At 38.9% G+C, this 61,061-nt stretch overlaps 9 protein-coding genes across 14 annotated transcripts in view; 5 read left to right on the top strand and 4 right to left on the bottom strand.

Moving 5' to 3' along the window:
* The first annotated feature begins 10,589 nt into the window (after positions 1 to 10,589).
* On the top strand, positions 10,590 to 14,331 carry LOC133708818 (omega-6 fatty acid desaturase, chloroplastic). Its single transcript, XM_062134353.1, has 10 exons — positions 10,590 to 10,843; positions 10,932 to 10,986; positions 11,583 to 11,818; positions 12,258 to 12,401; positions 12,539 to 12,690; positions 12,819 to 12,941; positions 13,080 to 13,257; positions 13,394 to 13,512; positions 13,624 to 13,738; positions 13,900 to 14,331. The coding sequence occupies exons 1-10, from the start codon at positions 10,805 to 10,807 to the stop codon at positions 14,059 to 14,061; spliced, it is 1,323 nt and encodes a 440-aa protein (XP_061990337.1). The 5' UTR covers positions 10,590 to 10,804; the 3' UTR covers positions 14,062 to 14,331.
* Positions 14,332 to 15,114: 783 nt separating this feature from the next.
* On the bottom strand, positions 15,115 to 17,100 carry LOC133708804 (BTB/POZ domain-containing protein At2g24240-like). 2 transcript variants are annotated; one of them, XM_062134341.1, is made up of 2 exons: positions 16,843 to 17,100; positions 15,115 to 16,722 (listed from the first exon to the last, which is right to left on the bottom strand). In XM_062134341.1, the coding sequence occupies exon 2, from the start codon at positions 16,687 to 16,689 to the stop codon at positions 15,355 to 15,357; it is 1,335 nt and encodes a 444-aa protein (XP_061990325.1). In that variant the 5' UTR covers positions 16,690 to 16,722; positions 16,843 to 17,100; the 3' UTR covers positions 15,115 to 15,354. The 2 variants fall into 2 exon arrangements, with proteins under 2 accessions (XP_061990325.1, XP_061990321.1); XM_062134337.1 differs by having other exon boundaries at positions 15,115 to 16,756; positions 16,843 to 17,099.
* A 2,310-nt stretch (positions 17,101 to 19,410) lies between these two features.
* Positions 19,411 to 25,129, top strand: LOC133708797 (ubiquitin carboxyl-terminal hydrolase 23). 2 transcript variants are annotated; one of them, XM_062134336.1, is made up of 11 exons: positions 19,411 to 19,962; positions 20,167 to 20,281; positions 20,537 to 20,647; positions 21,077 to 21,249; positions 21,406 to 21,732; positions 21,863 to 21,991; positions 22,329 to 22,949; positions 23,059 to 23,178; positions 23,248 to 23,935; positions 24,333 to 24,426; positions 24,640 to 25,129. In XM_062134336.1, the coding sequence occupies exons 1-11, from the start codon at positions 19,636 to 19,638 to the stop codon at positions 24,800 to 24,802; spliced, it is 2,868 nt and encodes a 955-aa protein (XP_061990320.1). In that variant the 5' UTR covers positions 19,411 to 19,635; the 3' UTR covers positions 24,803 to 25,129. The 2 variants fall into 2 exon arrangements, with proteins under 2 accessions (XP_061990320.1, XP_061990317.1); XM_062134333.1 differs by having other exon boundaries at positions 19,412 to 19,962; positions 23,056 to 23,178.
* A 2,690-nt stretch (positions 25,130 to 27,819) lies between these two features.
* Positions 27,820 to 31,394, top strand: LOC133708792 (probable LRR receptor-like serine/threonine-protein kinase At2g24230). The gene has a single exon (XM_062134321.1). The coding sequence runs from the start codon at positions 28,573 to 28,575 to the stop codon at positions 31,147 to 31,149; it is 2,577 nt and encodes an 858-aa protein (XP_061990305.1). The 5' UTR covers positions 27,820 to 28,572; the 3' UTR covers positions 31,150 to 31,394.
* A 2,443-nt stretch (positions 31,395 to 33,837) lies between these two features.
* Positions 33,838 to 35,919, top strand: LOC133708784 (eukaryotic translation initiation factor 5A-2-like). Its single transcript, XM_062134311.1, has 5 exons — positions 33,838 to 34,068; positions 34,799 to 34,921; positions 35,023 to 35,079; positions 35,369 to 35,443; positions 35,552 to 35,919. Exons 1-5 carry the CDS (start codon positions 33,946 to 33,948, stop codon positions 35,654 to 35,656), a joined length of 483 nt encoding a protein of 160 aa, XP_061990295.1. The 5' UTR covers positions 33,838 to 33,945; the 3' UTR covers positions 35,657 to 35,919.
* A 376-nt stretch (positions 35,920 to 36,295) lies between these two features.
* On the bottom strand, positions 36,296 to 39,243 carry LOC133708774 (probable purine permease 5). 2 transcript variants are annotated; one of them, XM_062134298.1, is made up of 2 exons: positions 39,086 to 39,243; positions 36,296 to 37,440 (listed from the first exon to the last, which is right to left on the bottom strand). In XM_062134298.1, the coding sequence occupies exons 1-2, from the start codon at positions 39,105 to 39,107 to the stop codon at positions 36,371 to 36,373; spliced, it is 1,092 nt and encodes a 363-aa protein (XP_061990282.1). In that variant the 5' UTR covers positions 39,108 to 39,243; the 3' UTR covers positions 36,296 to 36,370. The 2 variants fall into 2 exon arrangements, with proteins under 2 accessions (XP_061990282.1, XP_061990286.1); XM_062134302.1 differs by having other exon boundaries at positions 38,959 to 39,098.
* A 610-nt stretch (positions 39,244 to 39,853) lies between these two features.
* LOC133726907 (DNA (cytosine-5)-methyltransferase CMT3-like) lies at positions 39,854 to 46,455 on the bottom strand. The gene is made up of 21 exons (XM_062154543.1): positions 45,869 to 46,455; positions 45,749 to 45,771; positions 45,557 to 45,647; positions 45,231 to 45,338; positions 45,014 to 45,130; positions 44,824 to 44,923; positions 44,474 to 44,688; positions 44,091 to 44,156; positions 42,841 to 43,101; positions 42,455 to 42,513; positions 42,291 to 42,357; positions 41,848 to 42,177; positions 41,686 to 41,754; positions 41,488 to 41,574; positions 41,307 to 41,394; positions 41,019 to 41,131; positions 40,817 to 40,921; positions 40,663 to 40,706; positions 40,498 to 40,567; positions 40,318 to 40,421; positions 39,854 to 40,233 (listed from the first exon to the last, which is right to left on the bottom strand). The coding sequence occupies exons 1-21, from the start codon at positions 46,325 to 46,327 to the stop codon at positions 40,071 to 40,073; spliced, it is 2,739 nt and encodes a 912-aa protein (XP_062010527.1). The 5' UTR covers positions 46,328 to 46,455; the 3' UTR covers positions 39,854 to 40,070.
* Positions 46,456 to 53,254: 6,799 nt separating this feature from the next.
* Positions 53,255 to 57,314, top strand: LOC133708739 (probable WRKY transcription factor 32). Of its 3 annotated transcripts, none has more exons than XM_062134261.1 (5): positions 53,255 to 53,623; positions 53,755 to 53,807; positions 54,625 to 55,325; positions 55,435 to 55,593; positions 56,584 to 57,314. In XM_062134261.1, the coding sequence occupies exons 1-5, from the start codon at positions 53,407 to 53,409 to the stop codon at positions 57,053 to 57,055; spliced, it is 1,602 nt and encodes a 533-aa protein (XP_061990245.1). In that variant the 5' UTR covers positions 53,255 to 53,406; the 3' UTR covers positions 57,056 to 57,314. The 3 variants fall into 3 exon arrangements, with proteins under 3 accessions (XP_061990245.1, XP_061990236.1, XP_061990253.1); XM_062134252.1 differs by having other exon boundaries at positions 53,728 to 53,807; XM_062134269.1 differs by having other exon boundaries at positions 53,256 to 53,623; positions 53,764 to 53,807.
* Positions 57,315 to 57,798: 484 nt separating this feature from the next.
* The window catches only part of LOC133708756 (uncharacterized), a 4,022-nt gene continuing 759 nt past the window's right edge, over positions 57,799 to 61,061 (bottom strand). The window contains exons 1-5 of the mRNA XM_062134279.1: positions 60,400 to 61,061; positions 59,465 to 59,522; positions 59,277 to 59,360; positions 58,963 to 59,104; positions 57,799 to 58,383 (exon numbers count right to left, since the gene is read on the bottom strand). The exon at positions 60,400 to 61,061 is cut by the window's right edge and continues 759 nt beyond it. Coding sequence (XP_061990263.1) covers positions 58,015 to 58,383; positions 58,963 to 59,104; positions 59,277 to 59,360; positions 59,465 to 59,522; positions 60,400 to 60,877 — 1,131 coding nt within the window. The 5' untranslated portion in view covers positions 60,878 to 61,061 and the 3' untranslated portion in view covers positions 57,799 to 58,014. The remainder of the gene's footprint in view (positions 58,384 to 58,962; positions 59,105 to 59,276; positions 59,361 to 59,464; positions 59,523 to 60,399) is intronic.

Below are 61,061 nucleotides of genomic sequence, written 5' to 3'. Positions count from 1 at the left end.
AACTACCATGTAAGCTGAAAATGACCGGAAGTGGTTGAAATTACCTAAAACAGTCGAGGTGGCCGGAAAATTTCCAGAATCCGGCGAAATTTGCAGAATCCGGCAAGGCTTGATTTCGACGTCAAAACTTCAATTTCAGGCTTCGATCCCTTCTAGAGAGTTGTTAAAAAACTCAAGGTGAACTCATTGGTTCAAGAATCACAGAAAAATATGGTCTGTAGCTCGAGATATACCGATCGAAAGCTTCGGTGGTCGGAAAAATTCCAGAATCCGGCGAGCTTGAGTTTCGACGTAAAAACTTCAACGAAACGCTTCGATTCCTTCTGGAGAGTTGTTCAGAACTTCAAGAAGAACTCACTAAGCCAAGAATCACATAAAGAGGTGGTCTGTAACTCGAGATACACGGATCGAAGGGTTGTTTGTCGATCTAAACCAGTCGAGCTCCGATGAACGTGAAATCGTTCTTCCCAGGTCTGGTCCTTCTTGGTGCTTGTTCAGAAAGTTGAGGCGAATCCAATGAGACAAGAATCAAGAGAATTGGCGGCCTGTAGCTCAAGATATCGAGATAGAACCAAATCGAGCTCAAAACGGAACCGTGTCCTCCGCCGCCACTGCCGGCCGTGTTGCGGTGCAAGGTTGCCACTGGTAGCTGCGCAAGAACGAGGTGGAACTATAGGAACTGGTCTGGTCTTGATTGGTGGTCGGTGGAGGGAGAGATGAGTTGATGAAGATTGCTCTGTTTCTTGGATGGTTTTCGGACGTGAGACAGAGAGAGTGAGAGAGAGTTGTCTGGTATGATTGAATGATTATTCAATTATGCATAATCATGAATGATGATTAAGACACCAGCCTTGAATCAAGGAACACCCTTCCTTTTAACAAAGGTGTTTGCCACCAACTGTTTTGGTTAAAAGAAAAACCGGTTATTACAATCTACCCTCCTTAAAGAAATTTCGTCCCGAAATTTAAGCGCAAGTTAATTGCTCTCGATTACGGTTAACCTAACCATCGAATCTCCATCTTTCCCAAAACTGTAGTAATCGACAAAGCCGCAGCCCTTTGTATAAAAATACATTCCTATGGCCACTAAATCCTTTCATCACAAACGTAAACTCACACAACAAGAATTCACAGATGAAATCCTCATTCCCACTTAAGTCATCAACATGACATTCCTTCACCGCATCATTTCTCAAAATTTCAACACAACAATTGCCTCAAGCAACCCACACTCAAATCACCACGTGACATTGCACATATAGCTGTTTTCACACAGATCGTCATCCTGTACTGGCATACAAGCACAGTAAACACTCCCACAAAGCGTTTCGCTACTCAATTAGCATCACTCAAAACAAATCATTCTCAAAAGCACGCCAATAAAACATGTCACCCAGTGATGATGACTTTGGGCTTGCTCAATCCTTGGGCTAGGCATTAGGGCTGGCCAATTGGGCCGAAGAAACCGAACCATCCACATTTCGAACCGGCCCGAACCAATTTGGGTTTAACATTTGGGCCTACCATTCGGGCCGAACAATTGGGCTTACTATTTGGGCCTACCAATCGGCCGAACAATTGGGCTTACTATTTGGGCCTACCAATCGGCCCACCGACTTCCAGCTCGGCTACGGTATGAAATTGTACATATCGTAGGTATACCGTATATATGTATGCATACCGTACAGACTGTATATACGTATGCATATCGTACAACTGTATATACGTATGCATACCGTACAGACCATATATACATATGTATACCGTACATACCGTATATACGTCCGTATATCAAGCATATACGGGATCCAAAAATATTTGTAAGAGGTAAGGTTCGAACTCCCGACCTCGAACACGAAGGTTTTGCTCCCAACCACTGAAGCAAGAGCTGCCTTCATTAATATATGCTCACGTGTTATATTTATTATGTCATAAGCGACATAAATAAAATAACGGGGGAGGCAAGGTTCGAAACCTCAACCTGCTGCACGAAACCTTTGTCCCCAACCACTGGAGCACAAGCTGTGCTTAATATAATGTGTACAAATGTTATACTTATTATGTCATAAGCGAACATAATAAAAATAAACGAGAGGCAAGGTTCGAACCTCTGACCTCTTGTACAAGAGCCTTGCTCTTCAACCACTAGAGCACCAGCTGCTCTCGTTACTATCCATGCAACTTCTTTTATTTATTCTATCATAAGCGATAGAATAACAACAAACTGTCGGTACACTCCACGTGCCACGACACGTCTCTTCCGTGATTTACGGAAAGCAAATCACTTTCGGCTAAAGCTGTCTGCCACAGCGTCTCGAGGTTCGGCCTGTCCCCTTACACGCTCAACACGCGCCAACAGCTTTTCCGGGTTTCGGGGCGACTTTAATCCAACGCGTGGATTCAAATTCTGAGATCGTTCATCCAACGGTGGAGATCTGCTCACCTTGTTCTATAAATAGGTGCATTCTGGAGAAAAACTGTTCACTCCAAAAGAAAAGAAATTTTCTTCCGAGCTCAAGTCTTTCTCTCTCAACTCTTCAGCCTTTCTCTTCTCAAATCCTTTCTTCATCAATTTCGATCCTTCTCTTCTGATCTTCTCTCCCATCTAGTTGATTCAATCCCATCTTTCCTCTGAACTTTCAGATCTTCAATCTTTTCCTCCAAATCTTCAATCCTTCTTTCTCAGATCTTTTCTTCCATTTGAAGATTCGATCTCATCTTTCCTCTGAGAATCTCATATCTCCAATCACCAGTTCAACAACTCCAATCCTTCTAACAAAATCTCCCTCAAACACTAAACCATGTATTCCTCGATTTTCACATCCTCTCACTCCATGACCCAAGAGCCACGAACTCTGCAACTAATGGAGCTCCAAACCCCGCAACAAATGGAACCACAACAACAGCAACCAACAGAGGAGGGAGGAAACACCCAAGCAGCTGGAAGTAGTGCCAACATGGATTTCTGGCGAAGCCGTACCAGGTGGATTCCTACTCCAGAACAAATAAGAATCCTCAAGGATCTTTACTACGTCAAGGGATTTAAGTGCCCAACTTCAGAGCACATTCACGAGATCTGCCTCCAGCTGAACCAGTATGGACATGTTGAGGGTAAGAACATTTACTTTTGGTTCCAGAACGTCAGGGCTCGAGAGAAGCAGATGAATAGGTGTAATCAGGCTGCTCCAGTGCCCATGGAAACTAGTTCTCTTGGTACTGGTGGATCCATTGATCTCAATTTTGGGTCCACTGGTTCTACTGGTGCTGGTGGATCCATCGACATCAATTTTGGGCCAGCTGGTGGATCCATTGACATCAATTTTGGGTCCACTAGTTCTACTGATGATGGTAGATCCATTGATCTCAACTTTGGTTCCACCTATTCTACTGGTAATGAAGGATTTATTTACTTAAATTTTGTTTCGTATTCTTCCTCACACTTCAACACTAATACCAGTACAACTCTTTTGGCACAATAGGAGGACAAACATCCCTGCAACAACGAGGAGGAGATCACCAGGAGGTTCAAACTCTTCCTCTGTTCCCCGTGCACGGCGAGGACGTCTTTGGTAACCTGAAGGCTACTTCCGAGGAAGGTAGCGCTTTTGGTTACTATTCTGGTGGCTCAGGCGGTTACCACAGTGGCTCAAACGTTTCTCTTGAGCTCAGCCTCAATCCATCCGGAGCTGCTGACTAGGCTTAGTATAGCATGGTCCTCGTTTTCCTTTTTTTTTTTTTTTTTTTTTTTTTTTTTTTTTTTGTAATGTAAAATCAATAAGATGGTGTGCATGTTTTCTTTTCTTTTTGTTTAACCAACAACAACACCAAGGATCGAACCTTGGTCACCCAATACTATTTTCAAAACCATAAACAACTCTACTGCACACATCTTTCATAATGATGCAATAAAAACAATCACTCAAAAAGAATCCAACAATCAATTAAGTCGCATCGAGGTCTAGCTAGTATCCTCTGAGTCAAACCAAACACAACAATTTCATCGATAGGATTAGGGATTTATAAAGCTAAACACATCCTGAGTTAGCTAGGAAAAACCCACGTCTTTAGAGTTACTCTTACAACTCTTATAAAATCTCAACCATTTCCTCTATTAATTGCTCCATTAAACTTACCACAATTCATACCCTATGAATTTACGATTTAGAAACCGAATCAAACTCCATATCGCATAGTAATTCACTTGAACCACTATGGATACCCAACAATGTCACTACAATCAATACCCAAAATTGCACTTAACCATTTCTCCTAAAATCCATCACCACAGAAACACACCCTCATCTAATAACATTTACAGAGAGTTGACTCTAAATCTCCCCATTATTTACCGACCAAGATCAAACTCCATTTCAAAACTTTAAGTGTCCCGCCTACTTAAACTTAAAACACAAACAACCTCAAATTCACTTCAGTCCAACTCCATACTACGATCCAAAACTTAAGAAAACTAGTTCACAAAATCAATTTCCTTCACTTAAATAAAACTATGTCCACAAGTCATAGTCAGGTCAACAGACCAAGGTGTCCAAACGGAGAATTTCCAATCCAGTTGTCTTTGTGAAACGCAAAATATCAATCAAAATGATGCTCGCAACATCAACCACGTATACAAAACATGTTCCTCGGATCTCGATTTAAATTTAGAAATACTAAAACTACCACTAGTCCCACTTCAAATAGCCCTTAAGATTTTAGGTACTCGGAGAGAACTCAAATATATAGTCGTTCGTCTCAATCACTCAAACACGAGATCAAACTCCGTTCTCGCACCTCAAACTCTGCTCAACAACTTACAAGCACATGGAAGAATTAACCACAATAATTTCTTCCCTAACCGCAACACTACTCACAACTCCACATGAGTCTAGAATCTATTCAAATGCATATGTATGTCCAACTTAAGAAGGCAAAATTACTATCAATTAATACTCGTATCCACATCAGATACGAGCATAGGTCCACACCATGCCTTCAACCAAACACTTCTACATACAAAAGGAAACTCATTTCCATAAACAATCCTCACTGACTCATCAGAGTTAAATCCGGAGGTTTCCATTCCTCAAAGATTACAACCTGCGGAAACTAAACTTATTCTAATACGAACTTAGAAGACAACTCTACCGTCCTACTGACATACACGCTGTCTAGACCCCATACTAAGACATACCCAATGATTATACCAGTACCGAAGAGTATACGATGGGGATCCGCTGCAGACGGGCCATCACTCGGGGAGTACTGATTATCACCAAATATGTACCTTACGCTCTGATACCAAACTGTCACGCCCCGGATTTTGAATAACAAATCCAAATCCGAAACATGAATTAATACAACTCACATAAATACAACCTGAATTTTTTCTCAAAACAACCACACCTCACATCGCTCGATATTACATAAACCAAATCTCAAATTTGTTTATTACAGCACACTCTCACCAAATTATATTGTAAGGCTCAAATGAGCATAACTCACCTCACAATTACAATTGCTGTAAAACTAAAACAAATTCTCTAACCCGCACGATCACCGTCCTGATTCTCCTGACCTGCAGGATTACCCGCTACACCGTTTGAATAGTGTACCGGGATTGCAACAATACAAACCCGGTAAGCTTTTTGCAAAGCTCGTATGAGTAAATGAAAGGATTGCACGATTTAAAGTAACACAATCAACTCAAGCACATTTTAATTTTGTTTTGCATAAGAATTGAAGTGTACAACATCACTTCAAGCATCAATCAACTCACATCTCATCATGACTACTCAATAATAAACAACTTCTTACTCAATATATACTCACAGGCTTATGATTTATTTATATAAATCATCCCATGCAGTATATTATACTTACAGGCTTATGATTAATTATATTAATCACCCCATTCAGTATATCATACTTACAGGCTTATGATTAATTATATTAATCACCCCATTCAGTATGTCATGTCATACCCAAGGGCATATGATAACTCGTTTATCCCCCAAGCAGTATGACGGCAGACAGACTAGAGCTCTAACTGTATCGTAAAGTGTCACCTGGGCCAAGGTTCACCTTACGAATGACTGCTTTTCTCAATTCACTCGACTCCTCATTTAATTCATCTCAACGACTCAACTATCGCACTTTACTCAATTACCCATTATCATAGACAACACAACATCTAAGATAAATCACATATTCCAAGGGTAATGCTCAAAATATAACTCAGTAAATCACACCATCCAATATATATTCCACGTAAATATATATATACGTAGTCACCCACACAAGAGTGACCACTAATACCAACTATAGTTCACATGCAATAAAATCTAGAAAATTCATTTTTATAGTTTAAATACATTTTACTTACCTATGGACCGTAGTCGATCAAGTCCATATAATTTAAAACAAATATTTATTTTCGTAAAACAATTTCCACAATTTCTCAATTAAATAAAATCACCGAATTTCGGTTCGTGAATGAACCATGTGCGATTTACTCACCTCGATATTCCCGCTGCGTCTTCAATTTAACACAATACACACCGAAATCGCTCACCCAAGGGAGACCGTCAATCACCTAATCACACATGACCTTAACTTAGCCAATAACTCAAAAACATATTCAAACGACAATCCAACGGTCGGATCGAAATTAAATGATGATCCAACGGTCGGATCCTCACGGATCGCCCTTAGGATTACCCTCCAAAAATCGTCACGAAGATCCAACGGTCGGATCTTCCTGAATCGTCCTTACTAACATCTTCACAATTTTATACGAAAATCCGACGGACGGATTCTCACGAATCGCCTCCCTAATCACTGTTTTGCATTTATACGAAGATCCAACGGTCGGATCTTCGCCCATGACCACACAAAGTCACTGGGACAGTCATAAGATCATCATATCAAAACTACAAGTCCATCTGACGGTCCTAACTTCACATATCACAAATCTAACGATCGAAATCGATCGAAACTTAAAAATTCATAACTTAATCATACGATATCCAAAAATTGCATATAATATATCAAGATGATCGTATTGAAATATAGAATCTAAAAATGCACAGAAACTATATTTTTGACCCCCGGAGGTGGCCGGAAAGGGCCGCCGGAATTAGTGGCAGAGCCGCCGCCGACCACCGCCAATGGTGTCGGGGCCGGGCTGCTCCTCTTCCTCTCATCATGCTTAACAACTTTCATAACTACCATGTAAGCTGAAAATGACCGGAAGTGGTTGAAATTACCTAAAACAGTCGAGGTGGCCGGAAAATTTCCAGAATCCGGCGAAATTTGCAGAATCCGGCAAGGCTTGATTTCGACGTCAAAACTTCAATTTCAGGCTTCGATCCCTTCTAGAGAGTTGTTAAAAAACTCAAGGTGAACTCATTGGTTCAAGAATCACAGAAAAATATGGTCTGTAGCTCGAGATATACCGATCGAAAGCTTCGGTGGTCGGAAAAATTCCAGAATCCGGCGAGCTTGAGTTTCGACGTAAAAACTTCAACGAAACGCTTCGATTCCTTCTGGAGAGTTGTTCAGAACTTCAAGAAGAACTCACTAAGCCAAGAATCACATAAAGAGGTGGTCTGTAACTCGAGATACACGGATCGAAGGGTTGTTTGTCGATCTAAACCAGTCGAGCTCCGATGAACGTGAAATCGTTCTTCCCAGGTCTGGTCCTTCTTGGTGCTTGTTCAGAAAGTTGAGGCGAATCCAATGAGACAAGAATCAAGAGAATTGGCGGCCTGTAGCTCAAGATATCGAGATAGAACCAAATCGAGCTCAAAACGGAACCGTGTCCTCCGCCGCCACTGCCGGCCGTGTTGCGGTGCAAGGTTGCCACTGGTAGCTGCGCAAGAACGAGGTGGAACTATAGGAACTGGTCTGGTCTTGATTGGTGGTCGGTGGAGGGAGAGATGAGTTGATGAAGATTGCTCTGTTTCTTGGATGGTTTTCGGACGTGAGACAGAGAGAGTGAGAGAGAGTTGTCTGGTATGATTGAATGATTATTCAATTATGCATAATCATGAATGATGATTAAGACACCGGCCTTGAATCAAGGAACACCCTTCCTTTTAACAAAGGTGTTTGCCACCAACTGTTTTGGTTAAAAGAAAAACCGGTTATTACACAAACACACCTAACCAAAACACTAAAAGCCTAAAGGAACTGCAAGGAAACAAAGAAACTCCCAAACCCTACATAGAGTGAAGCTCACTTATTTCAAAAAAAACAAAAAACAACCTACGGCTGCACAATCTTCAATCAAAGCACTGCCTTGGAACTTTGACGCCTAAAGACCTCAAGGGTGTACATCACAGCACCCAAAACAGGGACAACTCCAATCAAAAATAGCATAGCCTACATCACTCCCCAAAGGCCCACACCAAGCCCGATCCAAAAGGAAAGAGAAAATAGTGGGCTAGCCTAGTTAGGCTGCAGTGCTGCAACCCAAGCAGGCAGCGACCCATTGGCCCATAGCCCAGCATCCACCCACATCCCCTCAGATTGAGAGACGGCGCCGGCCCTCGGGGGAGCCTCCGCCCGTTAACAATCCGGCGGTCGACCACTATCCTCCACCATCATTGGTCTTGAAAAGAAGCCCTTGACACCAACCTAGAATCAAAAGATCACGATCAGACTGCCCCCCTCAAGATGCAGACCGCCGCCCTTCTCAAATGCTGCAAACGCCGACGAAAACCGCAGCTTCTACCGCCGTTGCGATCGACGACACCACAACACTCACTCGCACCCTCTATCGCTGCAGCCGAACGCTGCTGTGAACCAGAGCCTTACCGCCTCAAAGTGGGCCGCCGAACACCAGAGCACCTTACGTCGTCGACCAAGGGACTGCACCGCCGTCTCCTCCTCGTCGCCACCTCACTACTACCTGGTCTAGATACCGCACGGTCGTCGCCGCCACACGAAACCCTAGGTTTCGCGCTCGAGGTCACTCCGTATTGCTCGGAGGCCTCCAATGAAATGTTTTGTCAATTTTACAATTCACTAGTTTGACTAATATTGAATTTCATTACAATTTTGTCTTAACAATATACATTTTTTTTTCTTTCTTATTTGCATGATCGTCAAATTAGTTTTAATACTTGGTTGATCAAAATTCATCTTATCTTCATTTATTGTGCTGTTCATTCGAGTTATCATTGGTTTATTTTTAATTATTGGCTTATGAATTATATACTACATAATTTATTAAATTATTGTTATAGTTGTATTTATTTATAAACAAATTTTTTTATAATAATTTATACTCTTTTTTTTTTTACTAATGAAATTTAATTGATAATAGCCCATGCTCAGAATGCATTACATACCCACCCGCTGACACATAACAATGACCAGAATAAGGCTTCGTGGAGGAGTCATAGTGGTACATAGGATAGACCAACTATATTTGAACTTATCGCTCACTTATTTAAAGCAAGCCTATAACTATGAAACAACTCAAAGCATAGTATATAGGCGTAGAAAATAAAAAACTACATTTTCTCCTTGCCCTTCAAGCGAGGGCTAAGAGGTTTTCCTAAAAACAGCAGACTCATGACTTCTTTGGCAGTCCGAAATCCTAGCGAGCCAAAGCTCATTAGCCTGATCCAAACTTGGGCCCAAGTCCAAAAAAATGTGTTAGGTACCCAATCCATTTCGAGCACCCAACTTGATTTGGGCACCACTATCGAGGAGACTCTATTCTCTGGTATGATCAACGTCACCGCAGCACCAGTCCGGTGGTACGCACAGCCACTCATCGCCAAAGGTACAGATCGAGGGTGTGCCTCTTCTTGCTTCACCACCGGTAGTGTCCAAGCGAAGCCCCTCACCTGCAAAGCCTCCATCAAGCCCAAACCTCTATTCGTCAGCGACGATTTCAGACGGGCTCGATTAAGGTAAGAACACTTACGTCGCCTTGACGTCTCGGTCCAGAACTGCATAGATCGATTCGCATTCCCCAGCAATACACGCATTGGGGCTCCAACATCAGATTGAGACTGAGAGAAGGAGGTCATGGTAGGTAAAAAGCCTAGCCTTGGCCTCTTGGAGTAGACGGCAACAGTCATTGAGTGTGAGTCTGATGAAGTTGAGATTGGAATAGGTCTCCATCGATGATGGAGGAGAGGCCAAGAGCGGCGGAAGCGCAACCGTAGCAGAGCCATTAGAGATTAAACTTCTTTCTAATAATTTATACTTCTATCTCGACTCCCCCAAGGTTTAAGTCATGGTTCCGCCTCTGAGACTAATTCTATGCTTTTAGGTGCATGAATTTGAAAACCCATCAAATCTATTAGCCACAAACTAATGGGAGTTGAGATTCGAACGCTAGACATGATGTAAATTGGTCTAGCTTGATCTCCCAAATTCAATCACGCAAATGTTTTTTTATTTCTGGTCAAAGATTCACGCAATTCATATTACAAATGCATTACACGAATTCTTCACCTCCAACATGAAACAACCTACTTACCTTTTTTTTTTTTTTTTCATTCTCCATAAACCATATAGATTTTTCATAACTTTGGTGTTGACGATATTACACGACTGAACATAACAAGCGGTTGTGGAGAGTCGGGAAAATCTAGCCACACTATCCAGTGAGGCAAAGGGTCAGGGTGACAAAGATAGAATTGGGCAGCCGAAATCGGTAGTGGTCCTTTTTAACCAAGAAAGCTCTGTTTTTTTCACATTCATTCAATCTCAAACTCTACTCCAACACTCAAAGTTCAAAGCTTTAATAAGTGGGGGTCCTTGTGAACTGCAATCTCTGCTCATAATGTCTTGCAGACTTGCAGATTCTATGTTACTTTCCAAGGTGAGCTGAGCTCAATTCTGTTTGTTATTCTCTCTCATGCCCATTTGCCTATGAGTTCTTTTATTCTGTTTTTGGTTTTGAGTTTCAGGGCCCCTATCATAAGCCAATTCGAAGCCAGAGAGTTGGAGCCCATTTTTCTTCAGGTCTGCCACTCTCGTTTTAGCTTCATGGGTTCCTCAGTTTCTTGATAAATTTGATTTCTTTTTTGTGTTTATGTGGTTTGTAGCGAAACTGGGATTTGGGTGCATTTTTTAGAGTAATGAGCAATTGTATTTCACTGATTTTCCAATATGAAATCGGATTATATAAGGGATTACACACTTTTTTTTCAAGTGTATTGGCAGTCAATATTTTTGTTCATGGAGTTGTCCAAAAACCGGTATCTACTTATACTCAAAGAAATTTCTAGCTCAAAATGCCATTCTCTAAACATTAAGCAACCGACCAACATTCTCAACCTGGGTAGAAAATCATATTCACATTATTAGGATCCCATTTGCGATAAGGAAATGAATGACTGTCCTTAATTCTTCAGCCTTTTCTCCTCATTATACCGAGTTAGACACGATCCTTTGTGTACATCAGATACAGACTGAAAGAATCAGAAAGTATATTTAACATTGCTCATAAGCCTTGAAGTATTGGCACTTGCTGCTTGTATTAGACTTTAGATGGTGTCATTGCTTGTGACATATTTTCAATATTGTTGCCACCTGATGATGCTTATTGTGATGAACAGGAATCTGCTATTTGAAATGGGACAACCATCTCCAAAAGGGTATCAAACATCAACAGTGTTCTCCTAGAAATCGGAGGACCTTTGTACAAGCAATTGCCATTCCAGTTGCACCATCTTCACCAGACAGTGCTGAGTACAGAAAACAATTATCTGAAAGTTATGGTTTCAAACAAATTGGAGAACCACTCCCGGACAATGTTACGCTAAAGGATGTCATTGATTCCCTTCCAAAAAAGGTATTATATTTCATTTCAGAGCCGCATCAGTAATGTAACTTATTTGTTTTGCTTCTTGATGCATCGGGTTAGGATTCAGCCACTGATCGGGGTGAGTGGCTAGTCTGGTCAAACGAGTACATTTAGGAGTTAATTTTTCATTTAGGAGTACATTTAGGAGTTAATTTTTCATTTGAGAAAGTTGGAAGTCTTTTCTCGTGACTGTTGGTACTGATTAAACTATACATTTATAATCATGGGGAAGGCTGCATGGCGGCATCAGATGATGCTTCATTGTTTCTCCCTGTTTTTTCATTGCAAATAACATCTCTTTTCGTAGTATCAAGGGAAGGTACAATGTAAATCAGCATTTTCTTTTTGTGTAAGTGCTAGTAATTGGTGGCTTTGCGTTGCTTCCACAAGCCTTGCGCTGACCATGACTATTTCTTTTTCTTGTAAGGTGTTTGAGATTGATGATTTGAAAGCATGGAAGTCAGTTTTAATATCTGCCACTTCCTATGCAATTGGGCTCTTTTTGATTTCAAAAGCCCCATGGTATCTTCTCCCTGTTGCGTGGGCATGGACAGGGACTGCAGTTACTGGGGTTTGTTCAAAACACATCTCTTCATTCTATATTGATTTTACTCTGGTATCCTTTTTATTTTGTAATTACAACAGTGTATCTAAGACAACTAATTCCTTCTTTTTCTTTTTTCCTTCCTTCCCTTCCCGATTATAAAGTTTTTTGTTATAGGCCATGATTGTGCACACAAATCATTCTCAAGAAACAAATTAGTGGAAGACATTGTTGGGACGCTGGCCTTTTTGCCATTGATATATCCATACGAACCATGGAGGTTTAAGCATGATAGGCATCATGCAAAAACGAACATGTATGTGTGATTTCCCCAATAAATGCATTAATTTTAGTTTCTCATATAAGAACATATTTCTCATATAGACTTTCTACTGTCTTTCACTGTAAACCTCTTGAACTTTCCTTTCCACCTCATCTCTTTAGGTTGGTTGAAGATACAGCTTGGCAGCCTATTCCGAAAGAAGAGTTTGATTCATCCCCTTTGTTGCGAAAGGCAATTATTTATGGATATGGCCCATTGCGTCCTTGGATGTCAATAGCTCACTGGTATGTAACTGTAAAAGAAGAATCATACATTGTCTATGTCTCTTTTTTGGATATTATTTCAGGAAGGTTGATCTTTAGTGATTTTTAATCTGTAAATACACAATAGACATGTCTAAACATTATTTAGCATCCTAATAGGTGGCTCGTCCACTTCAATTTGAAGAAGTTCAGAACAAGTGAAGTTAAAAGGGCTGCTATAAGTTTGGCTTGTGTTTTTGCGTTTATGGGGATTGGATGGCCTCTAATTGTGTACAAGACGGGGATCATGGGATGGGTAAAGTTTTGGTTGATGCCATGGTTGGGCTACCACTTTTGGGTAAATACTACTCCCTGGTCTCCAGTGCTTTATTTGGGTTACTTATGATGTATTGTTGAACATGATTGAATTGCTTTTGGGAATTTTAGAAATACGGAGCTTGCTCAGTTACTGTTTATTTTTCTTTGAATTGTAGATGAGTACATTCACAATGGTTCATCATACGGCCCCTCATATACCTTTCAAATCTGCGGATGAGTGGAATGCTGCTCAGGCTCAGATTAACGGAACAGTTCATTGTGACTACCCCTCATGGTACTGTATTGTTCTGTGCTCTGGTTATCTTCCTTATTCTATCTGGATTTATAATCTGATATGGAGACAACATATTAACATTCTGATTTCATTCCTTTGTTTTCTCAACAGGATCGAGATCCTCTGCCATGATATCAATGTCCATATACCCCATCATATATCTCCAAGGATTCCAAGCTATAACTTACGAGCAGCTCATAAGTCTATCCAAGAAAACTGGGGAAAGGTAAATTGAACTTCATTCTCTTTAGTTCAGGATTTGAAAGCATAAACAGGCCCTTAGTATAAATACAACTGTTGAAAGAGTAAAGGTCAAAAAGGTCACAAAGACATTAAAAAAAGAGGTGTTCTTTTCTCTCAACTTTCTTTTGCCTCTGTCATTTACAGTATCTGAACGAGGCTACATGGAATTGGCGCTTGATGAAGACGATAATGACAGTGTGCCATGTTTACAACAAGGAGGAGAACTATGTTCCATTTGACGAACTTGCCCCCGAAGACTCTCTTCCGATTGCATTCCTCAAAAAAGTGATGCCTGATTATGCTTGATCAACTTGAGAGCCTTGTGGGGCGTCTCAGCCTTTTTTGGTCTCCTCTCTTTCACCCTAATCTTTTTGGGTCAAATTAGGTATGCTTAAGCCATTTCTTACTTGTTCTTGCTTAATTTTATCTGTCCCTTTCAGAAGTTTCTGATTATAAATTTAGAGCAAATCAATTGAAGGAAATTTCCTGGAACGGCACAGAATAGCCTTGAACAGAGATGATCTGTCCTCTCATTTTTGTCATGGAATAGTAATCCTCTAGACTTTGATTTGTTTATTCTTTTTTTCTCTTTTCTTTTTGGTGCTTGTTTGCAATGAAATTGACAAAGTGGGTCAGAACCCACTGAGTTCATGAATTACTAGATGGGGATCAGGGTAATGTTGGTTGGAACCAGTGTTGATCTTTATTATAAATGGCTGACAATGATTTCTCACAAAAAATAATAATGCCTGTTACTGACACTAAAGCTTGAGATTAACAGTCTGTAAAATTTAAAAAGATCTTAAACTACAAGGTCATGTTAGCTACTCAGGTTGGTTATTTATCCTCTATTTTTCTCCATAGAATACTAACACAGGCTCACCCAACAAGAAAGTCAAATTGAGTTTAGTATTCTATATCTTCATTCAGGGTTTCAAAAAATGAAGTGGGATTTCCTCCTACTTCATGCATTAAAAATTAAAACTCCATAGCTGTATAGATTAATATACTTGAATGTTGGAGGATGGAACAGCAACAGAAGAAGTCGTGTTTGGTAAGCAATTATTTAAGTATAAACATAAACAGAAGCAGAGGAAGTGGTCAGAGGTTCATAAAGTGTGAAAGGGGCCATGGTTGTTTGTTATTGTGGTTGTCATAGATTCAAAGTACCATTGATAATCAAAGTACCTGAAACTAAGGCTGCACCCAATAGCTTTATGCAAAGCTCTGCAGTTCATATGTATATCTATCATAGCAGTTGCAACTGCTCACATGCAAAAGAGGGAAAGAAAAGAAAGAAAGAGAGGTTCTGCCCAAAAGTGAAATCGAAAGAGTGGAAGATAAACATAGTTCTAGATAAGCAATCAAATTTCATTTCTATCTATATCTTTAAGCTTTAGTAGTTAAAGCAAACACTTCCATACTCTGTATTCAGCAAACCCTATACACCATCAGAACTTTGAAGCATTCTCTGAGTTAACTAAACCTACTATTGCTTCAACATCTCCTATATTCTAAACAGTACTGGGAAAACTATGTATTGTGTACGTCAGAAATAAAAAGAAAAACACAATCTTCAGAACAAACCAAACTATAAGTTTATATAATCGGCGCAGGTGGAGTCTCCCATATATCAAACACATTCTCCTCGCTATGAAGAGCGAAAAGCCGATCCCCACCAATTGAGAAATCACAAATCGAACCTCCATGGCTTCGCCTAAGCCTTGATGTCAAAACCCATTCTGGTCCACAGAACACTGAAATGGAATCATTCATGGACGAAAACAGCTGCCCTTCGTGTAATGCAAGTTTAGGGTAGCAAGGCTCATCAGGCATTTTTCCCTTCATAAGCTTACTCCTTGAGCTCCACCTAACACTTCCCCCAGAGTTTCTTATATCAATAAACCCCAAATCCTCATATTCATTCACAACACAGATCGAGTTACTCTCTTCCATCGCTATCGCATCCCGAACTCTCTTCTCATCCACCATTATCGGAGCTCCCATATCGGACCAAGACCACACCATCTTCTTCTCCCGAAAATCCAACAAACTAATGTAACAGTTGTCCTTCCTTGGAAACAAAGTCGCCACCAGCAAACAGTTACTCCCATTCAACCATTGCAGCTTGTCTGCATCACCAAGAGACCACCCCAGCGGCTCGTAGAAGAAATCGGTCTGCTTCCCAGTGATTTGGTCCCAAACTCCAATCCCATACTCGTTGCTCCTCCCTTTACAGCTGGAAAATATCTTGTAATCTGAGCTGAAACTCAAGGCTCCAGCAGTGAAGCTCTTCACTTGATTCTCGTGACTCACCTGAAACTTGTCCCTTAGTTCACCGCTGGACGAGCTGAACAGCCCCATTCCGCCGTCGCCGCGGCCCAACCTCTCACAAACACTCACCACTATGTTCTCAGAATCAAGCCATCCAACGTCATTGACTCTTTGATAGTCAAGATTAATAGTAGGGTGCTCGTCCAGCATCCAATCGTACACATGCACCATACAACCATGAGCCACACAGCAACCGCCATCCGGGCCGGCCCGGATGGCGGTCCCGTCGCCGGGAGCTTGCCCGGCGACGGTCCTCGAAAGCCAGAGCCTGTTGCCATCGAACGGTCCCCATTTGGCGGACCGGACGTGGTCCAGGAGCCCGTAATACACGGCCTCTCTATAGAGGAGCTTTTCGGACATATTTGTAGGGACGCAGAGTTCATTAGTTCGTAGAAGATCGAGGAGGACCGCAAAGCAATCGGGGTTGCGGTCGATGAAGTAGTCGTTGGAATTGTTGTTATCGAGTTGTTGGAGATTCCAGCTGTCGTCGAACATGGCGCCGAACAGGGAATTCCGGCCGGCATTGGCGAGAGTGGTGGCGGTCGTTTCAAAGATTCTGCCTCCAACATTGAATCTCACGCGGTCTTTCCGGTATCCCATGATTGAATTTGACAAACCCAGATAGACTTTGAGCTGGAAAATGAGGCAGGGGAATCAATACATGATCCTGGAACAATAAAATTTGAAACTTTGATGAAAGGGTTGTTTAAAATTGAAGAGAAAGAGGCCAAACAATTGTGGGAAGTTTAGTACCTGCTAATCAAAGTGACATTTGACATATGATGAAACAGAACACCATGGGAAACCAGGTCGTCAATATGATCAAGATGATCGGAGAATTTGATCGAATTCACAGAAATGAAGATCTGGGAATTGAAGAGAACAAGTTGTGAGAGATGGGTTTTTAAGTTTGCGGAATTTGGTTAAGGAGTTGAACAATTGGAGCGGTTGGATTTCAAAAATTGACTCTTTTTTTTCTTTCCTCGCTCTTTATTACTTTGCCTCTAAATTTTGCTGCTTATAAGCCCACCAACACCAAAAGAGTCTGTGGTGGGGTCTAAGGGAGCTTTGATGTTGCTGGGATCTCAGCCGTCGATGAATAGTCAATATACAATTGAATGTCTCTGATTAAGTCAGCTGTAACCCAAGGAGAAAGCGTGTCTTGTGGGGTGTGGTTTTCAAATGTTCTGTTTGAAGCTTCGAATGGGAAAATGACTGAGTGACGCAGAAATCTCAAGAGCAGAGAAGCAGTAGCTCACGTTGGTTTTGATCTTCCAATCATGGCACTTATTGCCTTCCTTATCCTGTCCGTTTCCATCATATTTAATTTCATTTATAGGTGATGTAATTGGATGGTTTTAATTTCCTTTTGTTTTTATCTATGTGATTTGTGATAGAATTAAATTGAAATAAAATACCTGAAACGAAATCATTTACAAACTATTTAAATGAAATCAGGACTTTAGTCATTTAATAGTCGTCCAACTTCTCTATTTTAACATGGAAAGAACCAACTTTGATGAGCTTCAAGTAAGCTCTCGAGGAAATCAGTTGGACTAAGATCTCGAGAAGTTGCAACAAGGTAGCTCACTGCTTCGCAAAAAGAAACTTTAAATGCAGATGAAATCAGGTTTTGGAAATAAGCATGAGGCCAAATGAGACCATTTGGATGTAATCTTCAACAATTTGTAATGAAAGTTCTTTTTTGATTAAAAAAAAAAAGTGCAATATGACTAGATTAGAGCGAACCATCCCCATATAGCAACTACTTAACCAACGAACTGATCACATTGTTAGTAGCTCCTAAACCCATTGTTCGTATCACCTTATTATAATGAAATCTTATTATAATGTAATATTAAGTTTGAGGGCCATCTTACATAATTTTAACTCTTCAAATGGGGATTGCGGGTCATAGACGGCACATCATCACAATTTACACCTTGGTTCTAATAAAATACTTGATTATAATATCTATGATATTAACAACAAGCTTAGTTTGGGGTGCATTATTGACTATCTTTGTACGTTGTAACAACCCTCTAAAGGGTATGATCCACAAAGGTAAACTTCTACTCCACGTTTGTGTTGCCATTTTCTGATTGATCTGGTTGATAAGACTTACATGAAGAGGTAGAGTGGATTGTTATGAACTTATGATTAGGCTTTTGGGAAATATCCCGACTTTAAGTTGGGTTTTCTTGGATTTTAAGGGATTGATGTCATTTGCTTCAGTTCAAAGTTCTGAAGAATTTACTAGCCCATGGTCTGGTAGAAGTAACTTTCTCATTAGCCCAAGCTTGTACCAAATATTAGTTGCAATGGAAAGGATTGGGCTCGGCTTGGGGAATTAGTCCAATGGTCCTAAACTCAGAGTCGTGGCTTGGCCCAAGCTTAGTGTAGGCCTTTAAGATAAGCCCACATATGTTTTTTTTTTTTTTTGTGAAAAAGCCCACATATGTTTTTCTTTTTCCAATGAAGTAAACCCACATTAAATTCTCTACCAACATACGGTCCACCAGTTGGCTAACATTTTGTGTGTGTTTTTGTTTCTATCATAAAAAAAGAAAAAGAAAAAATTGGCTAACATTTTATGAACTCCTAGTTCAACACTTCTATAAAATTATCAAAAAAATTTTAGAGGTCGAAATCCGTCCGAAGCAACTAATTGCACACTAAAAGGAGTTTTTATATGTTACCAGCCGTTATGACTTATACTGCAAGTTAAAATTACCTCTTATTAAATATCAAAATGCTTGTTATGCTTTTTATGAAGGATCATCGTAAGTCATCATCAAGCTGTTGTATACAACGTCGATGCGTGTCATAATTGTGATGCTAAAAGAGCTTTTTCATTTAAAGGTCATACATATGTGTCATCAATATGGTTGTTGTGTCTCTCAATATATCAGAGATAACATTAACTACCGAATATTTGATACTGTCAATCATATTCGTTGAGGGAAATGGTGAGTACTATAATGAATGGCCAATATACATATTATAAGTTGCATTTAGAAACCTGGTAGTGCACATTGTATATGTAATACTTGATACGAGTATTGATTTGGTTCGACCCTTCAAATTGCACATTAGTCATAGTAACCAAACAAAGTTTTAACGAGGTCACATCCCTCTATCTTTTGCACTTTTCCATGTTTACCAATAAAATCTTCTCATTTGGATAATGGAAGACAAAAAGAAAGAAAGAAAGAAAAAGAAGAAGGCGAGTTGATCCTGAATCTTTTGAAACAAAGGCCCAACCACATTCCAAGTGTCCCTCGTCAAGACAAGTGGCCACACTCCCCTGCAATCGCCCTCACCGTAGTCGGTGTACTCCCACCTCTTCCAAAAATCTTAGAGCTCCACTCTGTAGGGTTTAATACTGCCTCCTTCTCCTTCTCCTCTCGCCCCAGAAGCCTCACCCAGCTCTCCAAACCCTAACAAAGCTTCACACTTTCGATTCATGCATCCAAACCCTAATCCCCAATTCACATAAAAACCTCACCTTTCTCAGCTAAAGCTCCAATTTTTCCGGGGGCGAAAATGGCCGACGTGTTCAATCCGGCAATCCGATCGGGTCAGAGTTCGGATCCGCAGCTCAAGTCGGCGGAGGAGGCCTCGCCGTTTCCGAGGATCGAGTTTCATCTGGCGCGGAAGCCATTCAAGGGCTTTAACAATGACGGCAGTGACTTCCGGCCCGAGACGCTTAATCCGGGGAGCGGTGGCAGCTCGGATTCGCGTAAACCCGGCCCCCCTGGAGGTCAGGGTCAGTCGGGTTCGGGTTCCGGAGCGAAGAAGAGTGACGGGTCGGAGTTTTTGGAAAACGGGTGGGATCCGGAGCTCAGCTTTCCCATCACATTTCGGAGAATTGTGAGTAGTACTTTGACTGTGTTTTTGATTTTAAAGGTTTAATCTTTTAGCTTAAATTTAGTCATTGCTTTCAGTTTTGGATTGGGAATTTTCCATGTTCTACAGTTTTTCAAGTTCTGGACTTTATTTTTTGGTTGATTTCAAGCTTTTCGGGTAATGAATAATGCAATGATTGAGAGGAAGAATGGTTCGAAAATTTTTCAGGGTGCTGGTTTGATAAATATGGGGAATACTTGTTATCTCAATTCAGTGTTGCAGTGCCTGACATATACTGAGCCTTTAGCTGCATACCTGCAAAGTGGCAGGCATCGGAATTCTTGTGAGTACTCGGCAGGACTCTTGTATGCATATTTGTTTCTTAATGTGCTTGGTTTTGGAGATTTGTCTGTAGTTTTAAGTACAAGTCATTATAAAGAGGGTTGTGGAGTTATTTAGTCTCATGCTCGGAAAATTAATAATGTATAACATATGCTTTGTCTCTTTATACCATGGGGGGAGGGGGACTGGTGTCATGTGCATGTATGAAGAATGTCGAATTCAATGCATAGCTAATTTGATTGGTTTGTTTGTGCAGGTCATATAAAAAATGGGTTTTGTGCTTTATGTGCCATCCAAGAACACGTCAGTCTTGCTCTACAATCAACCAAGAGCATTTTGCCAAAGGCTCTTGTCTTCAATCTACAACGTATGCTTGAAACTTGATTTACTTGTATTTGGTTGCACATAAACAAGTCTCGTGCTTGATCAGAAAAGAATAGTTTATAGTTAAGTCTGCGCTTGTAAATGAAGTACCAGAAAAACCATCTCAGATGACTAATTACATAAGCTATATGATAGGGACAATTCCTCATTCCTTCTTCAAAGCTGGTTGCTTTTTTTTTTTTTTTTATAATTTAAAAAAAAAAAAAAATTTCTTTTCAGTTTCTCGTTATTTTTATTTTTGTAAATAAGTCTAGGAGCTTTCAGAAAGAAGTACAATGTATTGTCCCATATGCAAATCGTCCAGTTTATGTCTTAATAGGGTTGAGATCAATGCTTAGTTGTGAAGTGTTATAGTTGGTTTAGTTTCCTGATTCATACTTTGGATGTTGGAATTATTGACAACAATGATTAGGCATATCGCGGAACTTTAGGAAGTCCAGACAGGAAGATGCACATGAATACATGGTAAACTTGCTGGAATCCATGCATAAATGTTGTTTACCATCTGGAGTGCCAAGTGAATCTCCTAGTGCCTATGAGAAGAGTTTGGTACACAAGATCTTTGGTGGTCGCCTTCGAAGTCGGGTAATTTTTTGTTTTGACTTCTCTTTTTTGGGTATGGATCGTAATGTGTCAACTTTATATCTTTGAAGATACTGTAGGCCATGACAGTTTTATAAATAATGAATTATCTGAAATTCGTACTGACTTTTGTAATTTCTATGCATGTTATTTCTTCAGGTCAAATGTTTGCAGTGCTCCTATTGCTCTGACAAGTTAGATCCATTCTTAGATTTAAGTCTTGAAATAGCCAAGGCAAACTCTTTGAATAAAGCACTTGTGAACTTTACTGCTGAAGAACAGTTGGATGGTGGGGAAAGGCAATATCAGTGCCAAAGATGCAATCAGAAAGTTCGAGCTATGAAACAGATGACCATTCACAAGCCGCCTAGTGTTCTGTCCATCCATTTAAAGCGGTTTCGTGCATATGACCCTGGACAAAAAATTAACAAAGAAGTTCAGTTTGGTCCTACGTTGGACTTGAGACCTTTTGTCAGTGGAGCATGTGTAAGTACACTTTACCAGATATGCAAGCGTGGTTTCTTTCTAATTCTTTAATTACACTTTATACAGGCCTATTTATGCAATACTTATCACAGCACGGTTCTAATTCCATCCACTTTTCTGTTCTACTTAGCCGGAAGGAGATTTGAAATATACTCTTTATGGGGTTCTAGTTCATTGTGGGGCTAGCACCTATTCTGGCCATTATTATTGCTTTGTTCGAACATCAACTGGCATATGGCACTCTCTGGATGACAACAATGTAAGTTTATAATCTCAGATCCGATTGTCTGTACTATTCTTGCATATGCTCTCCCTTTCTGATTGATGTTAGATATGGTATTAAATTAAGTGAGCTACTCAAATGTAAGTACTCACACACACAATTAGCGCTTCAGTTTAGTTGTATATGCTGTATCAAACTCGAGAGCTTGTCATAACTCTGAAAGGATATTTCATTCTTATGTTTGAGTAGCTCACTTAATATTGAATACCCTAATTTAGGGAGAGATCATTGGTAAATGCAGGATCTTATATTTCCTTGAGGAAAAAGATAAAATAAAGGTTTCCTACAAGCTTATGCAATTATGATGTAACAGGTAAGGCAAGTTCGTGAGATGACTGTTTTGCAGCAAAAGGCTTACATGTTGTTCTATGTACGTGATAGAAGAAATATTATTCCAAGGAAGCCTGTTGATGTTGCTCAAAAGGAGTATTTCAAACCTAATGGTACTGTAAATAAAATTACTCCTACTGACGACCATTTGTCGAAAGAACCTATTCGAAAAATTGCAGTGGCGGGCAGATCAAATGATCTAGCCTCTACTGTTGCGCAAAAAGATGCATCAGCTATTGTCCCAAGGGTGTCCCATTTGAAGGAAGCATCAGTTAATCAAAATAATGGCCACATAGTGGGACAAAATATGGTGCGTAAGAAGGAAGCCATTTCAGAATCGTCTTCGAAAGTGTCATTATCAGAGGGCTCATTGGGAGGATTAGGAGAAAATATGCCACCATCTACTCTGCTTCCAAGCCGCAAAACTGGCGCTTCTGATTCTGCAAGTGCTGTGGCTTCAACAACTGGTGCCAAACTAAATGACTGCAATGAGAAAGCAAGTTCAAATGATAATGATAGGGTTTCAATTATGATATCACCTACTGTGAAGGACCCTGAAATCTTAAAGGCATCTAAGCCTGTTCAAGATGAGATCCCTCAGAATGTAAGTGGCTGCTACTTACCTTCCATGTACATTGGTATCTGTAGGTTTATTTACTTAAGCTTTTGCCTTGTATTGTGCTTCACTTATTACCTGTTTATACATTTAGAAGAATCATGCTTCCGGTGCTGGGAATTTGAGTGTGGCTTCATCCAGAATTCCTAATGGTTTAACATTGGAGAAGCTGAATCCTGAAAAACCATCTGATCCACCAAGCTCTAGAATCAGTCAGGTATTCGTTTGTATATCTATAGCTTTGTGTTAGTTATGCTTTCATGATTTGACTCCTTTTCTTTTCTAGGCCGGAAGTTTTACCAATGAACGTGAGAAGGCTAGTGATTGTGGCCAGACAGTGGTAGTTTCTGATTCTGCAAAATTGTCTGGCTCATCAGTTGTGACAAATAGATCATTAGATTTGGAAGCTCCTGACCGCAAGCACCCTAAAGGATTGAAAAAGAAGCACATAAAGTGTAAGGTGGTAGGCATGCTTTTCCGGCCATCCTTGCTTTCGAGGGCAGTCTTACGTGTGCAGAAGAAGAAGAAGCACAAAAGGAGTAAACACCCAACTTCAGATTGTAAGAGCCATAGTAAGAAATACTTGGTAGAAAATTATTGTTCTTCATCTGATCAAGGACCATCTACATCTGAGAAAACCCAGACAGATTCCTTGGTTTCTGTCTGTTCGAAGAGAAAGAGAAACAAATCTGGCTTGAAAACGGATGAAGATGGAACTTCTAATAAGTGCTCACTGAATCCCCATGGTGATTCTTCGATGGATATTAAAGATGTAGAGTTTAGAGAGAGCCTCATTCAGAATGGAACAGTGCTTGCAAGTGATAAACAACAACAAAATGGTTTTGGCTCTTCCTCTGTTACATTGGAAAACAAAAGGGAGTCGAGAGGAACTGATACTCCACACAATTGTAAAAGAGATGCAATGCAAAATGGATGGAAGCGTGTGCTGACTCAAGGTCCAGCGGAGACAATTGGTGAGTAGATATCTAGTAACTATATGTTATGTGACTATAATGCTATGATGATCGTTACTGGCTTTTGCATGCATTTGATTCATGCCTGCATGAGTATATTGCATTGATTTTGGTGGAGTCATTGGTTACCTTGTTTCAACTTTCAAAAGTTATACTCAAACATGTGATTAAAAGCTTAAATAGGAAGTTTGATGTTTGACATGTTCATGACTAGTTTTATCAGTAGTTTTGAATTTTTCACTTGTTGTGAATGTCAAGATTGGATGCTGGATCAACCTTGTACCTTCCAACTTCTTGGTTACTTTATTGCCTTTCATAGATGGTCAAGAAGTACCAACTAACTGATTGATCCATATACTGAATGTTTTGTAATGCTTTTGTAATTTGTTCATTGCAGTTGCACCTTGGGATGGAATAGAATTGCCTCAGTCTCATGTTGTAGAATCAAGCCATGCACAGAGTATCACCATCGGTTATGTAGGAGATGATTGGTGAGTTGGAATGTGCCCTTGGTTTTTGGTTTACACTACTATGTGTAGAGCATCTTAAACTTGAAAATTTGGTAATATTTTGATGACTAGGTTTGATTGCTCAATCTATTGAGCTTGAGGGACTGAAACTATAGCAATGACAACAGTACATTCTGCTAGTACTAATGTATTATTACATCATTTTTCACAAGCTGGGTTTTCCAATGCTTGCAGGGATGAAGAATATGATCGGGGAAAGAGAAAGAAGGTAAGGCAAGCAAAACTCACCCCTGGTGGGCCAAATCCTTTCCAAATACTTGCAAACAAGAAAGCACAATTGAAGCAACCAAGGATACAAAGGTTTGATCCTGTAAATCGACCGGTCAGGATATTATGAAGGGTCTGCTGTCTTGTTTTCTGTAGCAGTTGAGACAAATTGTACGACGGGGAGAGCACTAGGGTTCTTGACATTTTTGGGTTTGCTGAGCCGGGGACTGTGTATCTTGTTCCTGTGGGAGCATTTCTCGTGCAGAGATATTGCTTCAGCTGAACTATATTGTGTTTCAGAGATAAATTTATTTTTATTTTTAATGTTCATCTATGAATCTATGATTAGGGAGCATTTCTAACTATTTAGCGTAAAAGTATGAAACTTGGGTTCAAATAATTCAATAAAGTGTGAAACTTGCCCATTTTCTGAGTTGAGCAAGATGTTTCAATGTTTTATCTTGTGTAGAAAAGAATTGCAGCAAATTTGTGACTGATTAGTTTTATTGCAGCAAATAGAACGATCGAAAGCGTGAATAGTTGAAATTGAAATTGAAAAGGAAATTAAACTGAGATTGAAATGTAAATGAAACTGAAGCTGATAATGGATTGGGAATGGAGCTGATTCAATCTAATCAGCTTCCAAAGGTGACCTCTGATTCTGCAAATGCCATGGCCGCAACAACTGGTGCCAAAAAATAAATGACTGCAATAAGAAGCAAGTTCAACTGAGAATGATATGTGCAGTGTATCAATTATGATATCACCCACTTTCAATCTCTGAGGCATCTTATAAAGCCTGTTCAATATGAGAATGTAATAGCCTCCCATATATGCAACTAAACAGGGTTTATTGTTAATCATACCTATACTATTTGCCACGCACTGAACATTGCCTCAAGATTAGGTTTCCTGGCATGATTAGTCTTTAATATCATATCCTTAATAGAATCTTATAGGAGGAAGCTTGAATATCACTCACATTCTAACTCCACTATCACCAATTAATGTAAATCATTATCACAGGAGACTGGATTGAGGATTCTTCTTCCTTTGTAGATTGTAGAATGAGAGAAGTGATGGCAAGAAAAGACACACAAACACTTTCAGAAAGTCAATTTTATGCCCATGAAGCTTTGACCAGAGGGACACATGCCCATGTGCAAAGACCATATTACTTGTTCTAAATGAAATTTTCTTTCCCCATTACAAGCAGAAGCAGGGTCCTCTAAATCTTCCAAAACCCTCATGTGCCTTGAGTTGAATTGAAGCGAAGTGTCTAAATCAGCATGACAAAAATTAATCATGTAAACAGAATACATGATTGAGAAGGCAACAGAATACTCGAAAGAGTGAATAATCAAAATTGAAATTGAGAAGGAAATGAAACTGAGATTGAAATGTAAATGAAACTGAAGCTCATAATGGATTGGGAATAGAGCTGATTCAATCTGATCAGCTTCCAAAGGTGACCTCTGATTCTGCAAATGCCATGGCTGCAGCAACAACTGGTGCCAAAAAATAAATGACTGCGATAAGAAAGCAAGTTGATCGAAATGAGAATGATATGTGCAGTGTATCAATTATGATATCACCCACTGTCAATTTTTGAGGCATCTTATAAAGCCTGTTCCATATGGGAATGTATGAGCCTCTCCCATATGTGCAACTTGTAACCTATACTATTGTTAATCATACCTATACTATTTGCCACACACTGAACATTGCCTCAAGATTAAGTTTCCTGACATGATTAGTCTCTAAATATCATATTCTTAACAGAATCTTATAGGAGGAAGCGTGAATGTCACTCACATTCTAAGTCCGCTATCTTCAATTAATGCAAATCATTACCACAGGAGACTGGATCGAGGATTCTTCTTCCCTTTGTGTAGATTGTAGGGTGTAGACTGAGAGAAGCGATGGCAAGGAAAGACACACAGACACTTTCAGAAAGTCAATTTTATGGCCATGAGGCTTTGACCAGAGGGACACATGCCCATGTGCAAGGACCATATTACTTGTTCTAAATGAAATTTTCTTTCTCCATGACAAGCAGGGTCCTCTAAACCTACCAAAACCCTCATGTGCCTTGAGTTTAATTTAAGCGAAAGTGTCTAAATCAGCATGACAGAGATTAATCATATTTTCCATAAACTTTCATCATCATGCAGTCACAAAACCACCCAAATGCCCAAAGATTTACTAAATGATCAATACCATGTTCACATTATTATGCCTTACCAACTTGAACTGTATTATTACTATTATCTGTGTATGTAGCTGTATATGATATGACAAAATGTATTTTCTTATTCCAATTCTGTGTGTGAATGGTGCAGATGCTGATCTGCTAATAGTTATTCTTTCCTAATCCCTTGGATTTTACCATGACTATGGGACTATATCTTGCCCCACTATATATTAATATTGAATTATTGGTGATCATGGGTTAGGGGTTATATCAGTTCTTTACTTTTAGAAAATGGGTGGGGAAGAGCCTTCTTTTGATATGTTTAGAGTCAACAAAACGCTACCTCACACCAAGCAATTTCAGCTAATCCATTGAAATATCCTCACTACTGTTGTGAACAAAATTCCCACCAAACATGCTAGAATGGCTTGCAATTCAAAGAAAAAGGTTTAGACATTAGAGAGAATAACTCATTATGACTAGCATCGAAACTGAGAGAATCATGAATGTGTTTGGATCATTATACTTCTATCACTTATATCAAAGAAAAAAAATGATGATAGAAGTTCTTTTGAATCATGTTCGCTTCTAATTGCGATTCATGTGTTAGTTATGATTCAACCTCTCTTTCAAAATTGTGCATGAATCTTCATTATCATTAAAATTATTCACTTTTGGTATCACTTAAGTAACTTAATTGAGCAGAGCATCCTTTAATCATTTAAGTCACCAAATGAATATTATTACCACCAAAATCGTTTAGTTATTTAATATTAGTTTGAGAAAAATAATCTTGAAAGGGTGATCTTTAATTAGTTGGGAAACTTGAATTATCTACTCCAAGTTCGTTGATTTTGTAGCAATTGGGGATGTAGCTAGTGGGAACAGTACTATAGAACTAAACAAATATTATTTGGGCAATTCAATTCTTATATGAGATCTACAGAAGATTGCCAGTTGCAAGTTGATTTCAATCACAAAAAGCTTCCAATTAGAGAAAAAAACACACACATCAGTGATCGACAACCTTCAATGAAGAATCATTGAATTCCCACCAACAAAAGGTCACCAACCAAACTAGATTAGACTATACACTCCCACCATTAAACCGTTCTCATTTATGAAGCCCAACTTCTGTCCACCCCAGTCTGCATTTTACTTGCTTATTTGTTTAGCTCTTCTTACCTTCCCTCTATACCCTCCCTCCTCTGTTTATGTGCAAGTTTCACAGACCAAAACTCTGCTTGTTTTCATATAAAAAACACATATGATATGATACATAGTAGTGTGTTTCAAGAAAACTTGCAACAAAACTAGAGCTTCTCATATTCCAATTCTACGCAGAGACAAAAAAGAGCTTCTCCCCCTTGTGTTGTTTGTTTCTGTTTTGATTTCATGGGCCACTCAACTTGAGCTGAGCTCACATTCTCTCTGAAAAACACTAGAAAATTCAAGAACCCATTTCTCACATGCATGTTCTGCTCCACCTAATATTGACAGTTTTTTAGAAGAGTTTTGGCCTAACAATCATCTTTAATGGAGCTGCAGGCCAAGATGAGTGTTTTTCAGATGGACCCAAAACCATTTATGATAGTGTAATGCTGCTTGTGAAGCTGTGACAGTGAGAGAGGTGTTGAAGAGGTCAGTGCTGGTTTGGACTCATTATATTCCTTAGCGCACTTGTTACTTCTGTTCATTTTTACCAAATGGGTTTCAACTTCTTTGCTTCTCTACTGGTTCTTTCACTGTTGTTGAAGCCATTTGCTTGTCAACAACCCAACACAGATGGGTTTTATGTCTCTCAGTTCTTGCAAAAGATGGGTTTGTCTTCTTCTTCTTCTTCACTTTACAACTTCTCTGCTCCTGTTTGTTCATGGTCTGGAGTATTCTGTGATTCAGAAAATGAATATGTCATTCACTTAGTTGCTTCTGGCTTAGAACTCTCTGGTTCTATCCCTGATACCACTATTGGGAAGCTAACAAAGCTTCAATCTTTGGACCTTAGCAACAACAAAATCACTGGTTTGCCATCAGATTTGTGGAGCTTAGGCTCACTCAAGAACCTTAATCTCTCCCATAACCAGATTTATGGGTCCTTGCCTAACAACATTGGCAACTTTGGCCTACTTGAAAGCTTTGATATTTCAAGTAACAATTTTTCTGGTGAGATTCCTGCAGATATAAGCTCACTTACCAGTCTCAGAGTTCTTAGGCTCAGTCAAAATGGGTTTGAAATGGGCATTCCTTCAGGAATTGTGGGTTGCCAATCTTTGGTTGAGATTGATCTTTCTTTGAATAGATTGAATGGGTCTCTCCCAGATGGTTTTGGTGCTGCTTTTACTAAGCTCAAAAGTTTGAATCTTGCTGGAAATGAGATTCATGGCAGGGACTCTGATTTGGCAGAGATGAAATCCATTACTAGTCTTAACATTTCTGGGAATCTGTTCAAGGGTTCAGTGATGGGTGTGTTAATGGAGCTGTTGGAGGTGATTGACCTGAGCAAGAACCAGTTTGAAGGTCACATTTCTCAGGTACAATTCAATGCTAGCTATAATTGGTCTCATTTGGTTTATTTAGACCTGTCTGAGAATCAACTTGGTGGAGAACTTTTTCATAATTTAACTGAAGCCCAAAATCTGAAGCACCTGAATCTAGCACACAATAGATTTACTAGGCATGCATTCCCTAGTGTTGAAATGTTTCCTAGTTTGGAATATCTTAATTTGTCGAAAACTAGTCTTACTGGTCAGATTCCTGATGAACTTTCTCAGTTGAGTAGCTTGAGTACACTTGATCTTTCTGAGAACCATCTGATAGGTCAAATTCCATTCCTGAGTCTAGAGAGTCTCCAAGTCCTTGATGTTTCACTCAACAATTTGAGTGGAGAAGTCCCGGTTTCGCTGTTGGAGAAACTTCCTTGGATGAAGAGGTTCAACTTCTCTTACAATAACTTGACACTTTGTGCTTCTGAAATCTCCACCGAAACCCTCCAAAAATCTTTCTTTGGTGCTTCAAACAGCTGCCCCATTGCTGCAAACCCAGCCCTTCTTAGAAGTCAAGCAGCTAAGGATAACCACAAGGGACTAAAGCTTGCATTGGCTTTGGCCCTCTCAATGGTGTGTTTGCTTGTTGGTTTGCTATTCCTAGCAGTTGGTTGCAGAAGGAAAACCAGAATGTGGGAAGTAAAGCCAACCTCATACAAGGAAGAACAAACTATATCCGGCCCCTTTTCCTTCCAGACTGACTCCACTACTTGGGTGGCAGATGTTAAGCAAGCAACATCAGTCCTTGTAGTGATTTTCGAGAAGCCATTGTTGAACTTCACATTCGCAGACCTCTTGTCAGCAACTTCAAATTTTGACCGCGGAACACTTTTGGCTGAAGGGAAGTTTGGGCCTGTTTACAGAGGATTTCTGCCAGGTGGAATTCATGTAGCAGTGAAAGTTTTAGTGCATGGTTCTACATTGACAGACCAGGAAGCTGCAAGGGAGTTTGAGTATCTTGGTCGAATCAAGCACCCCAATCTTGTTCCATTGACTGGATATTGCTTAGCTGGGGAGCAGAGAATTGCTATCTATGATTACATGGAGAATGGGAACCTTCAGAATTTGCTTCATGACTTGCCGCTTGGTGTTCAAACAACTGAGGACTGGAGCACAGATACTTGGGAAGAAGATGAAAACAATGGCATTCAACATGTTGGTTCTGAAGGGTTGTTAACAACTTGGAGGTTCCGTCACAAGATTGCTCTAGGTGCTGCCCGAGCATTGGCATTTCTACACCATGGTTGCTCACCTCCAATTATTCATAGAGATGTCAAGGCTAGTAGTGTTTATCTGGATTATAACTTGGAGCCAAGGTTATCTGATTTTGGACTGGCTAAGATTTTCGGTAGTGGTTTAGATGAAGAGATCTCTCTCGGCTCTCCTGGCTATGTGCCACCAGAGTTTACTCAGGCAGAATGTGATTCTCTAACACCAAAATCTGATGTATATTGCTTTGGAGTTGTTCTTTTTGAGCTCATTACTGGGAAAAAACCATCTGGTGATGATTATCCGGAGGAGAAAGAAGCAACTCTAGTGAGCTGGGTCAGAGGATTGGTTAGGAAGAACAAAGTGTCAAGCGCTATTGATCCGAAAATTCGTGATACAGAACGTGATGACCAAATGGAGGAGGCACTCAAGATTGGATATCTGTGCACAGCTGACCTTCCCTCAAAGCGACCAAGCATGCAACAGATAGTTGGACTTCTTAAAGATATTGAACCAGCAGGTAACCAATGAAGAACAAAGTTGAAAATGGAAAATGTGGGAGTTTTTTTTCTTTAGCTTTTCTTTTCTTAGTTGTTCTTGTACTTCTTTGTTATGAGTTGTTTTAGCTGCCATGGGGAAATTGTACAGTAGCCTTGATAATTCTGTCTGGACTTTCGATCATGTTGCATGTTCATTTTGCTTTCCCATTGTTGGTGGCCTAAAAGCTTAATTTACAATACACCGGAGTTTGATTTCGAACTCCAAGGTTTATATTATATCTTTCTTGAAATCTCATTTACTCGGCAATGTCATTTCGATCTCCAAGTTTGATATGCATATCCTTGTCTGTTAATACATGAATTCTTGGAGTGAAACTTGTGCAAACTGCAAAGATGAATGTGCATGTAATCGTAGGGGACCTAACTATAGCGGCCAGTCACAGAATGTGTGGCTGTCTGTTTATATATATATATATCTTAAAGTGCATAGATACATTGTTAGCACGGGATGTCCATTAACATAGATATATAAGAACCCCATGTTCAGGAAAAGTATACTTTACTTCCATACCAAACTCCTCTGTAGAATTTAGACTGCTGTAACTCCAGTTATTCCTGTGAAGAATGTACGTAAAGCTAGTGATCGAGAAAAAGAGAAAGAGAGTCCTGCATAATTGAAGCTAGCATGCATTTTTGCATGCCAACCTTATCATCACAAGTGAGATAGAGAAGACATGCATGATAACCTGTAACGCATGCATCTTCTTCCCAATGTTCTCATCATAGCTAAGCTGAATGGACATGGACATGGACATGAACATCATCATACACAATTTTCTGGTAGATATTTTATACTTAAAAGTTAAAATGCAGAAGAGCTATACTAAGGTAGCTCAAGATTTTAATGAGGGCCTTTATCACAGTCGGTACCACATGAAGCAATTGATCATTCCAGCTGCCTAATTAGGTAGCGGTCCAAAAACCCGCTATGATGTCTTTCTTTTCCCTTGCCTTTTAGGGTTGGTAGTTGTTAAGAACTACATTCTGTAGCTTGCAAAGAATACTTTTGGGGTAATTCTAAAAAGAGAAACACACTGACATGGGTTTTCCAAAATCTAACTCCATGGAATATGTGCTTCCTCAATTTGTTTCCCAATAGTATACCTTTCCATGACACAGTACACAGTTGTGGTTTGCTTCGATCAGCTAGCTTTTGGATCATGGCTACAGATGCAGTTGCTTTATCCACCATTGCTAATCATCTTGCAAAGAAAGCAAAACCCATGCTAATGATTATCCTCTTCAGCTGAGTGTGTCACCTTTTTTTATTTTATTTATTTTTTTATTCCTTTCACCATTTTCTTCACACTTGCATGAGCATGTTGCATGATCACAGCTCTGTCAAATCTGAAGCAACTCTCGTTATCGTTTTTTTTTTTTTTTTGGTCCCGTAGCTCGAAATTTTATTGATTTAGGCAATATTTTGCTCTTTTTAGATGCCTTTTTATATGGTCCTTTTCACGTAATAGTATTTTTGGTTCAATTTGTTGGTACTTCTTCAGACTTGAGCATATTGGTACCCAGAGAGTGACATTCTTTTGGCCAAATGAAAGTGGCGAAAAGTATTTTAGAATCTGACAATTTCTCATAAACGTAGAATGACTATAATCTAAATAGCATTTCTCTCCCAGAAAACAGAAGAAGAAGAAGAAAAAAAAAAAAAACACATTTTTCAATCCAAGAATGTGGTTTTGTTGTGGGGAATAAATGATGGGTCCAATGGGCATAGGATTCTGGTTCGGTCCAAGTCCAATATGGCATCTTTACACCAAGAGAGGAGTCCTGGACCGTTTAAATTGGGCACGTGTGAACATTTTTCAACATGAAGATTTTGCTACCTGAGCTATCAAACAATAAAAAAGAAAAAAAGAGAAAAGAGGATAATATTCAACTCCAGTAAGATTTAAAAAACAAATTGAAATCTCATTAAAAAAAAAAAATTAAGTTGAAATTTAAGAATTTCTTCTCAAATATCAATAAATTTAGATTATGAACAAATTCTTTCAATCTAAATAAGTATTTATTATCTATGTTAGTGGTAATTTTGCAGTGATTCACAATCATAGTGTTGTTTCTTGACTGGTGTAGAACATATTATAGAGATCGAGAAGATAGAGAGTGTCAGCGGCTGCCAACCTTGTTAGTTTGCTAACATTGCGAATTGAATCCAATTCAATTTGTGTTCGTGTTGAAACAATAATTGTATTTACATTATTTTGAACTTTTATATGATCGTATTATTTACTTGATTTAGAGAGTGTTAAACTTTAGAAGAACAATCAGTTGCAAAGTTTTCAAAAAGGTCATTCAAGGACCTTTGATGATACCTCCCTAGTTCCCTTGATATTTGTCTTTTCAAAACAAGAAGAGAAAAAAAAAAAAGGAACCATATTATTGGTGTTTTTTTTTTTCATAACTAATTATTATTTTGGAAAATAGAAAGAAATGAAATTAATAGAAAATATGGAAAAGGGAAGGTGGATAATTCCCTCCTTCGCCCCAAAATTCTTTTTGGATAAGTTCACAAAGATAAAGGGAGTGAGTGAAGGGGAGCTAAACCCTAACCAGAGATCCAACGGTGGAGATTCGATCTCAGCTAACCAGGGTTAACACGCACTCTCTCTCCTCCCTCAAGGGCTTGGAATATAGAGCCAGCCGCGGTCACTCTCTCACAAGTCGTCCTCCTCCTCCTTTCAATTTTCACAGAGCCGAAAACCACAGAGAGAGAAGCTCCTCCTCCTCCTCCTCCTCCTTCAATCGGCCTCAAATGTCTGACGAGGAGCACCAGTTCGAATCCAAGGCCGACGCCGGAGCTTCCAAGACCTACCCTCAGCAAGCCGGAACCATCCGTAAGAACGGCTACATCGTCATCAAGGCCAGGCCTTGCAAGGTTTGCCTGCCTCCGCTTCTTTTTTTTTTTTTTCTTTTTTTTTTTTTGTGGTTAATCGGTTTCTAGGGTTTCAGAAATCGCCTGGTTTGTGTTTTTTGCTTCAGATCTTCGATTTTCGATTTGTGTTTATTGATTTGTTTTGCTTGCGGTGCGGCTTCGTTTAACTGTTTTGAGTTCGAGAAATTGATATGGTTGATTAGAGCTGATGTTGATGTTGCGTAAACGATTTGTGATGTGATTTTGCTTAGGTTTATATGTTGAAGGAGTAGTGAGTTGTGATTAGGGAAGCTTTCTGTGCTGGCATGAAACCCTAGCAGAGTCTGCTACAGATTTAGACCTAGATTATACTGATTTTCTTTACTGTTTGACTCGGAATCGTTATGGATCTGAATTGTTGTGCTGTAAATCTCACTATTTACTGATTAAACTGAGATGTTGATATCTGAGTTGTATTGTATAAGCGTTTAATGTTTAGAATAGACTACCGAGTGTCTATGGCTCTAGTTAACTTACATTTAGTGTGCTGTGTGATGGATGATAGGAACAGTAGGTATTTCATGTTAACATGTACTTTAAAATTACATTTCCGCTTGCTTGTTATTCAATATATCTGAAGTCACGATTGTAAAAATATGTTTGCCTGTTTTGTTGTAGTTGTGCGGTGTCTAGTTTGTTATCAGCCTAATTTGGTGCTTAACTAATTGCATGTTTGCTCGCTGGCTCTTAACAGGTTGTTGAAGTCTCCACTTCCAAGACAGGAAAGCACGGTCATGCTAAGTGCCACTTTGTTGCAATTGATATCTTCAATGGCAAGAAGCTTGAGGATATTGTCCCTTCATCCCACAATTGTGATGTAATCTTCTATCTGAATTTGATTTCTGTGCATTTATGTTTCTGTTTATGCAGTTTGTTTTGTGCTATACTTTAGTTATTTATTTATTCTCTCGATTGCAGGTTCCTCATGTGAACCGTACTGACTACCAGCTGATTGATATCTCTGAAGATGGCTTTGTAAGTACTTAAACTTTGAAGTAGTGATGATGATGATGATACATGAGTTTAACGTGTGTACATTTGAATAATAAACTTGTCCATTGACTATGTTTACAGTGATGAATACTTTTGAAGTCCGATAGTATTTTCGGTCCTGTTCAGACATTCATTAAAACTACTTGCAACACTTCTCTGCAAGCTCTACTCAACTAAAGCAGAAATTGACATATGAAATGGATTGAATAATGATTCTTGTAGTTGTCTGTCTTCCATTTGATGTAAACTAACTAAGTTCAATGCCTTGTAGGTGAGTCTCTTGACTGAAAATGGAAACACCAAGGATGATCTGAGGCTTCCCACTGATGATGCTCTGCTCACTCAGGTATGTCCTAAGAGAATTTCCATTCATTGGAGTTGCTTTATTGTATGTACTTTGTATCTGTTTATGTACTATATGACTAAAATCTTTCCTTCATATATATTTTTGCAGCTTAAGGATGGATTTGCTGAGGGCAAGGATCTTGTGGTGACTGTCATGTCTGCAATGGGAGAGGAGCAGATCTGTGCCCTCAAGGACATTGGTCCCAAGAATTAAACATGATGCTTTAGCAGTAGCTGTCTCTGATGGCAAGACCTGTGTTTTTTGTTTCATCTGTTGCTAACAGGGAGGTTTATCAAACCATATATCTGTGCAATGAACCTTTATTCAAATGGTATTTTAGTTTGCGGGGGTTTGTAATAGTGATAAGAAGTGAAGAAGATTTAAAGCTGCTGGATCCCTTCTCAAAGGGAGCTTGCAGATCTATGAAAACTATGTTTTTTTTTTCCAGCAAAAGGAAAGATATTTCTGTGTTTTCATATTGTGTTGCATTGTTTATGATATGGAATGCCTATCTTCTCTCATCTTACTAGTTCGGAACTTGTTACAAGTGCCAATCTTAACACTGGCATTCTTGATTAGCATATGATTTAGCTGCACTCTTTGATGCCAAATTGACAATTTTGCCAGTACAGATTTAGTTGTGCATTCTGATCCAAAAGAGCACAGAAAATTGCCGTCAAAAGGCTTGAAAATCTGTTGCCTATCTGTGTGATCTCTTGTTTCCATGTTTATTTTGACAGGATATCACCAAAACATAAAATTTGGCATTCTTCAAAACGCTTTTAAGCATTTCAAGTTTTTAACCATCTTCAAAACGTGCGTAAAAGTAGTACAACACTAACATTTTACCGGTTTCGTGTAGAAAACGATTATAGACTGGCATAATCTATGCCCTTTCAAACAAACACCATGAGCAACATAATATTATTATGAAGGATCTCTGCTTCCAGAGGAGCTGCCATAGATGTAGCAGCCAAATCCCCAAAATGTAACTATCAAAGAGAGGATCTTTAAGCCGCTCATGGGATCGTTTAACAATATCACAGCTGCAATGCTTGTGAGTGGTACCCTTACTGCATTGAGAACACCAGCGAGAACGGTGGAAGACAGAAAAAGCACAGCAGTAGCTCCTAACACCCCCAACTGGAAAGTGATTGTACTCCAAATGAGAACAAGGTAATAAGAAGATTTACCACCCTCGAAACTTCTCGCCTCAGATGCCATTCCCTGAAAATCCTTATTCCAAATGACCCCGATCGTGGTAAACAGAAACGCAAATAGGGAAACCCCGAGTTGTTGCTCCAGCACAACATGGAAGGACCTTCTACCAAGTAGCTTCACAAAAACTAGCTCTGAGAGAGCAAAAATGAGCCCATGGAGAGCAGATCCCAAAATATCCCACACGAAACCTAGAATGTATTGCTTCTCAGTGACATAGTCATATCTGTCCGAATCAGAATCCAATGCAATGATGGTCATAGCAGCAGTAATGATCACAATAGCATTTACTATTGAAGCATTGAGTTTGTTCTTCACCAGTATATATCCAAACAATGCAGAAAATACAAGAGATGATGATGCAAGAAGAGAAGCAGTAGATGCTGGGAGGTATGCATATGCATATGCATACATAAGATTGTCAGCAGCACTTAGGAAACCTAGGAAAGCATAAGATAATGTAAGTTTTAAATTCAGAGGGGTGGGAAAGGTTTTGCAGAAGAAGTACGTAGGCAGTAAGATCAAAGCAGTCAAAGGCCACCCTGCAACAGCCACCCATGAAATGATCCACTTGCTAGTGCCGCCATTGGCAAAATAGATACGAGATAGAAGGCTAGATGCAGGAAACGCTACAAGCATTGCCGCACTGCTTAGAAGTAGAAGAATCCAATGCGAGATTGGCTTGCTTTTGTATTCTTCCCAAGCCATTGTCTTAAGGGCAGAAATCCGGGCATGCAATGAAACGGGAGGATTTGGTGAATCATCCTCCATTCTTCCCCCTGATATGAATAAACAATGGTAAGAAATTATCCACGATAGACTTGGTTATACAATTATTGTTAACAATTTGGGGAACAGTAAATCCAAACACTCTCATGATTTTAAGTTTGAACAATGCAAAATCATGGTTTCAGAAAAGATACACTTCTCTTTCTTCTGTGAAGAGGAACAATACATAATGCGATTGTATATGCAGTAAATCAGTAAGATCGAACACATTAGGGTGGAGCAAATATAGAAAAGGAGAACAAGAGGGAGGAAGTCAGGAAACACAGTTACAGTTTCAATGTTTAGTATCAAAGTCAGCTCAAGGGGGATAAATCATTACCTATATGTTCGAGTATGGCTCAAATTAATGCTATGGAGGACTATGACTATAAGCACATTGATTGAATGGAAAGAAATAAGCTGCAATATCCACAGGGTAAATGCATGTGTAATAATTTTTTATTGTATGATGAAGCTAGATATAGCTATAGCTAGGTAGGTTGAGCCTTTGGTTGAAACTAAGGCAACGAGCGTACAGTTATGCACTATTGTTCTTTGAGTGCATAAGAGAATGAATAAAGAACATGCATGCAGTAATAACAACAGCGTGGCTTGAATATTGGTAATAGTGTGTTTATTAAGTGTAGAAACATTGAACGGGTAAGCTTCCTGTCATGTTTTTCACATGTTGGCATGGACAAAGTAGGTGTAGAAACATTGAAAGAAGAAGGAAAAGCAAGACTTCACTTTTTTTTTCGTAGTGTTTTTCACATGTTGTAAGGGAGTTATCTTTACTCGGTGAAAAGAGTGTGAGCTAGAAGGGTTCAAGGTTTCGGGTTTGGGATATAAATTTGAGTCATACAGGTTGTACTTTGTTCTCATTATTCTCAATAATAAAGAAATATCGTATCTTGTTGACCAATCCGCTGCGTGAATCCCAACACAGAAGCCAAACGACATACAAGAAGAACTAAGAAGCAGAACCAAGAGGAAACTGCAGCCACAGTAAGATCAGTGGAATACAGCAAACCAAATAAAAATGTCTAAACTCCAAGAACTAAACCAACTGTGCAACAATTTAACTAGTTTCTAGGCTTATGCCTATGCATAGAGTTCAAAGACTTGGGCTTTAAGGAACAAACACAAGAACTTGACATATAGAGCGGAAAGTAGGTAGTTCACTGATCTACTGCTGAAGAATCATTGTTGAACCAAAAGGGAACCAAGCCAAATAAGATCAGTGGAACAAAGCAAAGGAAATGAAATCCCAAAACTCAAAATGAACTAAATCAAATCTCCAGTAAATAAGCTTAATTTCTATATTTGTGGCTATATGCATAGAGTTGAAAGATTCGGGCTTTTAAGGAACCAAAACAAGAACTTAACAATGAAGAGTAAAGTGGGTAGTAGTTCACTACTTCACAGCTTTAAAAACAATGCATTGAACATGAGAGAAAGAATAGAGGGGTTGTGGTTTCCATAGAGCAAGTACCCAATTAGCTTCTCTAGATTTTAAAACAACATAGTACCTCAAATTTGATGAAATTCTGTAGTTGCTTTCATAAATTTTCCGGCGACCAATGAAGATCAGAATTCCAGAAAAACAGAAAACCAATCAATAGTAACTGAAATTGATTCAGGAGTCAAAAGACAAACCTGACTCGAGCAGCGGCTGCATTAGATTAAGGTAGGCAGAACTGGTGAAGGTGATTTTGAGGTCAGCAGAGTGGCCAAGATATTCAAATAGCTGGGGCCATGCACTAGTGCTCCACTCTTGTAAAACGCGTTACTCCGGAATTTCGAGCTAGGTAAATTTGGGTCTTTAGTTGGATTGCAGGTAAATTTACGCTTTATCTCCTATGAGTTAGGAGGTAACCATAATTTCCTCATTTTTTTTTTATTATAAGAAATTACTACAACAAACTAGATACGTTATCTTTTAAGTTTAAGACATTCTTTGCCAAACGAGTTAAAGTTAAATGCTGAGATAGCAAATAGTGGAAGACCATATTCCCAGATATGAGTGTCTCAAAAAGAGTGATCATGATTTGTCAATACATCAACGTTAAGACTCGTTTCTTAAAAGATATGATAGAAAGAAAATATACTCATAATTTTTAAGATTTTAGAAATATTTGTCCTGTACTCCCAGAAACAGAAGAAAAAGCAAGAACCGGACAAACAGAAGAAATGAAAAGACAGCCAAGGTTGGCTTTGTGGAATCCAGTCATGATCACCTGGTCACCTACTGACCAAATATTATTTGGTCATTTCATCATTTAGCTGTCAACCGTCCGATGTCAATCGAACAGTGACTGACCAAATGATATTTGGTCAGTAGGTGACCATGTGAACGGGACAGTGTGGAATCCTCATAGCCATAGAAACATTTGGTATCTAGAACCAAGTGAAAAGACCACACAATAGTCTGAACCATAATCGATGCATATATTAGAGACCAACTCTGATATGCTGTTCTAAGTTAAAATGAAGTTGATAGAATAAATCAACCATGAATCAAATTGTATCTGATAGAATTTCAATTACATAGTCACAAAAGATATGCATCATTTGAAGATGATGCACAAAGAATCAGTTACAGAATCTTTGAAACTTTATAGCCAAAGAAAAAAGTTCAGCCTCAAACATAATCTCCATCTTCAAAACATCCGTTAGGCAAATGCATTTCTTTGGGCAGCTCAAACAAAGAATCCTCACCAGCAGAACCCTTATATGCCAAACCTAATGTGTAACCCAGTGCACGTGAAACAGGAACAGCTACAGCATTTCCAATTTGCATATATCTGTAACAATTTCAAAAGATATCATAAGAAACCTCCACTTATCCATTGATCTAGACCTAGATTACACTTCCATAATAGCAATACCTCTCTTTGATTGGACCAGAAAGCTGGTAGTAGTCAGGAAATCCTTGTAGTCTTGCATTTTCACGAACTGTCAATACCCGATCTTGTTGAGGATGCAAAATTGCCTGCCAATAAAGATCTGTTAAAACCCCCAAACATCAAGTATCTTATTCATTTGTTTTTTATACGAATCAAATGTACCTGATTATGTGGCTCCGCCCGGGTAACAACTGTGGAAACAATCTCATCCCACCATAAACGTCCAAAAGGTCTACAATATTAGACAAAGAATAGAGGACATTCAATCCAACTTATTAAAGGAAAAAGTAAAAAGAAAAAAGTACAAATGAAAAGAATCATGCTTACTTTGATGAATGTCCTTTCACAAATGACATTGCATAATCAGGGACCTAATGTTCCAAGTCATGCCATTTAAACAATAAAGTCACAACCAAAATATAGAATCAAAAGTTTTCAAGAACTGCATATATATACACACACACGAATATATTCTGCTTACCAAAGGTTTCCCAGATTTTAATAAAACCCTCTCTACTTCTGGATCCCACATTACTTTATTATCAGCACCAACAAGAACCCCAGGTAGATTCCTAAAGTTCGCACCCTAATCAGAAAAATGTTAGTTTTAAAAGTTAGAATCAAATTCCTGGGATGATAGAAAAGAAGTGGTCATGCAATTAGTAAAGAAAAAAAAAATGAACCTTTTCCTTAGGGACACGACAAACACGTTCATGATCATCATCATTCAATTTCAGAGGGCGGTGATCATAAAGCATCTCATTTGAGTGCAACTTCTTTGAAGTCCCCAGAAAACCTGCATCAAGAAACAAATACTATTATTTTCTGTCCAAAAAAACATTAATGAGAGCAGTTAATTGAATTTTTATCCCAAATTTAGAATAAGATAGTGTAATTAAACTCCCAGATTATTTTATAGCAAACAGTAAAAGACCTAAGAATCAGTGATGTCAAAGCTAATGCATCATTACCGTCTTTGCTAAGCCGAATAAATTTCTGAAACTCTGTCTGAGGTTGCTTTCCATAAGGCATTACGTCACGGTTTTCATTGTTTCCAACCTAAATAAATGACAGAATAGTTGAAGTAACAATACAAAAAAATGTTCACTGTTATTAGAAAACAGAAACTAGGCAAATAGCAGAACAGTTTACCTCGGGAAGATCTGAGAGTGCATCCTCCAACAAAAGCTTTCTTCCCAATGTATGATCATGGCCTTCATTGTAAGCAACACAGTTTTGCTGCAATGTTCCACAAAATTTAAAGGCAGAACCATTATCAAACTTAGTATAAAAATTTGGTATGAAAAAATCAATTGGAAGTTTAACCTTAACAACTACGTAAATTTATACCTCCCATTTAGTAGGAATCTGACCCCTAAACACTACATCATGGGTTGGCAGTGGGAATTGAGGCAACCTCTGCCAGAGTCAAAAAGAAAATTATTCCATAAGATTAGACTAGCAGAATTGTAAGATATATATTTATATTTATATTTGTAATAGTAAAAATACCTCAGTAGGAAGGGCACCCCAATAAAATACCCGCATACGGAATTGAGGTAGACCATATGCACCTGCGCACATCATACCCATCCTTGCTTGGTAGTTCATTCCAACTAACCTCCCCAAAGCATACCGTCCTAAAAACCCATCAGCAAATTTCAAAAGGTCCACTACATTTTCCATCAGCACATACTTGGGCTTTAGATAATCTACTATGTCCATGAAGACAGCCAATTGCTTGTTCTTCTCGTCATCTAATGGACTTTCAGAGTTCCTGAACCTATTGAAACCACTAATTCCTTGGCATGGAGGACCACCACACACAACATCCACATCACCCTATATAACGAGGATAAAATGCTCAGAAAATATATTACACCAAGCTAAATCATAATGATTTGTGATAGAAAACTATAACCAGTTGAAGATGGAATACAAGAATTAAAACTTACAGGTAATGGCAACAGTTTGGACTGGTATACATGAGAAACAAATTCCTGTATGCTCTCCTCACAACCCCTGGTCAATAGAGTGATGAGCAAAAACGCTACACAATTATAAAGTAAAATAAAAATGAGAAACAAAGAGAAGAAGCAATCATGGTGCAAAAGCATACGTTAGTAAATCTAGGGGCTCCCAAGTATCATACTCAGCTCCATATCCTTTCCATTTGACCTACAACACCAATATAAAACCTGGTTTCATTAGTAACAAATAACTTGTGCATGTTGACATTTATCATGATTTGAGAAGGAAGAAAAAAAAATACTATCTTTGACCTTTTTTTTTTTTTTGAAATGTACCATGATTATACTGTTTCAGAAGATCACTAGCAAACAAATGAACACATTTCAGCTTCATTGTTGTATAGTAAGTACCTCATTAACTATGATAAAGATTAACAATTTTAGTTTCTAATTTAGTACAAACAAATCTCAGACATGCTACATAACATAGTTCAAAAAACTTTTGCTGGGGCCTTGAAATTGGCAGTTTTGATACCTTAAACAACAATTCCTTCTCTTCTCCATTTTTGGCTTTTCCATAACGTATACCAAGTATTTTTTCAACTTCATAAACTTCAGATTCTGCATCATCATCATCCTCTGCCTCCACATCCTCCTCTTCCTCTTTGGCATCTTTTGTTGTGAATACACTAAACGGTGTTTCTGAACCATCAGGTTTAACCACTTTAAAATGAACACAAAGTCCCTTCCACTTTTTCAGCAATGAGAGAAAATCATCCGCAGATTCTACCCGAACCTAAAATGAAATGAGATGAATTAGACAAGAAAGCATGGAAAACTAAAGGAACTGATGTGTGTGTGTGTATATAGTCCTTCTCTGCTAAAGGACCTCCACATATATTAAAATATGCAAATTTCCTTGATGAACCCAACTTTCAATCACATTTTAACCGTTCAATATTTAGGTATATATGAATAGATCATCTCTGCAAATTTTCAGCCAAATTGATAATCATTAAGACCTTAAAAACTAGGATTTACAATTATGAACACAAACAGTTCAAGTTGGACAGATTCGGTTTGTTCATTAATTTAATCTAGTTCGATACCTTAACGATCATCAATTTGGCTGAAAATTTGCAGAAATAATCTATGCATTAGAACCTAAAAATTGAACGGTCGAATTGCCGAAATACAATTGAAAAGGAAATCCACACATTTTAATATATGCAGGTCCACACATTTTATTATATCTTATATATATATAGGATTTTTCTCAGGTAAGGATGTCCTTAGTTTTTCTTATGGAACGGATTTACTGTTTTCACCCACTTTCCGATCACATTTTCACATCTTAACTGTTCAGTTTTTAAGTCCTAATGTATGGATCACCTTTGCAAAATTTCAGCCAATTTGGTGATCGTTAAGGCATCCAAAACTGCAATTTCCACGAACAAACCAAATCTGTCGAACCGGATCCGTTCGTTTACATTGTTGTAATTTGCAATTTTGGATGCCTTAATGATCACCAATTTGGCTGAAATTTTGCAGAGATGATCTATACATTAGGACCTAAAAACTGAACGGTTAAGATGTAAAAATTTGATCGGAAAGTGGGTGAAAACCGGAAATTCATACCTAAGAAAAACTAAGGACATCCTTAGTGTAGCCGGACTGTATATATATATATATATATATATATATATATATATATATATATATATATATATATATATATATATATATGTATATATATATAAACATAACTGAGCTATTAACACATACCTCAGTTTCTTCATGGTTTATCTTCAGACTTTTTATAGCATGTTCATTCAGATCCACAGCCCATCTCTATAAGATATAAACAAGAAAACATAATAAAAGAACCAATTGGGTAAGACCATATTAAACGTATTGCTGAACAACAAATTAGTGTCAAAAAAGGATAAAAGAAAGGGGAACACTGTGGGAACTCATATGGCCTTAAGGGCAGTGAGATAAGAAGACAATTAGACATCACTTCATAAATGATTAAGGAACCACTGTTGCAACAAACCTTTAACCATCTACATTTCTTTTCATCCAAGTAATTTGTGCCTTATTCAACATATATACAACCAAATAAGAGAAGAAAAAGAAAATACATATATCAAGCAAATAAACCTTACCGTAACAAGATTTAGGTTTGCCGAGTTTGCCCCAAGGCATAGGCCAGTAGACATCCCTCCACAACCAGAATACAAGTCAAGTACAGTTGCTTCTGGTTTGCCTTGCTCCACAACTGTGGAAGTTTTTTCAAGTTCCGAGTTAACCGCACGAGAACAGCTAATGTCAATCTCACTGGAAATTGTTGATGAGTTATCACTTCCAGCCTGCACATTTTCTGCAAGTTCAAAACCACAAAACAAAAAAGGAGCATCATAAGTATCCTTGTGAACACAGATATTGGTGGAAATTGATTATTACCAAAATTAAGTAACAAAAAAAAACACTTCTTGAAAATTGAAAAAAAAATTACCAGGTGGGAAGTTGACAAAGGTGGAATAAGGCAACAGATATTTAGTGTCGCAATAATAGGTACAGCTCTCAATCAGTTTGCACTTTACATCAGGGTCAATCTACAAACAAAAACAACATAATTAAATTACTGGACATGCATTTATATGAGTAAAAAGAAAAATGAATGAATGTTAAAACTGTAACCATACATCTAAACCGAATCTCGCAATATCCAGTTTCCCAAGAAGACATTCCAACTCATTGTAATTTGTAACATCTGAATAAAATACACGCCTTGAATCAATATCGAAGCAACCTTCTATGACCTGAAAAAAAAGAGTATAACAAATTCAACATAAACAATATCAACTGGGTAATTGAAAAAGTGGAGAATCATAAAGAGATTTCTTTATTGGTATTTCTTACAGTATCTTTCGCTCTGTAGAACCACTGAGCAGTAAAATAGGGTAGCCCATCAACAGCCTCAAACATCTCTATAATTTTACAAATGTAAGGTTGTTCTCCTTTGCCGGCCTAAACAAACAAATGAATGCAATAGCTTGTCAGATAATGACTTGAAAAACAAAACAGAACGCAATGTTTCTGATAAACATTGAAATAATGACTGGTAAACTATTCATTCTTCCTATACATGTTTACATACATAATTGCATTCTCACAAATACATGTACACGAGCACTCGATATCACAAATATTTCATAGAAAGCCAAACAAAAATTCTTCAAACTCACTTTTACATGTGCATCATCATAAAGATCATAGATACATCCATCAACCTCTGCCTTTGTGAAGTGTCGACGACCCTCAAGAAAATCTTCATCACTATAATACCATATAGCAAAATGTAAACAATCAAAAGCCAAACAAGGAAAATGGATATTAAAATTGAAAATACCAATTGCAGAAAGAACGATTGTACTTACTCGTTGGAGTTGTTTGCCTTCTTCTGAAATAAGAAACAAAAATATGAATATATATTTCAATAATCCAAAAATTAACCTGTAAAAAAAAAGGTTACAAAGCTCACAAATCCAGAAATTAACCTGAGTCGGAGGCGCAGCATATCGGTGGGGCCATCTCCGGCGAGCCTCCTCCGGTTCAACCGGCTCACCGAGAAACCTAGCCTCAGACATCACCACATCCTCATCAGCCACATTATTAGCCTCAGAACCACCGCTCTCCTTACTCTCCTTCTTACTGTACTTCCTCGACTTCGGCGCACTCGCCTCCATTGTAGCCGTTTCGCTACTCTCCGAAACCTTCTCGGCCGTTTCGGTACTCTCCAGTACCGACTCTTCCTCCACCACCGCCGGCTCCTTCAACTTCGCAGATGCGGATGAAGATCCAGCCTTAGATCGCTTCGGCTTCGCCTTCGTCGCCGTTGAGGTTTCGGTTTTGATTTCACTACTCTCCGGCAATAAGACATCTTTCTCCCCCTGCTTCAGCTTCTTCGCGGCGGAAGAAGAAGCCGGAGATCGCTTCGACTTGCGTTTGGTGGCCATTGAGAGATGAGAATCGAAGCGATGGAGGGAGAAGGAGTACGGATTTATGGGGAGAGAGAGAGAGAGAGAGAGGGGAAATGAATCGAATTTGATTTCGAGGGTTCTGCGCGTGGGGAAGGTGAGGCGTGAAGGCGTGGGGGATTTATAGTGTGGTGGGGCCGTGAATTTCTAGGGGTTTATCTTCAAGAGAGAGAGGGAAGGAGTGGGCGGGAAGTACGACTTTCACTGAAATTTGAATTTTGGTATTGGGAATTTATTGTTTTTCGAACGTTGGGGGTGTTTCACTGCTTTGGCTCATATCTCGAAATTTATTTCCTTTTTTTCCTGGGGTAATTTTGTTTCCTTTTTATTTTTTCCAAAAATAGTGAACGTGTGGTGAAAAACCAACCAGTGATTTAGGGGAAATGAACAAATATCTTATTATAACTTTATAAGTTAAAATTATAGTTATGACACGTTCACTTATTTGAGATTTAAAAAGTTGTGGATCGAAAACAAATTTAGTTAAAGAGATAAATAATTAGTATGAGAAAGAAAATAATATTTGGCGTATTATCCAGAGTCCAATTCATAAACGGGTATCAATATAGGTTCATTTTTCTGTTAGTATACACAAGGAAAGTTATGTATAGGAATTATATGTCTTATCTAATACTTATAAAGAGTGTATAGACGTGACGTATATTCACTTATTTCAGCAAGTAATCATCCTTATTTCATGGAAGTTATGTATTTATTGTTGTAGTTAGTCATCAACTTTTTTCTAATTCAAGTTTAAAGTTTTGAATAAAAATTTGTAATCATAGATATTAGTGACTAGTATATATTATTTTGAGTCAACTTCTTCGAGTTTTAGTTTATCTTTTATTTGTTTGTGGGTGTTGGACTAATCATTATATAATTTCAAACTATCTTGTGGGATGTGGCATTGTCACGTAGTGAGACGTACAGGTGTGAGTGACAAAAGAACAATAAAATTAGGGAAAAATGCACGGACATAGTCTGAAGACTCTGAGGACTGTCAAAATGATACCTGAACTTTCAAACGTATCAATGCGATACCTGGACTCATATTTTCGTATCAACGTAGTACCTACGACCAAATTTCGTCACGGCTCTGTCAGTTCGAGTCACGTGCGACGCATGTGAGGCCGAAAATGAGGGCAAAAAAGACTTTTCCACTCCATCCAAATCCTAAATGAATAATTCAAAATTAAAAACAAAAACATAATCATTTATTATATTTAAAATAAAAGATGATTACATTTTTTCATGTTCATCTTCTCAAACCCAACAAAAAAGCAAAATTTTTCATGATCAAAATCTCAATCCAATAAGTATGAACCTAACATTTCTTCATGGTTCATATTCTCAATTGTTCATGTTCTTGATTGGTGGCAGTCTGCCTCAATTGGTGGCAATACCAGCAGCTGCGGCGAGCACCACGAGGTCCGCACCCCGAAGAAGCGGCCAAGCATTGGATCCAGGAGGAGACCCCCTGCCTTATCAGCTTCCGCCGCAAGATCGATGACCTCTTCAACACCTCCATTCTTTGTTACCGTTGTTGCCGCCTCCACAGGTCGCCACCGCCAGTGCACCACCACCAACACCGCCCACCGAACCCGATCTGGAGCGTCTCTCTCCAACAATCCGCATACCAGATCGAAACAGTAGCCAGACCCAACAGCAGCGGCCATGGAAGATCGAAACAGCAACCTGTCCAAACCATTGGTAATGTTATCGCCGTCACTGCAATTCGTCGCCGCCGTAATCGAACGCCCACCAAACCCAATCTAGAGCCACCCCCACCAAACGTCACCCCCGGTGAGTTACCGTCTCCAAACCCGATCGAACCGGCAGCCATGGCCATCCGATCTGATTCCATACTCCTCTCAGCCCTTCGACCCACTTACCTTCATCTCCCACAACGAAACAACCTCTCCAAGCCGCCATTGGAGCCCTCAACACCATGAATTGAACACTGAACCTAGCACATAGAACCCAAGCACAACACCAGTCCAACAATAAGGCGTACTCGCGCCGTTGGGGAAGAACTCCGAAGAAGAAAGAAAGAAATAAAAAAGAAGAAAGAAAAAAACTTTTGAGGGTAAATCAGTCTTTTGCCCTCATTTTCGGCCTCACGTGCGTCGCACGTGCAAAATTTAACGGAGCCGTGACGGAATTTGGTCGTAGATACTATGTTGATACGAAAATATGAGTCCAGGTATCACATTGATACGTTTGAAAGTTCATGTATCATTTTGACAGTCCTCAAAGTCTTCAGACCCTGTCCGTGCATTTTTCCCATAAAGTTATACTATTTAGAAGGATCAACAAAGAATCTCTTCTGAAATTAGAAGTCTTAAAATGGCTCTGGTATGTGATAACTTGTGGCGTTCTCAGCGTCACCAAGCCTGGTGTCGAGCACAACGGACGTGGCTTCGGCACCCGTCTCTCTTGGCATCGCTTCGCGGCTTAGACAAATAGTGGAGATCCCCTATCATCTATATATGGAGTTTTTCGTTTGTCGACGAAAACATCTCGCGGATTTACTGAAATCCTTTATAGTGGAGTTGCAATGCTGGTTTTTTAGCTGATAAAATTGCAGCGATGCTCACAAAGGCGTAGCTACACATGGCCTGCGTTGGGTTATAGCCCACCCCACATTTAAAAAAAAAAAATTATAGCTTAATTTTAGTTTGAAAATTAAATATTAAAAAGTAGCTCATCCCAAATTTTTAAACTTAGCCCATATGTTATTAAAATATAGGGTCCTTGACCCAAAGCACCAAAATTAACTAAAATGATCTCACTTACCCCAGTAACAGATTTTTATTCCCACTAACCCGATTTAAAGTGAAATAACAATTTTACCCTTAATCTAATTAATGAATTACAACCACTGCTGTGTCACTCTCTCTCCTCTCTCTTTCTCCTCCCTCTCCGATAATCCTGAAACTCTCTCTCTCTCTCTCGTCCCCCAAATTGTTCACCACAGCTGGCATCTTCTGGCGCCGACTGACCGAGACGATCTTGCCAACCATCCCTCCTCTCATTCTCACCTCGATCTCTCTCTCTCACCGCTGCAGCCGTCAGGTTCAGATTCGCCGTCGCTCTCACCACGCTCGCCACGTCGCCAAAAGCCATAGAAGTCCGGGTTTGGGTGGTCGACTGGTCGTGCAAAAGATGCAGAACGACGGAGGACGTTTATAAGATCAATGACCTTGAAAACGAATCGGTATGTGGCATTCAGCTTGGATCGGTATATGGCTGTCTACATTATTCAACTTGATTTGATTTAGGTGGCTTGATTTGATACCATGGGTTGAATTAGAAATCATATATTTGCATTAGAGTTAGTATTGATCTGGTTCAATTGGTGATGATTCTTACCACTGTGAGGTTGTTGCAGAAGCTGGTTTATTGAAGACAAAAGGATATTTAGGACAGCTGAGAATAAAATAAGGAGCTTGGCAGTGAGTGTGTGGTGATAATGTGTTTTTGCCTAATCGGGTTTATTATGTGAATTGGTTAGAGAACACTTGACACTTATTTCATTGGTCATTTTGGATAGAAATCCTTCTCCTGCTGTCGTATATTCTTATAATTAGTCACTGAACATCTACCATTTAGTATCCAATTAATACATGAAATGGAAATTGCATGTATCCAATTAATACATGAAATTGCATGAAATGAAAAAAAAGTTTTGATTGTCTATTACCCCCCAATAGACATCTATTACCCCTCTATTGGAGGGCAATAGACGGCTATTGGGGAGCAATAGACGTTTTGAATTGATGTAATCTCCTTTTTTTTTTTTTTGTAATCAAAGTTTTATTTGTCTAAATTTAGGGAGATTAGTTCTCATTCTAGCAACTGAAAGTCCTATTGGGGGGCAATACATGGCTGATAGTGGTCTATTGGGGGGCAATAAACTTCTATTGGGGGGCAATACATGGCTGAGAGTCGTCTATTGGCGGGCAATACATGACTGATAGTGGTCTATTGGGGGGCAATAGACGTCTATTAGGGGGTAATAGACTATTGGGGCAATAGACGTCTATTGGGCGGCGGCTGGTGACCGGAATCCGGCGGGCGGTGACCGGAATCTGGCGGGCGGTGACCGGAATCCGGCGACCGGTGCCCGGATTCCGGCGAAGTCTCCTATGATTTCTCTCTCTTCCATTCTCTCTCTCTCTCTAAGTAACAAAGGGGTGAGGAAAATGGTATTAAAAAAAATTTAATTGGGTATTAAGGAAGACTCCCTTAGAGTGTATTGGGTAAGAGGGAATTAAAAAAACTTAATGGGGTTAGTGGGAAAAAAATCCCTAAAAATGGGGTAAATGGACAAAAACCCTAAAATATATTAGTTAGCCTAACCCATTCTAAAATTCCAACTATGTCCTTCGGTGCTCGATTTCATGGGCCGGCTTGTACGGGATCCTAGTTGGATCTCTTCCCATGTAATCGCTGATGCCGTGATTGTTGTAGCTTTTCCCATGATGATGTGGGTATCTGCAAGGTTGCTCTCATGCATGCAGGGTAGTGTTGTGGTGGCTCAAGTCTCCACTTAAGATTTGGATCTGCCGATGCAGGCATGGTATGTGTAGGATTGCAGTGGCAGTGATGTCATGAAGCGTTGCTCGTGGTCTAGCTTGGTGTCGAATACTGGCTTCGAGTCATTTCCGGATACGAAGTTAGGATAGTTGGACTTAGGGCCTCTATTGATTATGGGCTTCGGCCCACGTACTGTAGTTTTTGGCTTTGGGTCCCTTGTTCATGATTCTTGTTTCGTCAGAGTTCGATTGCTAATGTCCAAGTTTCTGACACCCTTGGTTGTCTTCGATCTATGGGTGTGCAAATCGTCTCTCCCATACGGTCATGTCATCAATTATAGTTTCGGTTATGTTTATTCCTACAAATTTCAATGCTCAAAATACTTATGCAGTGTATTTGATGCTTTATGGGTCTTGTTCAATTTTTCGTTCAATTTAGATGTGCCTATTCATCTCATTTTGTTAATGTTTTACTTTTGATGCATTTCGACATCACTCCATGTACTCCTCATTATTATTTAATACAGATTGTCGTTTTTCTTTAAAATAATAATAATAATATAAAAAAAAACAAACAAACAAACAAATACTCTATTCAAATGAATCATTAAACTAGCTTGAACTATTAACACGTAGTTCACAAATTATATAATAATTTATCCTTCTATTAACTTGAGGACTCCAAAAAATTACTTTTTTTTGTTTGTTTTTTTTCAATGAACTATCGAATATCAATTTATGACCATCTATTAATTAGCCACAGTGAATATCGTTTTAAAATAATATAAAAAAACAAACAAAAAGCCATAATGAAAGTGTGCATCGAATCGCTAGAACTACGTAATAAAATCTATTGTTGAAAGACAATCTGCATCGTAATTAAGTGCAATAGAGAGAACATCATTTCAAAAGCATGACAAGGATGAGCTATTGGTTGGAGGTGATAGAAATCGCCCTTAAAATCGAAGTACACAATGCGATCTCTCACCGAAACAATGAAAGTAATTAGATACTAGGTCATGGCCATTTGGCGTATTTTAAAGCCTTTGATTTCAAGTTTTGAACTCTCGACGCCACCTCAAACCATAGGCGGGTCTGGTTTCACCAACTTGTGATTGACTAATAAAGTCACCAAAATAGCTTATATCATAGGATTAGGCCGTCAGGGTAAGGATTGATAAATTTTTAAGTGACTGAACACCGTGTCAAGAAGCATATTCAAATGGGCAGGTCTCGTTCCACCGTCTCATAACCGACCGATGAACCCACCAAAATAGCTTATATCATAATAGGATTAGGTCATTGGGGTAAGGATGAGAAAATTTTAAGTGACCATACACTGTGTCAAGTGACATGTTCAAATTGGCGGATCTCGTTCCACCGTCTCATAACTAACTGATGAACCCACCAAAATAGCTTATATCACATTAAAATCAGGTCATTAAGGTTCAAGATAAAACAAATTTAAACGGCAAGACACTATGTCAAGTAGAACATTTGACTCACAACTTACATGATAATCTCATATCTGAGAAATTTGTCGATACAAACTTCTGTATACCACACTACCTCTCACAATGAGGAAAGACCCACCGGCACATGACCCCCACTGGGCCAGTTTGGTACGAATATGCTTATAAGATAAGTTGGCTTATATTGTGATATGAGAATAAGCGGTTGTTAAGTAAAACAAAATAGTGTTTGATAAACTAGATTTTTTTTTTTTTGAAAGGATAAATTAGATTTTTAAAAGTGCTTAATGTGTTGCTGTACTTGAAACTAAAAGTGCTACAATACAAAATAAGCTGCTTTCATAAGTTAGGTTGAGTGACCTTCTGGCTTTTGCTTTTAACTTTAAAAAAGCTTCAACTTAAAAAAAAGAGTAGATATTTTCAGTTTTACCAAACATGTTACTGTCGAGCTTGGATCTTTAAATTGAAACAGTTTTTAAGCTTTCTCAAACGCAACTTTGATGCCTTGAGCCCAGCCAACTATTAGAATTTTGGAGAAGCACATGTTGGATATATATATATATTTTTTTATAACATGTAATCGACGAAACAAAAACCACTTTGGAGTCTCAACATACTAAATCATTTATAATTTTTTAAAATGAAATAAAAACAACTAAATTATTGAAAATGGTACGGAGAAATGGGGTCTCGATGTCCGAGTCCAAACGGCAATCTGTATGAAACCGTCAAGTCAGTGAAGCGAACGGTGATCCCGGTACCTGCTTTGACGGAGATATAAACGGTTACGGTTACACCGTCATAAAAAAAAAAGAAACCACCTGAGTCAACGGCAGTCAAAGACACATATATCCCCCACCCCACTCTTTAAAAAAAAAAAACAAACATCTCTCACTCTCCCCGGTTAACAGTTGCACAGAATCCAATACATTTCTCGGTCCAATTTTCGGGCTTTTTGCTCTGGACACTATAAAACCAAAACCCACCACCACAGCCAGTAGCACCAACCGTTTCTCTAAACTTTACTCTTTCTCACTGATAATCGGACATGGCCGAGCACCAGAGCTCCGATGCTCTGAAGAAAAACCGAGAGGAAGAAGATGATGAAGAATTCGAAGAAGAAGATGAAGATGAAAGTGACAAAGAAGAAGAAAACCAAAGCGGAATTCCTTCTGTGGAGTTACAAAGCTCTGGAGCGGAGTCGAGAGACGCGCGATTAGAAACCCTAGCGGTGCCTCAGTTAACTGAGAAGGATCAGTGTGCAGGTTAGTTTTTCATTTCTTTTTCTTTCTATGGTTTTGTTTTGCGAGGGCTTTGTGATTTAGTTTGATGATTTTTTTTTTTGTTTTGGTGTATGGTGTGATTATAGAGAAGGCGGTTGTTTTTTTTGGTGTTGATCTCACAGGTTTTGGGGTTAACTCTGCGACGAATGATGGAGCTCAATTTCAGGTTAGAAGATATGTCATGTCTAGTTTATGAGCTCTTGATCTGGAGCTAAGGGGGAGTTGGTGCTTTCTCTTGTTTATTGTTTGTAAATTCCTATTTGCATGCGATTTTGAATTGGTGTGTGCATATTTGAGCAATTTTGTTTTTTCGGAGAGGTGGAAATCATAGAATTCACATGTGCAAGATGCTGGTGGAAAGGGTTAATTCTCCAGTCAGGGATAGTAGAAAAGATTGTGATTACTGTTATGTTTGATTAATTTAAGCATTGTTGGTGATAGCAAAATTCTGGAAGAAATTCGACTTGTTATTGCTTATGATCCCGTCACGGCAATAGTTTGGGAGGGGTAAGGGGGTTGGGGTTTATTCTATTCACAGGCTTAGATACCATGACATAAGTCTTTGTGGTGGTAAATGAAAGTTATTATTCTATTTGTTGTTGAACTTAATTGCAACAAAAGAAGGAAATGTAGGAAAAGCATAAGATATTAATTTACATACTGAAGATATTCTTTTGAGTGATATGACAAGAAGGAAATATAAGAAAAGCATAAGATATTAAATTACATACTGAAGAGATTCTTTTGAGTGATATGACATAAAGTTATAGTTGAGAAACAAGAAGCAGAAAATCTAATATACTGCAAGCTAGTGTTTACCTATTAAATTGGTCCAATATCTGGTTCTTTGTGTAGTTTGTGTTATTTAAAAGGGGGCTGGAGCTGATTCGAGGAGGCTAGGCCCCCTTACGTTTGGTCTTTGTATATTATGTTGTTATATATTTATCATCATTCCATGAATATAACTTTTCTTTCTTTTAAAGGAGCCAATTGGGATAAGCCACCAGGAAGTTCTGGCAGCAGCACCGAACCAGCCTGCTCAGGGTCAGATACAAAATCTGCAACAGTTGAGTTCTTATCCAACTTCTTTGTCAGAACTGTCACCAACTTCTGTTACTCAATCCATTTCACCCGCTCCAAGCCCAATTCTTCCAGAACAAAGACTGTCATTGCAGAAGGTCAATGGTTTATGTACGCCTGAGGAGGACAAACAAATTTCTTCTGACTTTAAGTCTATATCGCCTGTTCCTCTTGTAAAAACATCTGCTTCAGATGGTTACAACTGGCGAAAATATGGCCAGAAGCAAGTGAAGTGTCCTCCAGGTTCGCGAAGTTATTACAGGTGCACATTTTCTGAGTGTTCTGTCAAAAAGATTGAATGCTGCGATATTTCAGGCCATATAACCGAAATTGTTTACAAAAGCCAACATACTCATGATCCCCCTCGGAGGAGTAACTGCACAAGGGAAATCAAGGTTGCATCTTCTGCTGAGTGCGTGGGCAATAGTGTTATAGAATATCCCTGCGAAATACTGAATGATTCAGACCTGCCTACGACTTCGAAAGAACCTATACAAGAAAACCCAATTCCTGAAAGAAAACGACAGAACTCAAATGACTCTGATGGTAATGGTGATGTTATGATCAAGGAGGAGCATATCAATGAACCAGAATCCAAAAGAAGGCAAGTTTTTCAAACTCTACTTTCCCCCCCTCTCTTATAATTTTGTAACCCATATTTAAAGGAGGAGAGGTGATAGTTGTTTTTAATAGTTTCTCCTTTTTATATCTAGATTGAAGAAAAGTAACTCAGAATATTCAGATTCTCTCTTGAAACCTGGCAAGAAACCTAAGTTTGTAGTGCATGCAGCGGGGGATGTGGGAATATCAGGTGATGGATATAGGTGGCGCAAGTATGGACAGAAGATGGTGAAGGGAAACCCCCATCCCAGGTGCATGCCAGTTCTATCATCTGTTTTCTTTTGTTCTTTTTGTTTGACATATTTTTGAATGCATTCTCTATACTTTGTGAAACATATTTACCTAAAAACACCTTGATGCAGTGAAAAATGCAATTGAAATGAAAATGTCAATGATGATAGGAGCCTCAGTTCTGGATTCCAACAGTACAATTTAACTGTTCTGTCTTGCTCTTGTTTCTTAAGCAATCTTAACTATTTCCTCTTTCGTTCATTTGCGATTCCAGTCTTCCAGATCCAAGGGTAACACAAAAGCTGCAAAGGATGTCTTGTTTTATATTTTGACTGTTGGGTTATCCCTACTCTGCCATTTTGCTAGGTATCTATTGATAGTAATCAAAAAACAGTTACCACATAATGTTTAGAGCTTTATAATTAGAATTGACCTCTGATATTCTCTCTCTGGTTTTAATTTTATCTTTTTGGGATCTGATAGGGGAGTGATCTTGGCAATTCTCTTTCTCCACTTGCACTTTTATCTTTTAATAGTTTTTATATGATTCCATTCCTTGCACTTCCAAATCTCTACCCTTTCATCAGTTTCACTTGCTTCTATTTCAAAGTAGTAATCATAAAAGAGTAGATTTGGAAAATCAATTAACAGAGACTTAAAGAAGAGAGGAGTTCTACTCATAAATCAATTTTAGCTTTATGTGACTGGGACCTCTGCTTCATTATATATGTCAGCTGTTAGGTAGTACTTGATGATCATCTAATGGATTGTCTTACCTGCTGAATAATGATATAGGATAATTTTCAGGGAGTGTATTATGCAGCTGCCTTTAGACTAGGCAACTCCCTTGAAAATTGGTGGTCTACTTAAGAAGCCAACCACTAGCTCAGTTTACCATAATTCTGTTTGCATAAATTACTGCTTTTTACTATATATTCTGCTGAATCCTTAAAATCCAGGTGTAAACTTTTACTTTTGTCTTGATCAATTTGCTTATATGTTTTTCTTAGGAACTACTATAGATGCACTTCTGCTGGATGCCCTGTCCGGAAGCACATTGAAACAGCCGTAGATAACACAAGTGCCGTCATAATAACATACAAGGGGATACATGACCATGACATGCCTGTTCCAAAGAAGCGGCATGGCCCTCCGAGTGCTCCTCTTGTTGCCGCGGCTGCTCCTGCTTCCATGAACAATTTGCAGATTGTGAAAACTGATACTGAAGGACACCAATCTTCGACCCAGTGGTCAGTGGACAAGGGAGCTCACCAATCTTCGACGCAGCGGTTAGTGGACAAGGGAGCTCACCAATCTTCGACGCAGCGGTCAGTGGACAAGGGAGCACACCAATCTTCAACCCAGTGGTCAGTAGACAAGGGAGGAGAATTGACTGGTGAGACCTTAGAACTTGGAGGTGAAAAGGCAATGGAATCAGCTCGAACTCTTCTGAGCATTGGATTTGAAATCAAGCCCTGTTGAAAGTTCTTTTAGTCCCCGAGGACTAGTCAAGACTTGAGAAGATCATCAATCAGCTTTTCTTAGGAAAAAACAAGCAGGTGTATTTATGTTAAGATTAAGCATCACATTGGCAGGTTTGATTTATTTTTCTTTTTCCCTCCACCTTTTTGGTGTTGTTTATAGTGCACAGTTGTGTATATCTAGTATTGTATGTCCTAGAATCTTGTTTGAGTAGGCTAATGGTAATGAAGCACTAAAGAAATGCGAGGCATCTTTTCTATTTCAAAATTTTTATAGAGAGCATGAATACATTTAAGTTTTGAAGCTTAATGTTATGTAGCTTTCTGGGGTAAGCTACTGTTTCTTACCCAATTTGGTACGATTACCTTGAAAAAAAGAAGCTTTTGGTACAGAAGCCAGAAGGCTTCCTAGACAGTCGGCATCTAGATCCATAATTCATGTCCCCACATTTTTGATGGTGATGTTGTTGAGCACACACTGAAAACTTGTCTACTAATTGGGAGTCTGCATCTACTGTCCCAAGGGAACATGGAGACATTGTGCACAGATCCTTCATTATCACCGGCAATCCATTTAAAGCCAATAGACCTTTCAGTATAAGTTGTGGCTGTCCGTCCAGCACATCACAGAAGTTTAAGTAACTTTAATTCCTTCCTTATGCCTAGATATGGGTTTAAAGACTAAATAGTTAACCTTTTGACTGTACAAAAAATTGTGTATTAGTTTCTGTAAGGCCATCAAGAGAAGCCACACCAACAGCACAATCACCAGTTTCATTTTAATCCACTTCAGTAATCTACAGTGCGCGAAAATCCATATTTGCTTCAGAATTCATTAATTACACACGAGACCATCTTCCAACACTACCCTAACCCTATACAAGAAGAGTATGAGTAGCTCTGAATCAGTCAATGTGGTAGGTAACTGATGATTGAACCGGGGTGATCAAGACACTGTCTTTATAAGTCTGAGGAGAAACTCAACTCGTCCAGGGCAACTGACAAGTCTGATTCTATCCCGTTCTCGGTTTTCTTTCCAGCCTCGTCCTTGGTGGCATTCTCTTCCTTCCCTTCTGCGGCGTTTAGACACTCCTGGAATCTGAAGCAACTAACCAGATGGTCATTTGTAATTCCGGCGACTTGCATGAAAGAGTATATGACAGTGGGACCCACACTACGAAATCCCCTTCTCACTAGATCTTTGCTCATCACATCTGCTTTTGGGGTTTTGGCCGGAACCTGCCGAGGGTACCGGAATCTGCTAACTATAGGCTTGTTATTCACAAAACTCCAAATATACTTGTCGAACGATCCAAACTCATCTATGACCTGGCATCAGCAAAACCTGCAGAAAGTTAGCTGCATAGATAATCATCATAGCAATTAAAAAGGTGCAATTATGGCTGTGGTAAAAGGATTATTGGGCAGTACTTATTGGTTGGAAAACTATCAGGACAAATAAGTGACTGACACTCTAATGAGGCAAGCTGGCACGCTGAAGAAAAGGAATAATTAGGTTACATGAACATTTCTTGATTTGAGCTGTATGAAGGTAGTATCACTAATTGTCTTATATGTGTGATACAAATAACAGGGGAGTCAGGGCCACCATTCAACTACTTTTTTAACCTAACCTACCTGATCAATCATCACTAAGCACCCATTATATACCAATTGATTGCTTATGCAAACAATGTGGTCCAGAGTTAATATGACTAAGCTAAGGGAATAAGGGTAGCTTTCTTCTAGATGGATGCAAAAACTAAATCCCACTATACTAATATAAATAGTTGATAGAGTCAATTTCTGCTGGATTAGGCTACAGTTTTTTAGTACTTTCTACCTATGAGTTAGTAGCATCTTCTGCTAGTCAATCTCATACAACAGGAGAAGGAAGTGAATATATACCTTGGTCATTTGACGTGCATTTTCAAGGATAGCACGCAACTTTGACTCAGACAATAGGGAGCTTGCAACACTTCCCGGTGCCATTAACTTCTTCTCATTCAACTTTGCGACGGCAACAGGATCAAAATCTGCAAACACTTCCCTGCAAAAAGAAGCTTGTTCATTTTCTTTCAAAAAAAAAAAAAAAAGAAGCTTGTTCATTATTTGCATAGAGCGGAAAGGTCTTGCAGCAGGAAGGCCCCAACTTTCACATATAATGGTATTTTGGGGCAAGCCTATTGGTAAACAAAAACGAGAACTTCAAGAGACATTACCTAAAGATGTGCTTTTTGCTTAGAATGAGAGGCCATGAAAGTTCAGCCAAAGCACCAGATAAGACAAGAAGCTCAAACAGTCTCCTGCATATGGTCAGAAAGATCAAGCAAATGACTATGAAGTACAGTTTTAACCATGAACAGTCATTTCAACAAACATGGATGCAAATAATGCTGTTATGACATACTTGTCATCATGTACTGGAAGCCCCCATTCTTCATCATGAAAAGCAACATAACATGGATCTGCTTTCAACATATAAAACACTGTCAGAATATAAGGTATATGAAGAATTCAAGCAATAAAGAAAAACCTAGTTGATTCTACTATACAAAATGAGTCTCTATTAACATACGTCTAGCTATATTCACAAAACTTAAAACAGTTATAAGGTTATTCATACCAATGAGATATATCAAGGGCATGCAGCCAATCTTTACATCAATCAGGTTAGAATTTCAAATTACGCTTGCCACGCTTTTGAAAAATAGAATATACTAAAAAGCTCCAATATTGTAAAACTTCCCTTTCCCATTCATTTGATATAGTTCAGACAATATATGTGCTAATGAATTCATGTTAGCAATGAGATCATAAACAATAACGTTGAAGAAAGTAAATTGCATTCAATTGAGACATAAACATGCTATAAAGAGCCACATGTATTTGATCCCTTCTTCACTTAAATTGAAGCCCTTCATTCTATGGTGCAAAATGCTTTGATTAACAAAGGAGGCAATACAAACTGCAATCTTTTGTAATTTTGGTTTTAAACTGATGCTGAACACTTAAATCAAGTGAAACTTATGGTTCTTAAAAGACCTACCTTATGCAAAGAATTAGTTTGCCTCCACACTGCAAAATTGTGAATAAAATCCGGTTCCTATTCTGCTAGTCTAACACTTCCCCCAATATACTTTTCAATCAGCTTATTCCAAAGCCATGGCCAAGATGATGACTAATAATTTGTTCTACGAATCTGAATGTTATACTTTAACAGCGATCAAAAGGTCAAGTATCGGAAGGTAAATCACTACAACAAATAAAGAATAAATAAAAATAACCAATTACTCCAGAAGCAAAAAAAGAAAATTCACTTTAACTAAAATAAGTAAGACGAACCAGTATTTGGCGTCACCCAAGCACACCGTTTCTTTGACTGTGAACCACCAGGAGGAGAGTCCAATCCACCATCAGAAACAACACTTCTTGGTTTTGAAACATACTGCTTCCTACTACTCCCTACACTATTTGATCGAATCAGTCTACCAGTAGATGCTCTACTATGGAATGAATCCGTAGAGGCATCAGATGAACATGATGCATTTAGTGAAAAATTAGACTGCAATAACTGCTCGTGCCGACGAAGTACTGAAGGAACACTGAGAGAATGCAACTGAGGAGAGGTAGAAAGCGATTGCTGGGTTTTCTTGTCTTCAGCTGATGTAACCTTCTCAACCATTTTCTCAGTCTTTCTCAGAGGCTTTGTAGCTGGTTTTCGTGCACTGAATGCCCCTCCCTTGTTCCCAGCAGGTCCAAGCACGGACCGTGACTCAGAATTGGCCACATTGATAGACTTTACTCTTGGAGCTCCTGACATTCTATGACCTTTTTTGTTCAGCACCAACTTCTAGTCTTCTACACAGACCTCAGCTTTTGTCTCCCACCCAGAATCACTAAATTATGTAAAAAAATAGCTCGAAAGCTGTAATTCAACCACCTTATGGTTTTGTCCTAGTCCTCAATACTATCCAACAACCCTCAGATCATCTAACACCTCTCTA

The sequence above is a fragment of the Rosa rugosa genome, chromosome 1 (assembly GCF_958449725.1).
Source record: "Rosa rugosa chromosome 1, drRosRugo1.1, whole genome shotgun sequence".
NCBI classification, from domain to species: Eukaryota; Viridiplantae; Streptophyta; class Magnoliopsida; order Rosales; family Rosaceae; genus Rosa; species Rosa rugosa.
The sequence above is the reverse complement of the archived record's forward strand: the minus strand, read 5'-3'. Positions and strand labels throughout refer to the sequence as shown.

What these genes read in the sequence shown, in the direction of transcription:
- LOC133708774 (XM_062134298.1), bottom strand. Translation starts at nt 39,107, where the DNA reads ATGCAGCCGCTGCTCGAGTCAG. An exon ending in GCAGCCGCTGCTCGAGTCAG is followed by an intron (nt 37,441 to 39,085) that starts GTTTGTCTTTTG and finishes TATTCATATCAG; the next exon opens with GGGGAAGAATGGAGGATGAT.
- LOC133708784 (XM_062134311.1), top strand. Translation starts at nt 33,946, where the DNA reads ATGTCTGACGAGGAGCACCAGTTCGAATCCAAGGCCGACGCCGGAGCT. An exon ending in CTTCATCCCACAATTGTGAT is followed by an intron (nt 34,922 to 35,022) that starts GTAATCTTCTAT and finishes TCTCGATTGCAG; the next exon opens with GTTCCTCATGTGAACCGTAC. An exon ending in ATGATGCTCTGCTCACTCAG is followed by an intron (nt 35,444 to 35,551) that starts GTATGTCCTAAG and finishes ATATTTTTGCAG; the next exon opens with CTTAAGGATGGATTTGCTGA.
- LOC133708739 (XM_062134252.1), top strand. Translation starts at nt 53,407, where the DNA reads ATGGCCGAGCACCAGAGCTCCGATGCTCTGAAGAAAAACCGAGAGGAA. An exon ending in TGAGAAGGATCAGTGTGCAG is followed by an intron (nt 53,624 to 53,727) that starts GTTAGTTTTTCA and finishes GTGTGATTATAG; the next exon opens with AGAAGGCGGTTGTTTTTTTT. An exon ending in ATGATGGAGCTCAATTTCAG is followed by an intron (nt 53,808 to 54,624) that starts GTTAGAAGATAT and finishes TTTCTTTTAAAG; the next exon opens with GAGCCAATTGGGATAAGCCA.
- LOC133726907 (XM_062154543.1), bottom strand. Translation starts at nt 46,327, where the DNA reads ATGGCCACCAAACGCAAGTCGAAGCGATCTCCGGCTTCTTCTTCCGCC. An exon ending in AGAAGGAATTGTTGTTTAAG is followed by an intron (nt 42,514 to 42,840) that starts GTATCAAAACTG and finishes TTGGTGTTGTAG; the next exon opens with GTCAAATGGAAAGGATATGG. An exon ending in CACTCTCAGATCTTCCCGAG is followed by an intron (nt 41,395 to 41,487) that starts GTAAACTGTTCT and finishes TCATTTATTTAG; the next exon opens with GTTGGAAACAATGAAAACCG.
- LOC133708797 (XM_062134333.1), top strand. Translation starts at nt 19,636, where the DNA reads ATGGCCGACGTGTTCAATCCGGCAATCCGATCGGGTCAGAGTTCGGAT. An exon ending in CCATCACATTTCGGAGAATT is followed by an intron (nt 19,963 to 20,166) that starts GTGAGTAGTACT and finishes AAAATTTTTCAG; the next exon opens with GGTGCTGGTTTGATAAATAT. An exon ending in GTGGTCGCCTTCGAAGTCGG is followed by an intron (nt 21,250 to 21,405) that starts GTAATTTTTTGT and finishes TTATTTCTTCAG; the next exon opens with GTCAAATGTTTGCAGTGCTC.
- LOC133708792 (XM_062134321.1), top strand. Translation starts at nt 28,573, where the DNA reads ATGGGTTTCAACTTCTTTGCTTCTCTACTGGTTCTTTCACTGTTGTTG.
- LOC133708804 (XM_062134341.1), bottom strand. Translation starts at nt 16,689, where the DNA reads ATGGGATACCGGAAAGACCGCGTGAGATTCAATGTTGGAGGCAGAATC.
- LOC133708818 (XM_062134353.1), top strand. Translation starts at nt 10,805, where the DNA reads ATGTCTTGCAGACTTGCAGATTCTATGTTACTTTCCAAG. An exon ending in CAGGGACTGCAGTTACTGGG is followed by an intron (nt 12,402 to 12,538) that starts GTTTGTTCAAAA and finishes CCGATTATAAAG; the next exon opens with TTTTTTGTTATAGGCCATGA. An exon ending in TGGATGTCAATAGCTCACTG is followed by an intron (nt 12,942 to 13,079) that starts GTATGTAACTGT and finishes GCATCCTAATAG; the next exon opens with GTGGCTCGTCCACTTCAATT.